Source organism: Pseudochaenichthys georgianus, chromosome 12, assembly GCF_902827115.2.
Source record: "Pseudochaenichthys georgianus chromosome 12, fPseGeo1.2, whole genome shotgun sequence".
NCBI lineage: Eukaryota > Metazoa > Chordata > Actinopteri > Perciformes > Channichthyidae > Pseudochaenichthys > Pseudochaenichthys georgianus.
This window is the reverse complement of record NC_047514.1, coordinates 21,520,653-21,587,352: the sequence shown is the minus strand read 5'-3', so window position 1 is coordinate 21,587,352 and position 66,700 is coordinate 21,520,653. Positions and strand designations below refer to the sequence as shown.

The 66,700-nt window shown below is 41.1% G+C and overlaps 2 protein-coding genes across 3 annotated transcripts; one reads left to right on the top strand and one right to left on the bottom strand.

Moving 5' to 3' along the window:
- Positions 1-7,362: 7,362 nt before the first annotated feature.
- Positions 7,363-10,714, top strand: LOC117456621 (proteinase-activated receptor 3). The gene is made up of 2 exons (XM_034096555.1): positions 7,363-7,644; positions 8,630-10,714. The coding sequence occupies exons 1-2, from the start codon at positions 7,578-7,580 to the stop codon at positions 9,691-9,693; spliced, it is 1,131 nt and encodes a 376-aa protein (XP_033952446.1). The 5' UTR covers positions 7,363-7,577; the 3' UTR covers positions 9,694-10,714.
- A 4,740-nt stretch (positions 10,715-15,454) lies between these two features.
- On the bottom strand, positions 15,455-61,265 carry LOC117455741 (synaptic vesicle glycoprotein 2C-like). 2 transcript variants are annotated; one of them, XM_034095279.1, is made up of 13 exons: positions 61,182-61,265; positions 48,058-48,859; positions 37,104-37,284; positions 33,341-33,492; positions 26,996-27,129; positions 26,061-26,150; positions 25,849-25,959; positions 25,684-25,772; positions 24,486-24,650; positions 23,244-23,377; positions 20,960-21,163; positions 20,682-20,841; positions 15,455-18,928 (listed from the first exon to the last, which is right to left on the bottom strand). In XM_034095279.1, the coding sequence occupies exons 2-13, from the start codon at positions 48,638-48,640 to the stop codon at positions 18,745-18,747; spliced, it is 2,187 nt and encodes a 728-aa protein (XP_033951170.1). In that variant the 5' UTR covers positions 48,641-48,859; positions 61,182-61,265; the 3' UTR covers positions 15,455-18,744. The 2 variants fall into 2 exon arrangements, with proteins under 2 accessions (XP_033951170.1, XP_071061132.1); XM_071205031.1 differs by lacking the exon at positions 48,058-48,859 and having other exon boundaries at positions 61,182-61,259.
- Positions 61,266-66,700: the final 5,435 nt, after the last annotated feature.

Sequence of the window (66,700 nt, the reverse complement as noted above, 5' to 3'; positions counted from 1 at the left end):
TGAGTTTACCATCTGTTTCATATCCAAAACAGCTGTCAGGTTTATGATGCTTTAGTGTGTGTGTGTGTGTGTGTGTGTGTGTGTGTGTGTGTGTGTGTGTGTGTGTGTGTGTGTGTGTGTGTGTGTGTGTGTGTGTGTGTGTGTGTGTGTGTGTGTGTGTCTGTGTGTGTGTGTGTGTGTGTGTGTGTGTGTGTGTGTGTGTGTGTGTGTGTGTGTGTGTGTGTGTGTGTGTGTGTGTGTGTGTGTGTGTGTGTGTGTGTGTGTGTGTGTGTGTGTGTGTGTGTGTGTGTGTGTGTGTGTGTGTGTGTGTGTGTGTGTGTGTGTGTGTGCAGGACAGAATGAAATACTGCCGAAAGAGGAACTTTGTGGAATTCAGACAGAGAAAACGGGTCTGGTATTAAATAGCAAACGTTGGTCCAAATATAACGAGTAGTTTTGAAACAGCTTGTCTCTCTATTTAGCATGCATGGGTCTAACGTTCAGTACTGATGATGAACCACATGTTAAATTGGGGGTGAAGTATGGGCCCGACATGGCCCTGTGGGAAACAAGGCTTGTAGCAGAAGTGGAAGGCAACATTTTTAAGGTAAACGAGTGAATGCATTGAGAAAAGTATCAGTGTTAATAGTCAGGGTTTGAGTTGTGTTGTGTCTAGTTTTGGGTTTATTTTGCTGTTCTGTTCTCCCCGTCATGTTTTCCTCCTTGTTTCTTGTCTGGTCCTTCTCCCTGTGTTTTCCTCCCTGTCGTTAGTTACCCTGGTGTGTCTAATTGTCTGATTGTGTTCACCTGTTGCCCCTGTGTTTCTCCTTCCCTGCCCGGCTGTTTCTCGCCCCGTGATTAGCCCTCCCTGTATTTAGTCTTGTCTCTCCCTGTGTTCAGTGTCGGTTCATTGTTTGTTTTTTCCTGTCTCCCTCCATGTTGGTCACGACCGTGTTTTGAGTATTGTATTTTCCTTGTGTTACCTCTGTGCTATCCATGCCATGCTATTTTGCTGATCGGCTTTGAAATAAAGCTCGTTTTGTTTCTAGACCGTAGCCTTTTTTTTGTAGTCTGCTTTTGGGTCCTACCTTTCCCAAACCGTAACATTAATGGGATCAACTGAGCATTGTAAAAGTCAAAGCAAGTATTCAAGTGCAACATAAAAAAAGGATTTAGTCATTCATGTTCTTACTTTTGTCTTTCAGGGGATAATATGAGTTTTACAACCATACATTTGCCATACCTCAGGGAGACAGGAAGAATAGGGTCACATTCCCACGTTGAGTTCAAGTCCGGAATGTTATGCTTCAAGTCCTAAAATAGGTCATTATTCATCCAGACAAACAGTGAGTGTAAACGTAAAATAAATAATACATACCTCAGGAAAAGCAGCAGGGGGGTTATCCCTTAAAGCAGGGGTGTCAAACTCAATTTCATCGCGGGCCACATTAGAATTATGGTTGCACTCAAAGGGCCGGTGGTAACTTTAAGACTATATAAATAAATATACATAGATAAATATAGATAATAAATATAAAATAATGTATAATTTTACAATATTTCCTCTGCATTGGATTATTATCGGATAGGGTAATAACTTAATAATTAACTATGTCTGAAAGCAGAAGTATAGGGCAAATCATTGCAAGTCTCTTCATTGCGTATGTCACAAAATGAGATGCATTGTGGGACATGTAGTTTATGGGCAACGTTCTCCTGTAAAGCGGCACGTAACATTATAATAAACTTATTATATTCTTTGCAAGCTCTTGTGGGCCACATAAAATGAAGTGGCGGGCCGGATTTGGCCCCCGGGCCTTGAGTTTGACACCCCTGCCTTAAAGGATGCATGAATCTGTTATCTGTAAAGAAGTTAGTAACCTTAGCTGCTGTGACAGACCTGAAACTTGAATTCATGACACTGTAAATTCGAAATGAATGTAGTGGAATAAAAACAAAAGTATAACTCACTAAAATGAAGTGGAGCAGGCGTGTAAAAAAAACATTACATCTAAAAACTCATACAGTGACTAATGACTAATATTTGGTTCCACTGTAGACAGAATGACAAAACGTTCCATTGTTTTGTGAAGTCATTTGAAAAGGAAGGCCATCTGCTTTAAGGGTCATCTGCTTTAAGGGTGTTGTAGATGTTTCACTTCCTTCCACGTCAAGGATCATGAATACATTTTAAACTATGACACCACTGGTTGAAGTCAAAGCAAAAAGTGCTGACTGCAATGGAAACTTTTCCCATGAAAGGAAAAACACTTTTGATTTATTATCTAGAATTTGGGGAGGTGATTCTCTACTTTTCTAACGTCAACTCACTGGAAGTAATGTCCATGTCACTCAAGCCAAAGTTGGCGCACACTTCAAGAGTCGCAATACAACAATGACACAACACGGTTATGACAAAGTGCTTTGCAACTTCTCCTTCCCCTCGCACAGCATGCCTCTCTCATGACAGTGACCACACAGTTACACAATCAATCAGCTTCTGAGGTGGCAAAGCTTGAGAGTGTTTCAATGATACCTGTTAGTCACACGTTTGCTTTTTTCATTCATCACAAAGATCTAGCGGTGTGAAAGACAAACAGGTCAACGTACCAAGGTTAGTTTCTTATGTACACATTCAGAAGAGACATGGCCACATTCCCGTTCTCTGTTCTGATTCCCTTGATACATGTCAGTCCAATATCCACTATTTTAGCTCAGCTTTTTCGTCTCTACCGACTGCTGAGGGAAATATTTGGCTCTTAAAATATGCCTCTACTGTAACTTGCAGTCTATCAGCCTTTTAGTTTAGTTTGTAATGATTAGTGTAAAAAGCCCAGTTAACCTGGTAGTCCTGAGGGGATCAGGTTTTGCTCAAATCTGACCTACTGTCCTTTGCTTCATGTCACTCCCCTTTTTTCTATTCATTTCCAGTATATCTTTCCAATCTATAATAAAAGGGAAAATGCCAAAGAATATAATTTTTTTGAAATGATATCTGAACTTTTTCTCTGTAGTGTACAGCTTCCTTTTGCAGCTGGAAACAAAGTTGATGAGAGCAGTAACGCTAAAACCTGAAGCTGAAATGCAAGGTTGGCTGATAACTCCGGGTGTATCACCCCGACAGACCTTACAAATAGAAATGTGATCCATTTTAAATAATATAAATATATAATATATCTCTTTTGAACCTTTAAATAAGTGTGTAAGTGTTTTATTTATATTTGCTGATATATAAAAAAGCTGGACGTTTTTACAGTAAATGTGGCCTCAATCACAACAGAGTTTAATGATGTTTATATAAGTAGAGCAGAATGATCTGGAAACCATCCAAATGGTCCACTTATCGAGCCATTACCGGTAATGACAGCTGTGTCTTTAGGGACAGGGATACTTCAATAACACTTTTTACATGGCAATATAAGAAAAACAAACTATGTGTTTGCCTGAGCGGGTGTGAAAACATACGAGGGTATTGAATGGCTTTTCGTCATAATATGATCAAACGCATTGGAATGTAAAAATGCCTTAAAGGGAAATGCCGCCCTGTTGTGGTGGAAAAGAGGCAGTGACATTAAGATCAAACAAAAAGCATGTTTAGGATCTTATGAAATTAATCATTTAAGAGTCATATCTAAAGGGGCACATCCTCACAGTTTGTGTGTGAGTCTCAATAGCATTCCATTATGTGGGGGATCAAATCAGGCAGTTACGATATACAGTATGTCAAAAATAAGCTTCTATATTATTTATCAGTGGGTTCAGTGTTTGTAGTGTCTTTACATGCTTGATTATTAGTTCCTTCTCTCTGAAATTCATATCCTAATTTGTGGAAATAATAAACTTGACTCTTTGCTTATTTGGAAAGTAAGAACAGAAAGCAGTATTTTGACACGTGTGCATTTCAATAACGAAGGAAGGAAATGCATCTTGCTTCTGGTCTCAAAAGTTGAAAATAGACCCTGTACCTCATCGGTTATTATGGTTGTCCAGCTCTATATTGAAGGATGACTCTCATCCTCTGCACACTGAAAATAAGCATGTTGCTTCGGGCCGGAGGTTAGTAGACCCAAGGTGTGGAACAAAGCGATATAAAAACATCCATCGCACAATGAACAAGTAGCATCGTCAAACTGCTGCTTTGGAAGCAGAGCCTATGTACTTAGTGGGAACACAGCAAACACAGCATTCCCACTATCTGCTCTTCTACGCACGGAATTCTTTATTCTTATTATTCCGCCCGTTATTTTGCCGTTCTTCTCCTCCCGCATTGAACATCGCAGAAACTCCGTTCAAACATCAAAACGTTCAGCTCGGTCGGGAATCGATGGCTATTACTTTTCTCATTCATAACTTTCTCCAGAGATACATCCCATAATTCATCACATTGTTAACCATTGAAGTCAATGGAGAAATTCTTCAGACTTCAACAAATCTTCATGGGACTTCAACTGCTAACTGCTCCTTCATACTTTCACTCAGAAACCTCATTCCAACTTTAAAATGTTACACATCTTTCTGACAAATCTGATTCTTACTTTTAGAGATATTAAACATTGTTCAGACCTTGGTACAGAGGCTTTCTTCCGATTTTAACATTAACTAGAGTGCGTGATGTCACAGAGGGTAGGAAATCTTGAAATTTGTCTTCATTTTTTTTTTTTAAACTGCCATTATTCCCAAACCCTACATTCCTCACTCTGAGGCATAATTTATCATGAAAAACGTAGGAAAACATCTCGTAGCTTGAAAAATGACAAATAATTAAGCAAAAAATAATTATACAAAATGCCTGAAGTGACAAAAACTTTCAACATGTCTCTATTAAAGCCCATTGTAATTTCAGGCTGATATTTCCTCACAGCAGCAGCCGCACACCTTTAGTTAATCTGCCAAAAAGGCCACATTATTAACCCGAAACTACACAAAAAGCACACTTCAGATACTCAAGGTCCTTGACATGCTTCACACGTTGAAATTTCACAGATATCTGTTACGGTTCTTCCACAATCCGTTCACATGTAAGAGGTTTATCTCTCATTCAGAACAATGGAAACCTGTGATCTCTGCACACCTCGTTAGCTCAAATAAACACCTGTGTCATGGAACACGATGATGTCATCGCTCCAACTGACACGCTCAGAGCAGCAGACTTCAGATAGAGGTTAACGGTCCTGCCCTCAACAGCTCTACGTCAATTATGGGGTGTCATCATATGCCGTTTCCATGGAGAGAATGGAGAAAAGAGAAGAGAGAGGGCGATCAAGAGGGGAGAGAGAGGGCGATCAAGAGAAGAGAGCGAGGGCAATCAAGAGAAGAGAGAGAGGGTGATAGAAGAGTGAGAGGGTGATCAAGAGAAGAGAGAGAGGGCGATCAAGAGAAGAGAGAGGGCAATCAAGAGAAGAGAGAGAGGGCGATCAAGAGAAGAGAGAGATGGCGATAGAAGAGTGAGAGGGCGATCAAGAGGAGAGAGAGAGGGCGATCAAGAGAAGAGAGAGGGCAATCAAGAGAAAAGAGAGAGGGCGATCAAGAGAAGAGAGAGAGGGTGATAGAAGAGTCAGAGGGTGATCAAGAGAAGAGAGAGAGGGCTATCAAGAGAAGAGAGAGAGGGTGATCAAGAGAAGAGAGAGGGCGAGCAAGAGAAGAGAGAGGGCAATCAAGAGAAGAGATAGGGCGATCAAGAGGAGAGAGGGAGGGCGATCAAGAGAAGATAGAGAGGGTGATAGAACAGTGAGAGGGTGATCAAGAGAACATTGCAGCCATCAACGCATCTAAGCGTATTATGGGATGTCATCAAATGCCGTTGCCATGGTGACAGATCATTCACCATCAAGTTAGTTAAGAAGTTTGCAGTTCAAATATTCTGCTGCTTTTCCAAGCCTTTTTACTTTCTTTTCTTCTCTCATCACACATTCAAGCCCCCAGTGTTCATGTATCATTTCAATCTAAATTCTTCACTTTCTTCTTACACATTACATTTCAGCATAGCAGTTTAGCGTCAGATGTTCAGCATAGAGCATTCCCACTAGCAATGTCTTCAGGAATTGCATTCTCTAGTTTACTTTATTGTTCCATGACTTTAACAGTGTTTGTTTAATGTGATAGAGCATGGGGTAATCTTGTTAAAGATCTGCCTTTTGCCTGTTTTCTGTGTTGTTTTTAAAATGTGTGTCTCAATGGATCCCTGTTCTTTTAACTGCAAACCCAAACCTACCTATGGGTAACAATTAAATAACCTGAACCCAAATGTATGTTATGTCCGTGCTTTGAATGAAAATGGCTTTGTTTGAATATTTGTTGCGTTCATATTTTTAAATCAATGTTTGATTCATTACTTTCAAAATGAATCAACTTATTGTCAAAATTACTTTTATTATTGGTATCATATGATGTGTGTGACCCAGGATGATTTGACTGTTTTTGTATCTTACAGTAAACATCACCCCTATGACCTTTTGCTTGCGTTCGTCAAATGTTTATGTTTGTGTTGTGTTGAGCTTAACTGCAGCACGGAGCAGATGTATTTATTGTCTCTCAGTCTGAGTCATCTCTGTGAGGTTTTTAGTTCCATAATAGCAGTAACGTCAGAGGTGTACATCGCATAACCGTCTGTGGCTGATCTGTCGGTCGGGGTCGAACAGATGCTGGTCATGAAAACATCTCTTCCCGTAATTCTGATAAACAGATGAGACGAAAACAAGACAAAGGTCACATCTGTGATCAGCTGGATGTTACTGCTCAGATCAAAGTCAATAATAAAATGGTTACTAGAGTGCAAATAAAAATGCTTAAATAAGACTTGAAACAGTGTATGTACTCAAGGTGACGACGCTATTAAAGAGGCCCAATTATACTTTTTGAAGTATTATCTTTTATACGGGGCATTATATATGTTGTTGTGCATGTAAATGGTCTGCAAAGTCTAAAATGTAAAAAAACTAGGGGTAATATGCCAAATAAAGACATATCGTTGTTAAAATGACCACAAAACAGGGAAGACTAAACAAAACTGTTCATGTTCAGACAAGCTTATCATCTTCAGACAGACATTTCCTTTTGCTAACCCAGTGACCTTTCCGCCGCATATTCCGTCACGACACATCACTCTGGGCCTCAGAAAAAGATACCAAAGTTTCCTTAAATGTTCCATACGGTAACTCAGTGCAGGGAGGAAAATAAATGTAGCAACCAGCAACTTCAGGGGCAAGTACATTTGAGTAATGCAATATATCAAAAGATATACAAACATACAAAGGTGTTCCCTAATGTAACCTTTGGATCTCTTATAACAGAGGTAAGTGCCACAGAGTGACTAAGATCCTGTGTAGGGGTGTTATGTCAGCAGTTCACCCTGCGCATGTTAAAACAGAAACTAAAGGCAACCCACATTCCTTTTCAAGCGGAGAAGATGTCAAGTGTGGTTTTTTTGTTGGTTGGTAGGCTTGGGGAGGTGTTTGTGACTTCAGTACACCCACACAGCAGCAGCAGCAGCAGCAGAGCGAGGTGACGACAGCGATGAGATGAGAAAGCAGAGAGTACAGTGAGAGAGAGAAGTGGGATTTATTTCTGTTAAGCTCATTGTTGTTGAACGATAAGAAAGAATGGGGAAACTTTTTCTCTTTTTCCTGGTTTTTGTTCTCTGTTTGAGTGGCACTCTTCAGAAAAAAGGTAAGAGTTGCATCCTTCTGTGTATTTCTTTAATCATACTTTACAATGAACTTATTCTGAAACATTCATCTGCCTTAAATACTCTTTTTTTTACTTGTGGATAGTTTTAATTACAGTCAGTACATTTACTCAAGTAATGTTTTTAAATTCCAGGTTAAATACTTTCCTTGTTTTTTTGTTTTTTTTTTGGAAACGTTTTCTACTCCAATGCATTTCAGGGGGGAAATAATGATTTAAATGTTTTCTCTACATTATTCTGAAAGCTTTAGTTACATTACATTGCATTACATGTTACTTGTTAGACGCTTTTATCCAAAGCGACTTACATACTCAGTTCTGTGGGCAATCCCTACAGGAGCAATTTGGGGTGAAGTGTCTTTCCCAGGGACACAACGACATGCTGACTGCAGTGGGGTTTGAACCTAGTTAAACCTAGTTTAACCTAGTTAGTGGTACTAAATAAACAGGAGGATGAGTTGTTGAGCCAATTCTCATACTTTTAAAATTGAATAAAAAATAAAACCCTCCTAGATCAGATTGAAATTAATTGTCAGTCATTACTTTAGGGCTACTTTTAATGTTGCAAGTAAACTTACATTTCGCTGAGAATACTTTCATACTTTTTCTAACTGCAAGTGAAGGTTTTGATACTTCTTCCACCAGAATCAGATGAAGAAATAACAAGCTACGTGTACCGTGGAACAGGCACTCATTTTATGGTTATAAGTTATTACAACACATGGAAAGATTTATTATCAGCACAGCTGAAATGACGGTGACGCAACCTCTTTGGGCGGTGGACTGAAGGCGTTGTTTCTGCTAATGTTTTGCTATTTTATGACATGTTATACACAAGATGCAAATCAAAAAACGTATATGAAGAATACAACTAGTTGCAATCTAATGAGTATATTTCAGCTATTGTGAGGCAATAAACAACTGGATTGTAACTTATTTTCTTGTGTTGTTGTTGTTGTTGTTGCAGGGAAACAGGAAAAGAATAACAGCAACAGCTCTGCCATTCCAGGGCCAAGAACATTTTTTGGGGACCCAGGCATTAAGACCAAGTCCTTGTTTGTCCTAAATGAGACACAGGCTCCCCTTCCATCTGAATCCCCTCCAGCACTGCAGTCCCTTAGCAACAGCACAGTGGGGTTCCTGGACGGGGTCCTGAGCACCCGGGTCATCCCCATCATTTACATGTTGGTCGTCGCTGTCGGGATCCCGGCCAACGTCGCCATCTTGTGCACGCTGGTCACAAAAATACGGAAGGTGTCCTCCGCCATCCTGTACTGCAGCCTGGCCGTCTCCGACCTCTTCCTCCTCCTCTCCCTCCTCTTCAAGGCTCACTACCATTTCCATGGAAACAACTGGGTGCTCGGGGAGGCTGCGTGTCGGATGGTCACGGCCTGTTTCTATGGCAACCTCTACTGCTCGGCCCAGACGCTGGCCTGCATCAGCATCAAGCGCTACCTGGCCGTGGTGCACCCGTTCATGTACAAAAGCCTCCCCAAAAGGGCGGTCACTGCGTGGGTCACCTTGGCAGTGTGGGGGGCGTTCGGGGCCGCCGTGGTCCCCCAGCTCCTGGTGCAGCAGAGCTATTGGCTCCCTGAGGTGCGGCGTATCACCTGCCATGACGTCCTGCCTGTGTTCTCCGAATCCCACGTCTTCCTGCTCTACTACAACCTGTTTCTGACCGTCTTCGGCCTCCTGGTGCCGCTGGTGGTTACGGTTGTGTGCTACGGTCGCATCGTGTGTGAGCTCAACCGATCTCACCACGACTGGGCCATGTACATCCAGGCCAGCTCTCTGGTGTTTGTGATCTTCCTGCTGTGTTTCACTCCCGCTGGAGCCCTGCACCTCCTCCATTATGCGCAACTGTTTGTGTACGGGACGGAGAGTTTGTACGTCCATTTTAAAGTGGCGGTGTGTTTGTGCTGCCTCCATGCATGTCTGGACCCTTTCCTCTTCCTCCTGATGTCAAAGTCCGTAGGGACAAGGCTTTACTTCAGGGCCTTTAAAGGCAAAACTCTGAGCTTGTCCGTCTAAAAGCGTATTATGTGTTACCAAAAACTGCTTGTTGCAGATAAAGAGGGAGTTTTTTCTTTGGGGCAGGAATCCAAAGAGAAATAAAAGGACTGTATTTATGGAACAACCTTTTTGTTGCTTTAAATTTGTTGTCTGGAATAATGGATGTGTTTGTAAATATGAAAAGAAAGTATACTTTTTAAAAATAATTAACATGATATAGTTAACAGTTTGATTCATGGCTTTACAACAGTCTTCCTTGTGGAATGTTTCAGTATGTGTTGAACACTTGCTGTGAGGGGCATTAATACCTATCTGACAAGCTATAGCATGAACTGTATTTAGCCTCCAAGGCTTTTCTGTGTTCCTGTCATATATGGAGCTGTGATGACTAACATCAGCTATGCTGTGTTTAATGTTTACTTGGATGTCTTGTAGCGCCTAGAAATGTCTTAAGCCAATTTAGCTTGAATCCCTCCTCATACAGACAAACTAAATGTAATTGTTCTACAACTTAGAACATCTCTGTATAGTATATTCAGATATGTTCCCAAATATGTATTCAAATACGCTTTGTTTCTCTTATCTTTTAATAATGAACCTCCTTCCACTGAAGGGAGTATGCATTTCCTGCCCAGCCTGTAACAGGATGTAAGATACACACACACTACCAGCACATACTAGACAATTAACATACAGTTACAAAAATACAATAAAAAAAGAGGAAATCTTGTGACTTCCTCTTAATCAAAAATAAATATAAGTCTGTGGCTTGAATTTAAATATGAACAACGCTTTGGGTAGTGCAATCAGTGTTATGTTAACCAACATGTAGGACATTTTGCAAGGCACTGCACTTAACCACTGAAAATGCACTTTATCTTTTTTATATACATAATATATATTTCCAACATGATCGTCCATTAATACACCCCAAATGTATATCTTTATTCAAAACAATTCAGGTTATTTAAGGCATAGATTAAGTGTGCTGTATCTGTAATGTTGTTTTGTAAATGTTATACACTTTATTTCAATTGTACTAAGGTGGAAGTTGTGGGCTCTTTTTTTTTTAAAGGGATTGTTATCAATTTAAATGTAGTAATGTTTACTTAAAAAATGCAGATAACACATTAAAAGGCTTTTATAAGGTGTAATGTTAGATTCAATAGTAAGTCGAACAGCCTGCAGACTAAACTACAAACATTTTAAAGTGAACAAACGCATTGAAAATACCCCTCTAGCTAGCTATCTTGCTAAGCTAGCTAGCTAGTTAGATTCTTTCACACACACATACGGGTATACGGCCGAGGGCGACACCGTACTTCCGGTATCCACCATTTTACGCGAGGTGCAAGCAGGCCGAGGGTTTAGCCGTGTTACTTACTTGTTAGATACAATACTTTGAAGATGGTGAAGTGGTGTAGTGCTGGGACTTGTAGAAATCATCATTCGATGACAGATAGTGATGGAAAATCCAAGTTTTCTTTCTTCAAGTTCCCCAGTCACGAAAAACAGCCAGGACGGAGGGCCCAGTGGGCGAGAGCTTGCGCTCGCGTCGATGCCATCACTCACAAGCCGTGGAAACCCAAGGACACCGTGCAATATGTGTACATCTGCTCGGCACACTTCATTTCTGGTAAGTTGAAGTTGTATTTCAGAACAACTACTATGTTTATGATTAATCTGATGTCCGCCCCTAGCCCGGACTGGACCAAACTACTGTTTACCTTCCTCTACAGCAGAATCATAGCATGGTAGCATAGCATCATGGTAGGTCTAGTCAGCCCCAACATTTTGGAAAAAAAAAAAAAAAAAGTGTATATATATATATATATACGTATATATACATATATATACATACATATATATACATATATATACACATATATATGTATATATTATGTATATATATATACATACATATACATATATATATATATACAGTGCAATAATTCTTTCATGCTAAATGAAGCTCTGTTGGATATAACTAGATCCTGTTACAGCGTAATATAAAAGTACATAACGATTTATGTGTAAATTAGCATAATTACTAGCTAGCCGCTAGCTGCTAACTGCCGCCTCGTTAATATCAAATACATCATAATAACAGATCATTACCATGCTGTCATGAACGTGCGGTGCTGTTACGTGTACGCAAATTGAGATGTTTGATGTGAACGAGCATTTTGGTTAAAGTTGCGCATGCCCTATGAGCACACATACGGGTACTTCTCAGGCATGCCGGGTAATCTGTGACGTTTCGCTCTCTCAAAAGTTGGGCTATTTTATCATTATGCGCTGTTACGACCCGCCTCCCTACTCAATAGTAGTGGCTCGTGAGGCAGTCCGCAACATAAAACAAAAGTACACAACACGTAGGCACTAAACTGTGATCATACATTTATTGCCACAATACTAAATCATTCCACTGGAGGACAGGTAAAACAAACAAAAAGACGGAGGGGACTTGGGCCAACCACACCACGGGCCGTAGGATCCAGAGCCTTCCTCCGCTACCCAAAATCCAACAGAACCTAACGGGAGAAATAAAGCCGCGAAAACCTAATACTAAAAACACGTCCTCCAGGAAACACAACAACAAGGCAAAAGAGCTCTGACACAGCAGAGACATCCGGAGTAGTGATCGGCCTCCTCCTTCTCCTTCAGTCTCCTCTTTTATGCGTGGGCTGATTGGCAACTGGGAACACCTGCCCGAGCTCGGCTGAGTATCAACTGGGAACACCTGAGGAAGGCGGAGCCAGGTGTACCTGCACAGCAGAGAGAGCAAAGAGGACAACAAAAGGGGGGGAGTACGTAACATGCGCCAATGAGCAACTCTCATAGGAATGAATGAGGCCCCGCCTCCCACGCTGTATCCAGTTCTTATACATCCATGGGTACAACGAGCGGATACAGATTTGCTGCCGATCTGACGTCAAATCGGCAGCGGACCCACAGAAAGTTGCTATCAGAAACAATGCCTGACGTGTTTTGGACGTAATCTCGTCTTTGTTTACATTAGCAAGCCTCGCTAACACTCAGAGCTAACCTGTACTGTAGAGCACATGTGTTTAAAAAGCAGGAAATAAAAAAAGGAACTCACCTTGTGATAAACCTGCAAGAGAAAAAGCATTTGAGCTCTATACTGTTTCAGAAATAATCCTTGATGTGGTTTAGAACAGGATGGCATTTTATCACAGCAGAATTGAACTTTATCTCCGGTAGAATTCTGATCAGGCATTAGCTCCGCCTCCTCTTTTTTTTTTTTAAGCTAAGGACCCAAAATCCGCGTTTCTCTAACAGGGCTGCAAAAGAGGGGTATGAGCAGTATGAGGCATGGCTACAAAGGGTGATCCGTTTGGTATTTTAAGCAAAAAACTTCACAGACATGTTTTGTATAGGTTTGGCCCTACAATATATTTTTCCAATATAGCATAATAGGTCCACTTTAGATCACAAGCCCTCCAATGTAGCTTACCTCAGGCTCTGTCGTTTTACCAACTGGACCGTCTACGAATGACATGTTGGGTTCAGAATTCCAGAAAAGACAGACAACTTCTAAGTTTAACTATTTATTGTAAAGAGAGCAAAAGATATATATTACTTGGCCAAGGACTCATCACGTCTTTGGAAATCACAGGCAGCAAAGCTGTAATCTGTAACCACCAAATCCGTAAAGAGCCTCGAACCTCGTGAGACAATACATTTTATTATACAGAATGTGGTTCTTGGTTCTTGCCGGGCAGCCAAGTGGGGTCAGCTAAGAACCGGTTTTCGGTGTTTAGAGCCGGCTCCGCTGCGGCTGAAAGAGGAAGAACCAGAGCTAAATCAAGGACTCAGAACCAGAGAAGAACCAGTTAAGCACCAGAAAAGCACAAGAACGGTTCTTGAACCGGTTTGGTTTATTGGCAGTTTGCAAACCACTTCATTTCAAACCTTTATTTAACCAGATTGGTCCCATTGAGATCATAGATCTCTTTTTCAAGGGAGACCTGCAAAAAAAAACTTACTGGAGTGTGAAACAAGAGCTATTGAGTCAGTGTTGTGGTGCTGTTGCTTTGGTCTGGATCTGTGAGCTAACCACGCCCCGTTCATTTGCATATAAGGAATGTGAAAGAAAGAAATGTGTCATTATGAAATACAAGTCCCCTGAAATAAATAAATGTGTCATTATGAAATACAAGTCCCCTGAAATAAATAAATGTGTCATTATGAAATAACAGTCTCTTGAAATAAATAAATAAATGTGTCATTAATGACACTTTTAAAAAAAAATTGTATTAAATAATAATAATAATTTATAAATGAGGCAATACATATGTATACATGTACATTTAAATACACATGTATTTATTTAATTATTTATGTATTTAATTTTGGCTTAAATGGCATTCCATACCAATCAGCATCCGGCCGGCCTGTGGAAGTCCCTCCCTACTCTGGCACCATCATACGTAATAATTTGTTTTAACGTTTCTTCAGATATAGCGGAAAACCATAATGTTGCTTCCTAGCTTTGCATGGGAGCGCGGCTCCCATACAAAGTCAAGGCCGGTGCAATGTGCTGTTCTGACTACCTCTTTGTGTTATCTCTGCACTCAACCTTGATACTTTCAATATTGCAAGCTAAACACTTTCTCACTTAACTTTTCCCTTCGTTCCTGTCCTCCCCATCAAAACTTGGGGGAGGTGATTGGGTCTATTTATTCCAAAGTCACAGCCACATAAATGAGCACAATAAGCTTATAGTGTAATAATAAGAATCAGTCTTTCTAATGTTATATAGAAATAGACTCCACACACAAACACTGAAGCTGCAGAGAGTTAATCCTCATCAACTCTGCAGATAAACTAAGTTTAGAGACTGCAAAATGTGTACACTCAGAAATAGAAACACTAAAACGTACCTGGAGTATGCAGTAGCTCAGGTGGTCGAGAAGCTGTTCCACTGTAATGGTTGACGGTTCCATGTTTCATTTTAACCATCAAAGCAAAACAAGTTAAAACAGTGATGTTATTAAACTAAAATAAGAGATAAATAATTGAAACCCTTGAATATAATATTTTAGGTTTATCTATGCATCAAATGATCTGACAAAAGTTTGCCCACCCTGAATTGAAAGTTTAATAGAATTATTAAGGTAAATTAGCCTTGAAAGCTAAACTGGAAGTACCACATTTTCTGGAGGTTGCGAGTTAAAAACTCTCCTGGGCTGTGCTTTCATTTTCACAAACCTCAGAGGACAGTTTCATAAAGATGTCTCTGTAAGATTTCAGTCTTGTATGAGTCAGTCTGTTTCATTAAGACTTGAAATGATGACTCATATTTCAGCTCGAAGGTATCAGGATTGCAGAGGAGAAAAACTTAATTCAATTTTAAGACTGACTGAGGTAAACACTTCTTTAAAAAGAAGACTAAATATTAAAGGGATTTAACTTGTTTGATTTGAACTTATGTGTTTTGGTGTTAATCAGGACTTTCTTGTTTTGTCTTTCTGAAGAAAATGAATGCAGCACATGTTGGGACATTTCAGTTTAGAGGCACAAGCTATTTTCATGGTTTTTTTTATTGAAATTGAGGGCTTAATCGAAAAGTTCAACAAATTAAAAAATCAATCTGCAACTTTGTCCAAGAAATCTTTGAATTAGAGTATTTTAAAGAGTCAAGACATAGAAAGGATAATGTTGTATAAATGTTGCCATCTGCTGGTGTAAGTGAATGAGGCCATATTTATTCTTGCACAATAAATGCCCGACAGCTATTCAAATGAAACTCTTTATTCAATACGTAGACACCAGAGCAATCCACCTTTACACTGCATTCACTTGAGCCTTTTATTAACAAAATAAATCATATCAAGGACAGGTTATTGTTTTTACACACACCTTCACATATTGTTTGACAGCAGAGGTTTTAAAATCTGAAAGTCATAACTCTGGAAATGTCATTCCTGCTTCAGTGACTTCATGATTAATCTGCCTGGAAACCTTCACAACAAAAAGCAGATTTGACCACCCCTGCTGGGTAACATCTTGTAGTACATACAGTCATCACAATGACATAGAAATCAACTCAGTATAATGAACACCTGTCCACAACCAACACACGAGAATGATACATTCACCTTTGACCCGGCAATCACATGTCTGTTTCCCCCCCGCAGAGGAACAGCGAAGACACCAAGATGGAAAAAGCACACAACAGAAGGACTTCAGTAACAAACATGCAGGATTTATTTTTGCAAACAGTGATGTTTTTTCTGCACAGTTGGAGGGGGATGTTGGATGGAGATAAAGCATCAAACATCAGGAAACCAGATCTCAAAACAATTGCATTTCAGTAAGAAAAAAAACTGAAAATGCTGCATGTACAGTAGGAGCCTATGTACCGCACACATTTCAGAGTAAGAAATAGGATATAAGCAATAAACAGTACTTTAGTTTTGTGTTATTTGACATTTTGCAAACCCAGAAGATAACATTTTATATTTTACAAATGACCTTTTTTCCTTTTTTAAACATTGTAGCAGCAAAAGTTCCATTCATTAGAGGTTTTAAAGGGTCTGTTCACCCAAATTACAAAAAAACATATTTTTTTATTTACTTAGCAGAGATAGTATCTAGGCATGCAGGTAGTTGTAGTTGTATTTGCCCGGATATCTGTCTCTGAGGTTTCTTCCAGCACTTCATTTAAATGAAAGTGAGTTACATATTGTTTGGTGAACATCTCAACAGTGTCTCTTTCCAGAAACAACATCTGAGCTAATCTTAAGGACCTCACTCCTTTCATGGGATCTACTTTTTATAGATCAAATAATCAAATATGTATGTGGGTTTTCTAGAGTAGGGACACTGTTTTAGAAAAGTACATCTAGGTGTTGTTCTAGGAAGGGAAATGTTGGTCAACATCTCGACAAATATTAGATGAATTATCATGAAATGTTGAACAAACATTCATGGTCTCCAGAAGGTGGATCCTAATGACTTTTCTAATCCCCTGAGGTTTATTCTAGCTCAATTATGAGACATTTCTGCTTTTGAGTGAGATATCTCAACAAACATTGGATGAATTATTATGAAATGTTGTACAAACACTCATTGACCCGAGAGGATAAATCCAAAAGACGTTCTCTGTCCTGATGAGATCCACATTAAGTGTTTGCATGGCATGTTTTTGGGGAATTTGGGTGAACTGATCATTTAAGCATGGCTTTTAATTTCACTTCATCATTTTGTTAAAATCTTCCAAAAAACACTCCCTGGTGTAGAAAATAAAACAAAAAGAAGCTCACTGATCTTATCAGGATTTGTCTGGCACACACACTCATACACACTGCAGTATCAAGAGATGCAAAGCCGATAAAAAGCAGGACAGAGCAGCAAAGGTTTAGAAGAAGAGGAGAAAGAGGCACGACATTTGAGAAAGGCCTTTGAGTTTTAGGAGGGAGCAGCAGCAAGGCAGGAGGAGCTAAACAGAGCAAGAGGACAAGACTGGGAAAGATACACCATGAGGGAAACCAAGACAGTGAGACAATAAACCAAAACAGAGAGGAGTGCAGATTTCAACAGCGTATAAATTCCTTTTTTACAGATTGGATTGCAACGGAGAGCAAAGCCCTTCGCGGTGAGCTCGGCGCCACGAGACGAAACACGACACAGACACGAAAGAGGGAGAGAGGAAGTATTCAGACAAACAGGTGTCCAATCCCAAAAGTCTCTTACTGTAAAAAGCAGAAAATGTAAACTTTTTTTCACTTTAGAAATGTAACTGCTGAAGTTGCCGGTTTTGACTAAACTACTTTATTTATTTATATATTTGTCTTATGGCCTTGTTATTCTTAAAATGTGCAGCAAAAGGCTTGAACGTCGCCAATCATATGGAATCACAGGTGTAAGAACAGAGGAAAAAAATAACCTTCAATTTCTGGCCTTTCAACTCGAAAAAGCACACTGGCAATAACAATCATAAATTATTAAATATATAAATATACATAAAAACAAGTTTGATCACATAAATGTTTGTTCAAAATATTGTTTTACTTAAAGGAATAGTTTGACATTTACCTGAACTTTACACACTTATTAGCATTCTTGCTCAGAGTTGGATGCAATTGAGCGAAAGCACTCCTAATGTTTGTAATGTAATAATGCTACCGCTAGCTGCTAGTTAGCTTAGCACAAACACTGGAAACATAGGAGAACAACTAGCCTTGCTCTGTTCAAACTAAGGTAACAATACTTATCAGCACTTCTGAAGCTCACTAATAGAATTAGGCATTGTGTGGGTAAATCCGTTCGAAAAACAAGTCGAAAGCAACAGCACTGCAAAGTTACTGACCAAGAAATATGGCCCCTAACCACATAAAATGACCAATGGTCAAGCTACTTTTTTTTGGTACAGGATGATATGAAAAAAGGTAAATAAGTGAGCTTAAGCGTGATTGGCAGATTTTTTATCAACGGACAGGTTAGCTATTTCCTGTGTTTCCTGTCTTTAAGTGAAGCTAAGCAGCTGCTAATGTGAGCTTTGAATAAGCATTGGTCCCAAAAGCTCAAACTATCCCTTTAATATGAGTACATTTAATAGAGATGTTGAAGGGGAAGGTTGTGGGAAGTCCAAGCCTTTTGCAGTTCTTACACATATGTGTGTGCTGCATGTGTGAAAACAGCTAATGAGCTGCTGATATTCAGAGTTTCATCACCACCGACAATTCTTACTTGTTTCTGAGCAGTAGCATTTTAATTCCTGCATGAATGCCCAGCGCTTTGGCAACCAGCCACGTACACTTGGTACATTTCTAACCTTTGATTGTTTTCTCCAAACTCTTTATATCTACAGCTCATTGGAAAGTCAAACTGCAACTCATTATCTTTTATTGTTTACCAGGTTTTTACTCAGAAATAACAACATAACACACCCGTGTCCTGTTTGAGAACACAGTCAACATTCTTCAGCAAATAATAAATACAAAAATGATGGCAGCTTCAAATAAATCAGTCCATTAAAGAATGGTTATTCAGTACACTGAGTAAATACCTGGCAAACAACACTCTGTCCTGTGTGGAGGTTTACATGAGGACATTGGCCCGTGTGTCTGGCAGTCGGAGCCCCACCAACCCGCCGGCAACCAGCACAGACGAGGCCAGCAGGATGGGGATCGCCTTGGTGATGCCAACCAGAGAGCCAAAGATCAGGTTGCCCAGCACCGCCGCCAGCTTACACATGGCATTGCAGAAGCCGAAGCCTGTGCCCCTGAAAACAACCGGACACAAAGGAGAGAGTCAGAATTTAAAATAGGCTGCAGTGGTTGGAGTAGAATGTGTAAGCTCTGTATTAGAAAATAATAGTGTAATTTGTATTCAGTAAAATAAGTGTAATGTTAAGGGGTGTACAGTGTCAGCCCAGCGTCTTCCTCAAATAGTGTAACTTCATGTGTAAGAAAGTTGAGGGCCCAGCTGCCAAGGCCTGTATGCAGGAGTAGGGAGGTGTGTGTCTGTGTGTGTAGGAGGTTTCACGAAAGGACAGAAGGGGTAGGTTAAAAGGGGTAGGAGTAGCTAGAGAATGTTCTCGCGAATATTAGAAAAAAACAAAATAGTAGCTGGAGGGCCTTCAGCCCTTATTAGAAAAACACTGAAGTCAGTAGAAAATGTAGCCAACATAGAAGGAGCAAGTCTCAAAATAAAACACGTTGTCAAAAACATTGGGATGACAGTTTGAAGATGGAACAGCAGGGGTTAGGACTGTCTCAGTATAACAAGGAGAAAGCACGTTCACATCTTTGGTCCAGTCGTCCGGAGACCGGCCCCAGTTCTCATTATTTTAAGAATAAAACTATATGCATCAAACTCTGATGGTCTGCAGTGCATTTTGTGAACCTGATGAGATTCCAAGTGCTACGGAACGGCTGAAGATTAAAAATCCGTGGTCAGATTCTAGCCCAAGCGTGGACCAAATGTCCTAATCTCTGTTTGTACCTAAAACAAGGTTAAAGTCACAAATGACATTCTAATAGCCTCTGACAAGGGACTTGTCTCTATTCTTGTTTTGCTCGATCTCAGTGCTGCATTTGATACTATCGACCATGATATCCTATTGCAAAGACTAGAGCACTTAGTTGGCATACAGGGAACTGCTTTAGGCTGGTTTAGGTCCTATCTATCTGAACGCTCTCAGTTTGTACGTGTTAACGATGAATCTTCCACGCAAACCAAAGTTAGCCATGGAGTGCCACAGGGTTCAGTGCTCGGACCTATTTTGTTCACATTATATATGCTTCCGTTAGGCAATATTATAAGGAATCATTCTGTAAATGTTCATTGTTATGCGGATGATACTCAACTATATTTATCAATCAAGCCTGATGAAATTAATCATCTAAATACAATTCAAGACTGAGGTTTCTCCCATGTTCCCTTTAAACTGTGGGTTTTCTCCGGAAGTTTTTCCTTGTACGATGTGAGGCTCTAAGGACAGAGGGTGTCATACTGTCATACTGATATTCTGTACACACTGTGAAGACCTCTGAGACAAATGTAACATTTGTGATATTGGGCTATATAAATAAACATTGATTGATTGATTGATTGATTGAAAACACTTTTCTGAAAGCCTTATCGTGTTCAACAATCAAATCATATCAATGTTTGGATGAATTCAAATACTTGAAAAGTAAATATTTTCACACCCCTTATTGCTGATGTATAATGTTAAATGTTACAAATGTTGAAATATATGCATGCAACACAGGAATATATTCCATTATTAGAAATGTGATTATTATACACATACTGCTTACACTTTGTGTTTTTACTGAAAGAAATAATGATATTTCCACCATAAATTGGTGCAGAAAAATTCACTAGAGTGCAAGAAATATAACATCAACTGTTCAACCGCTCAAAATGTCCTGGGAGAAGACCTCAATATGCGCCACCCTCCCCTAATGTTGCAATAACATCTACACCTTCACATTTCTAAGTATGTGTTTCTGTAGTGTGCAGCCCACCTCCTGTCTGTCGGGTACAGCTCAGCGGTGACGACATCCAGCGAGTTCCAGGCGGAGATACTGAGGCCATTGTAGAGACACAGCATGAAGATCATCATGGACTCGCTGGTGCCAAACCACAGGAAGAAGCAGCTGATGCCTGAGAGCACCATGGAGCCTCCTGCAGGAAGGACACACCACGGGACAAAATAACCTCATTTACCTCGGCAGAGATCACCACAAACACAGACCAAAATCAAAAGAAATGAATCAGAAGGGCTGCTTGGGTTTCTTTGTACCTAACATGCTGAGACGTCCTATTTTGTCCATGAGCAGGGCAGAGACGATGTTGCCGGGCAGCACAGCCAGCGTTCCCAGGAAGTTGACAAAGTATACCCAGTAGGCGCTATAGTCGGCGTCAAACGTCATCTGACAGCCCGTCTTGTTGTGGTGGAAGGAGCTGTTGATCACTCTTGAATTTGTCAGTTTGGCATCGTCAACATCTGTAAATGTGGGACACAAGCATTTTAATTTGGAGATCAGGTAATACATTTGTTTTGATCCACCTGCCACCTTCTACATCTCGATTTAAACTCGTCTCTTTCTCAGATTTTAAATCCTTAATGCACAAACTAAATGCTCTGTTTTCTGCCGCTGATAGAGTTGACTTAAATCTGCATGGGTTCATCTCATTGGTTGGCTTTTCTGGTATTGTTTATTTTAGTTTTATTCATTTCTATTGATTCAGGAAAGGTCAAATGGTTTTGGTATTTCTAAGAATTCATCACTGAAGTACAATTTCAACCGTAGCGGCTTTCAGGCAGGGCTCTGTCTCTTTTATTTATCTTGTGTTTTGCATGTTGCATGAAAAGTTGTGTTTTATTGAAATGACTACAAACGATTTGACACAGAAAACCTGCTGTGTCCACTATCCTCTTTCACTTTCTGTGAGACAGCAAAAGACTTCTTTCCCTACATGCTGAGGTTTTCCTTTATTCTCAACTAGTCGGATTCTTTAATTAGAGGTCAAATAAAACCTTGCCTGCATACACTTGCATTTAGAATTGATTCATAAACATAGCCCTTCCAAACTGTATGCATGGCATACGAGTAGACAGTATTAAGTATTCTGTATAGTTGACATGTCTGTGGGCTCTCTCCGTAAATAGCAAAGTGTATTAATAAACGTCAGCGGCTGCAGCACAGAGAAAACATTCCCCTCTCTCACGTCTCATGACGCACTTCTCCCTCCCTCCCTCATTCTGTCTCTCCTCGTTCCTCTCTTTCCTGCACTCTCTAGAGCAGGGGTGTCAAACTCAAGGCCCGGGGGCCAAATCCGGCCCGCGACTTCATTTCATGTGGCCCGCAAGAATGTAATATGTTTATTATACGGTTACAGGCCGATTTACAGATGCACCATGTCCATAAACTACATGTCCCACAATGCATCTTACATTAGATTTTATTTTTTTTAACTTTTTTTATTTAAATGTCACTTTTTTCAGAATTTGGCTTTTCTTTTAATATAATTTTGTGACATTCTCACTGAAGAGACTTGCACTTATTTGCCCTAGGCTTCTTCTTTCAGTCGTAGTTATTTCTGAAGTGTTTACCCTATCCGATAATAATCCAATGCAGAGGCAATAAAGTAATATAATACATTATTGTATACATATTAAATATTTATATATGTATGTTTATATAGTCTTAAAGTTACAACCGGCCCTTTGAGTGCAACCATAATGCTGATGTGGCCCGTGATGAAATTGAGTTTGACCCCCCTGCTCTAGAGACACATTGCTTGGGGCAGAGGGACTGCATTTCCCATGGGGCATTACCAGCAACCTGATGTGCCCTTACTCTTTCCATGTTCAGCGTTTTCTCCTGAGCACTGGAGGGAACTTTCTTTCCACCCAGCGCTCCCATAAGGTCTGATTGAGCCTCAGTTCCTCTGAGCATTCCAAGTGTCTGCACTGCTTTTCCCTTTGTTCCTGTCTGGGTTTGTGCCTGCCTCAACAATTATTAAACTGCACTTTTATAATAAAAGGTGCAATGTTAAGCATTTAGATGTTTCTGCAGAAGGCTGGTTCTGATGCATCAAAACAAAGCATTATATAATGAAGTGAATAGGAACATCTCACATTTGGAAGTTAAATTCAGCTGCTCAGAGAATCATGTTTATTTACTTCACTGCTTAAGTTTTTTTCAAAGCATCTAAAACACCGGTGACAATAACAAGCATCACTCCAGGAGTGTTTGTGTGGTTAGAAAATGCCATTTCAGTGCTCTGCAGCCGTGCCCTGCTCAGCTTCCTTCTTCATAAGTACAGTCGCCTGGACTCAGACAGGCAATCTGTGCAGGGGCAGGAGGTTAAGCAGTCATTTAGTGGCATAAAGCAAAGCCTTAAGCGCTCAAACCAAGTCTCTCTTGCCTGGAGGCGTGGACGTTAGACCCAAAATGAACTGTCAGAGAGAGACAGAGAGACTGAGTGAGACTTATTTGTGAGCCACCAACGGTATAATAGGATTTTCTGGGGTGGAAGTGCTCGAGAGGAATGCTCTGAATGTGAGTGTGTAGACTCACCTGTGTTGTAAAAGAAGGAGTCGACAAAGGTGCAGTTTTGGAAGAAGGACCCTACGGAGGAGACGTCTTCAAAGTAGCAGTTGAGGAAGGACGAGTCGATGAATGTGACTGACCTGATCTTCATACTGATGAACCTGGGAGGAGAGGAGTTAACACAGAACACATTAACATATGTTTAAAGAGACGCAACTATTAAATCAGGATTAACAGGGATTGGAGATTGACACTAAATAATTTCTTGTGATTAATGCTTTTTGGGGTGATCCCTTCCCTGTAGTGTGTTACAGCACATAGGTTTGTTTGTAAATGGTCTGAAAAGGCTAGACTCCCTGTGTGGGGGTGGAGTGTGTGGGAGTTTATCTCCCATACACTCCACCCCCCCCCCATCCTGAATGACATCCATTGCACTCCCACAGGATCTTTTTTTACTTCTGTGACATTATGACATCACTAAGGCAAGGCAAGGCAAGGCAAGTTTATTGATATAGCACTTTTCAACACAAGGCAATTCAAAGTGCTTTACAAAAAACGAAAGACATTAAGAAAATGGCATTTAAAATGAGTCATTAAAAAGAAAAGCTAATAAAATAAACATTAAAAGAAAAAGTACATGGATAAAAGTTACAGTGCAGTTTAAGATATGAATAGTTCAATCAAAAGCAGCAACAAAAAGAAAAGTCTTCAGCCTGGATTTAAAAGTAGTAAGAGTTGCAGCGGACCTGCAGGTTTCTGGGAGTTTGTGTGTGTCTGTGTGTGTGTGTGTGTGTGTGTGTGTGTGTGTGTGTGTGTGTGTGTGTGTGTGTGTGTGTGTGGTGTGTGTGTGTGTGTGTGTGTGTGTGTGTGTGTGTGTGTGTGTGTGTGTGTGTGTGTGTGTGTGTGTGTGTGTGTGTGTGTGTGTGTGTGTGTGTGTGTGTGTGTGTGTGTGTGTGTGTGTGTGTGTGTGTGTGTGTGTGTGTGTGTGTGTGTGTGTGTTAGCGAGAGGAGAGAGAAAGAGATAAGGCTTTCAATGTCCTGGTGCTGTGTGAGATAAAGGATGCAGGATTCATATTACCGGCAGTGGTGTGTTGTTTGTGGGAATGACTAATAGTGCTGCTATCCTACAATGGGACGAGAGGCTTTTAACCACAACACTGTGCTGAGGGAGGCTCACAGGCTCCATTCACAACTTGTAAGCTGGTTTTTATAACTTCTTTATTATGAATCCCTTTGTCTGAGAGAGCGATATGAAAATCCAATCAGAACCTGTCGTTCAGAAACATGCCGTTCCTGTGGATCTGGTTCTCCAGGGTGAAGTTGAAGGTGAAGTCTTCGATGCGCTCGTTGTTGTGGATCTTCACTCTGGAGGCGTAGTCGTCGGCTTGGAGGTGCTTGATGACGTCCGGGAACCAGACGGAGAGCCCGTAGTACCTGGACGGAGCAACACACTAGTAGTAGTCAAGTGTGGTCTCTGACAGAGCCACTCACTTTGAATCAGTAAGAATTGTTTGGAGAGTTATATTTGTTGTTGCTATTTGATAAATTAGTGATGAATTATCTCAATTGCAAACCAAATATTTATAAGATGTGCATATTTGTTTTATCATGCATCAATTTGGCATGACCAGGGCTTCTTGATAAACGTCTGCATTTAGGTCAGTACAACACATAGTGTATAGTGTAAACAAATCATCTGCGAAAGCCCCAAAGTCTGACTGTGCTCTTCTTATTTCCCCATCTCTTTTCATGCAGTGCACATGTTGGGGTTACTAACATACCAGCGTTGGTTTTAGGCAAACATATTTATATTTGAAAAGATTGAAAGGATTAGTGACAGCATTTGGAACCTAAATTCACTTTGGTAATAACGCGTCAGAACACGTGTGTAAATATGTCGACATAAATAAACAGGTTTTTTGTTGAGTATTATTGACTGTGTTATATTTATATAGAGGAGTACATAGAAAGGTAGTTTACAGATAGTTTTTTTGTATTTCTAAGCTGGGAGGTCAAATTTAAAAAAGGAAAGAAAATAATCTTGGAGCCGACTCAGAAAAAAGCTCTGATATCGACCAACAGACAAAACACCTTGTCTCTTTTTTAAATGTAAAACACTGCCCTTAAGGCTTTCACTTTTTGACAGGTAGTTCATTACAGAAGCCAACTAATAAAAAGGCCAGACTGAATTAGCGTGCACTGCACCAACTTGTGATGATATTCAAGACCCCCACTTGTTCAGGGTACAATAGCCACTTTCCCTCAAACAGCCTCTCTCTATCCAATCTAACATTCATCATGAGGGTGTGAGTGAGATACTATCTGCCTCAGTGATACTTAAACTCACGGTTATTTAGCTTGAAAGCAGTGGTCACTTAGCTAAGTATCACTAAGGGCGATGTATAGCATCATTTAACATGATGACAGAAGAACAAACCCAATGTAGACATATAAAGTGTTCTCTTACCCAAATGATAGAGTAAACCAGACTATAGCCAGCTTTATAGTGTTGTCTTTCACTGGGTAGTCGAAGCATTTCATGAAAGTCAACCAGATCTGTAATAAAAGACAAAGCCATTTCGTCAATGAGAATCTTAACAACCATTACGATTCAGTTTAAAATAGAACGTACTCCTCTGAGCTCAGCCTTGATCTTGTAGAGGACTTTGAGGACGGGGTTGGCCGACTCATTCTGCATCTCCACCAGCTCGTCCAGCTGCTTGGGGACTTTTATCCTGTTGACCTGCAGGGGGAGACACTGACCTGTCAGATGCTGAGGCACTGCAGCAGCAGGAGGGGTGACAGTGTGTCCCTTTACATACACAGTCTCTGGTGTGTACTCACAGTGAACACTCTCTCAGGCTCTCCACGGGCGCGCATGTTGGTGTCGTGGATGTGTTTGAGCACCATCCAGGCCTCGTCATGTTTCCCATTCTACGAGACAGACGCGTGTTATGAATACACATCAGGACCTCCCATTCTTCTTCAATAGGCTGACTCCAGTCAACCATACTGGCTTTTGTGAGTCTCTCATATTATCACTCAGGTTGGCTTTTCATTTTGGAACATTTTACTAATACATTTTTATATTTTTCATATCTGCTAATGAGTTGTAAGTGACACAGATGCAAGGATTCTCCAAGTCCGACAACAGAGCCCATACATAAAGAATTATAGGCGACAACTTAAGCCCTGTTCTTTTGCTTATTTCTTGCAAATTTGGGCATTTGAAATGATGCCAAATGAGCTATTAGAGGTCTACGTTGTAATGTACCCATGGATGCATACACCAATATTATGGGGTAACTTTAATATGAAGGAAACGTGGTCGTTTCTAGACCTATTTATGGACAGTAGTCATCTAAAAGTATGTGTATCATGTTGGTGTGTTCAATTCTGACCAAGGTATTGCCTCTATGAGTTGTGTGTGTCACAGCATCTGATGTAACTCCAACTGCTGACCCTTTTTGTGAGATTGCCAAATCAGCAGCCACACTATGATAACTAACTTCCGATTGTTTTTTAAATGTCTGCATGAGACTGTCCATTTGAAACTCTCCTTCTAACCTCAGAGGATTTGTGTCTTAAATCTCTCCCTTTCACAGCTCCCCTTCAACTTTCCACTCACCCCTGAAAAAGATGGACTCGCAATTTGAAAACCTCTGCATGTATGCAAAGATGCAGTGAAATTAAACCATTTCGCTTTCCATAAGAACCATTGTCATTAAGGTGATAATGGTGCTGCCAGCATCAGAGTATAGTAAGTCTGTTTCTCTTACCTCCAGTAAGAAGCGGGGGCTTTCAGGCATAAAAGTGAGAGCGACCACTGCAGAGACACACGGCAGCGCACACACCACCACAAACACTCTCCAGCTGTGGAACTGATAGGCTGAACCCATGCTGAAACTCCAGCCTGAACAAAGAAGCAGAAACACACACATACAGTAATAATAATAATACATTTATTTTGGGGGGCGCCTTTTTGGGGGGCGCCTTTCAAAACAAGGACACCTTACAGGGTTACAGATTTACAATTTACATTTACAATTTTACCGTACAAATTAAAACAGTGGATTTAGTGAAGTATCAGCCGGGGTAAGACGAGACAAACAACAGGAAATTGATTACAAAAGGACATAAAAGGACACAGGGTTCAATTGTAATGCCATGAAAAGACAGACTAACAAAATCATCTAATTTAAAGGGCCCATGTCATGCTTTCCCGGTTATCACCCGTCCCCTTGTGTGATATAGCTTTTTCTGCATGTAAACGGTCTGCAGTCACAAACCCTCAAAGTACACCCTGTAGCGAGTAGAACTCTAACACAGAGAAGACCTGTCTATGCTGCCCCAGAACGCCTCGTTGGACATTTCTCTTTTTCCATTTTTTTCTTCCTGATCACAGTGACTACCAAATGGACCAATCCGTGGAGCTCCTCACACACACACACTCACTCAGCCTTATCCTTTCTCAGCCGTGCTACTCCGCAGAATTTCGTCAGCACACACACTCACTCAGCCTTATCTTTTCTCAGGCTGTGAGTGTGTGGCGAAAAGCCTGGCTGTGAGTGTGTGTGTGTGTGTGTGTGTGTGTGTGTGTGTGTGTGTGTGTGTGTGTGTGTGTGTGTGTGTGTGTGTGTGTGTGTGTGTGTGTGTGTGTGTGTGTGTGTGTGTGTGTGTGTGTGTGTGTGTGTGTGTGTGTGTGTGTGTGTGCTCAGGCTGAGTTTCGCGGTGTCTCGCTGTCTCGCAGACCCCACGCAGCAACCAGGAAACGACACCAGTAATCCAGCTCACACTGTCCGCTCCTCGAGCCTCAAAGGGCGCAGCAGCGAGCCGCACAACGTCTCGCCAACACGGCAGCCAGACCCCACGCAGCATTCTCATCTGTTTGTCATTACTGGTGTCATTTTCTGGTTGCTAACGCCATGTAACACATAATCACTGATGTTCCGCTGTAACGGTGGTGGACTCATCAGGACAGAGTGGGCGAGCTGACCAATCAGAGCACAGTGGGCTCATAGGGGGATGTCATGGGGGGGGGATGTCATGCCATGGGACCTTTAAAGCTTTTTGTCTTCAAGCTTACACGGTTTGCAGTCATGGATTAACATAGTACTGTTTCTCTGCCACACGCTATAAATGAATCGACCTGCATGTCCACTATCTGCGTCCCCAGTGTAACGTCTGTATATACAAAGTCCTTCGTCTCTCCTGCTGTCCTTTTCTCACCTGAATCCTTTTATTAATTGCATTTGAAAATGACTGTCTTTTAGAAACTTAAATAAAGTCTATTTCGTTGTTAAAGTAAAGCTTCTGTAGGTTGTTGTTAGATGTGATCTTCGTGTTCAGATAGAAGTAGGAGTTTGAGTGTTTCACCACCGTAAAGAGAGAAGCAATATGTTGGGTTTGACCTTTTTAGCCCCACGGAGAGAGGCAGAGTGCTCCGCTCAGGGTTAGTTATTCAAAGGGCTGCTTTACTAAAAGTACAACGTTTCTAAAGTAAGTTTTAAAAGGATGTGTGCAGCAAAGGACTTTAGATATCAGTGAGAACAGGAAACTAACAGGTCAGACTCAGTGCTGATATCTTGACATGCCGTTATAAAATTGTAGGTGTTACTAATGAAATTGGGAAAATTGTTCTGTGGGTTATATCAGCAACAGCATCTGGTATTTTCCATTGAGTCCCATTTTACTTTTCTAAGGTAAAACTTTTACTATCATGTATTTACTTAAACTGTTGTGCAATTGCAAAGTATATACATTATATACAAATCTATTAAGCTCTTCTAAAAGAACTTTGCACACATTTTATACAGTAGATATTTATGATGGATATGATTGCTAGCAAAAAGTGTGTGTGTGTGTGTGTGTGTGTGTGTGTGTGTGTGTGTGTGTGTGTGTGTGTGTGTGTGTGTGTGTGTGTGTGTGTGTGTGTGTGTGTGTGTGTGTGTGTGTGTGTGTGTGTGTGTGTGTGTGTGTGTGTGTGTGTGTGTGTGTGTGTGTGTGTGTGTGTGTGTGTGTGTGTGTGTGTGTGTGTGTGTGTGTGTGTGTGTGTGTGTGTGTGTGGTGCTGCTCCAGCCTGTACCAGTACAAACCTCATTAGAGGGATTATAGCTTTAATGGACAGGAGGGGATGGCTGACTGATTCAGATACTCAGCAAGATTTATGTTCCTATTCTACAGAAAGTGAACACACACACACACACACACACACACACACACACACACACACACACACACACACACACACACACACACACACACACACACACACCACTTCAGGGGACATTATATTGACTTTCATGCATTCCCTGGAGACTTATCCTAACCCTAACCATAACCAGCACATGCCTAACCCTAACCCTAAACCTAACCAAGTCTTCACCCTAAAATTAATGATTCCCCTTATGGGGACCTCCAATTTGTCCCCATAAGGGAGGCGGGTTCCCACACGTGACTGTGTAAACAGATTTAGGTCCCCACAAGTATAGTAATGCTAGGCCACACACACACACACACACACACACACACACACACACACACACACACACACACACACACACACACACACACACACACACACACACACACACACACACACACACACACACACACACACACACACACACACACACACACACACACTGTCCTTGGCCATTGTTTGATGCTGTGACACACATTTTAATACATAGGTGTCAATTAACACACACAAAGGCTAACGGAACAGTCTGCGTTACATCTCACAATGCGACACACACACACCCACATAATACACCCACATAATACACACACACACACACACACACACACACACAAAACCCTGGCTTCTTTTCCCCACTATTTACTACTGTATCACACTCATTCCTAACAGTCTCAAAAAGACACAAAATTACACACACAGACACACAAACACACACACACAGTTTTCTGTCCTTTGTCCACCAATCAATGCGGGAGCACTGCGGCGGAACCTATTGCCCACACACCGCTGCATCTTGGAGGAAAAGTGTGTTAAAACCCTGGCGTCTAATCAATTGGCCTCAATGAAGAGCCTCAGCTGGAGCTCACACACTCGCATAAATAAAGTGTGTGACAAGTCAAAGCAATCCTTTACATGGAAGCTTTTCATTTTAGGGTAATTTGAGCCACAAAGGATATGCTATATATATATATATATATATATATACTAATAGTCTCATGAAAGTTCTTGTAAGCCGGTGCCAGTAAATAAAAGAAATGGAAGGGAGAGTTATTACCGGAATATATTTATAGATTTTTAGATGTGGATTTATCAAAATAAATGATATATATATATATATATCTACATTGCTACAATGACGCGGCAAAAACACATATTTTTGTTTTGATGTATGCTATTTAAACGTAAATGTCGTTTACAGAAAGAGGTTTTTTGTATTTGATTTAACGGAGAAGGGGAAATGAAGATGCACGATTGCAGAACATATTAAAGCACATAATGCCCAATTAAAATCACTTATATGCAAACCCAATTACATTACACAAAAGCAAAGACAGAACCTAATAGGCACGGATAATGTGAAAAAGAATGATACAACCCCTACTCCAGTTTATGGCAGCATGTTTTATTCTCCAATTAGCACTGCTTTAATTCCACTTTTGGGTCGTGACTTCTCTGACCAAATTGAATGAGTGTGCACTAGTTTTATAGTGAAGTTTATATTGGTTCTGTGACTTTAATCTAGATAAGAACAACACTTGTGTGATGTACATAATCAACCCTTTATATTAGAGAGTCACACTCAGGGAAATGTTTCTGGTAGAGACAGGGTCCTGATGGCCGGGGTCCCAAAGCCAACTCTTCACTTTCCTTTCAAACCTTTTCATTCCTTACCTTTCTCTTTGTTTCCCCTCACCACTTCCCTTCAGCCCTCTGTTGTATCCCCTCCCATTTCGATTATCCCCCTGACACAAGCTACATAAATCAAGCGCACCCTCCACCTCTCCATCCAGCTTGTCCTCCCAATCTCTTTCTTTGTCCATGTTCACCAACCCAGATGGATTTCATTTAGCTCATTTTGTTCTTATCTTCTCACATACACTTTCTATTCTGTTATCGCCCAGCTCTCAGTTTGTAGGGTGTCTTTGTTATCAATCAATAACATTTTACTAGTACAGTATAGCTCAATATAAAAAAAGACACATTTGTCTGATGGGTCCTTATGCCCTCGCAGCAGACAAGGAACAACTCCCAGAGGAACCCCACAGTTAATATAAGGGGAGAGCAACAGAGGATGGGTCCCTTTCCAAGGATGGACAGATGTTCTATAGATGGCATATGTTCAGTTAAAAAAAAAAAAGCGCAACATAGACAAGCCAAGCAATCAAAATTATAATGTGATCATATAAAATAGAAAAAGGATTCATCCAGGTGGCTGGCCTTTTTATTTTTTCCTCCTCCTTTAGTTTTACCACCAATACTGTCACATCAAATAGCATCAATGAACACCGATTATACATTGTGGACCTTCTTTGTGTAAAGTTCACAGTATGGTCCAGTTAGGGTTGAAACACTAAATTGCAGTTCTGACTATTTTGAAGAGTTTAAAACGCCTTAATGTGCATTGGGGCGGTGGTGGCAAAGTCAGTTCAAGTCCCGGCAAGACCAAGTGCTACCGAGGTGTTCCTGAGCAAGGCACCGTTCCCTACACTGCTCCCCGGGCGCTTTTCAAAATGGCAGCCCACTGCTCCAGGTGGCTGGCCTTTCCATCCACTAGGATGGGTCAAATGCAGAGAAACAATTTCCCCACGGGGATTAATAAAGTATATCAAATCAAAATATGTGTAGGCAGACACGTGCTTCAATGCTTTTTCTTCTGCTGCGATTGTCAGAGCTCCACCTACACTGCCACCTGCTTTGTGTGTGTGCACCCTGGAGGGCCTTTCTAAATACAGCCCTGTGATTCTGGAAGTATTTCCACCTGCATGTTATGTATCGTGTGGTGGGGAATACGCACCACATCAGCAGGGAGCATCATGAAGAGAAGAAACGTTATGGCCCTCTCTGTTTGCAGTAATGTTTAACGCAGTGATGCGAGTGACTCCTGACAGTGGGAGACCTCTGCAGTATGTAACCTCCTCGCTGCAGCTAAAAGGAAAATGTACATTCAATAATTGTACCCTGTTTCTAAGGCTCTGACGGAGAACAGTCTCAAACTTTCTGCTGCGTCATCCGGCAAGATGCTGCAGCGGCCAATCATAAACATGCAAGAGTACATTCCTGGAAAACGACCTTGCAACGTGAATGCTTTATTTGGTCTGTTTTATGAGTATTGCCCATTGCTACATTACAGTACGTTATATGTCTCTTTTATCCAAAGCTACTTACATACATTCAGTACTGTGGACAATCCCCACAGGAGCAATTTGGGGTGAAGTGTCTTGCCCAGGGACACAACGACATGCTGACTGCAGTGGGGATTGAACCAGCACTGGTTCCCCTGGTCCGAAGATCAACGCACTATCCCACTGAGCCACAGCCTCCCCCATACAGTGTGTTGGCATTGGAACATTTTAAAAGGCATTTAAGGGCATATATTACGCTCATTTTCATGTTCATATTTGTGCCTCTACGGTGACATGTTTACATGCTTCCATTTTAAATAGCTCTTTATTAGTCTCATACCGTTGCAGCACCTCTTTTCACCCTCTGTCTGAAACCAGAGCCCACTCTGCCCTGATTGGTTAGCTGGCTGGCTCTGTTGTGATTGAACCGCTTAGAGATTTCCCGCCCCTTAGCAAATCACATACAATGTGTTGGAGCGCTAGCTAATAGAAGAGTGTTACATAGTGATGTCACTATGTTTCAAAAGTAACCAAAGGAGTTTAGACTTTTACATGCACTAAAACCTACAGTATATACAACACTACAGGACAGGGAAACCCCCCAAAAGCATAATTGGGCCTCTTTAATAGACGTTCTTATGATTGACAACATTCTGTCTCTAAACTTTAGGAACATTTGATGAGATGATCGCTGTAATGCTAATAAGGAGATAGGTCACTCATGACTCCAATTGCTGTTTGACACTCTGGTGAGTGTGAACTCTTTATGACAGGTGCATCAGGTCGGCGTGGTCACTCACCATAGTGTGGGATGATGGCCCAGGCCATGGCTGAGGCGTAGATTCCTCCGATCATCCAGAACATGCACAGCCAGCTCAGATGCTCTCCTCTCTTCTCCCGAGCCAACACCTCCGCAAAGTAGGAGAACACAATGGGCACCGCTCCACCAATCCTGCAAATACAGTGTGTTGTAATCAACCATGTTGGTTGCACGCGCCGACCGTCATTGTGATGATATGAATGCGTGTGATGACAAACATTTATTACTGATTTATGTTACTGGAAACAATTAGAGTTTGCAGCTACATTTCTCCATTTGCCATTTTGAAAAATGTGAACATGATCTGTGAATGTGAAACAAATCCACACAACTCATTATCTCAAGTGATGAAGAACTGAACATAACGACTTGTGACCATTATCTCAAGTGATGAAGAACTGAACATAACGACTTGTGACTATGCAATTAGATTTTCAAGAATATAGATTTTCATCAAGGAAAAGTGTGATTTTGCCAGCGTGTCTTGTCACTTTATTTTGTCATAACTTTACAAATAAGCTAGGCTGGAGCTGCTCATAAACTAATAAACAGGACAAATGACATCAGAAAGCTCCCGAATAAAGCACCTTGTTTTGGCTTATTCTCATATCATTATGTAGCAGCAATACTTTAGCTCAAAGGCACAATGAGTTGGACTTCAAAGGTCACCTATAATGTTTCAGGAACAAAGACCCCCTCTCTTTTTGTCCTGATCCATCTATATAGAAACCTGTCTGAAAAAGAGCTGGTCAGATTTTGGCCACTTTGTGATGTCACAATGTTTTTATGGGTTGTGCAACCATTAGCCAATCACCAACCAAGGTAACACCCCCACCTTATCACCTGAATCTCCTCCGAGAGCCCCATTGTGTGTTTTTTCTTTTTTTTAAACCAATCATCTTGCAGCTCATTAGCATTTAAAGCTACAGACACAGAATCAGCACCTCTGAAACAGGGCTGAAACAGAGGGGTTACGGCATGCTACAATGAACGGTTTGGTGTTTCAGCCAAACTCTACAGAGACATGTTTGTATCTGAGGCCTATACTATATTGTTGAAAAAGAATATAATAGGGGACCTTTAAGAAACTGTTGAGCTCAAACTATGGACAACCTCTGTTTAAGTTGTATCCTAATAAATGCTCCTTGTGCCTTTCAAAATGTGTGTGTATGAAAATATTGTTTTTCTGTTTTGGATGAAGAAAATGAGAAAGCCCCATATTAGCACACAGGATATTACAGTGTGTAATTAAATCCCTGATGCATCATCCCTTTTACTTGTCCTCAAACTTCCGTGTTACATTGTTTCACAGGATGTTGGATAAATGTTGTTATTCAGTCAATCGACCCGTATTAATACAGTTAGATGGTCTCAAGCGACTCATGTGTTAATGTGACTGAACTGTGGAGCAGCGTCAGCAGGAGCCCATCTGTGTCTGCAGTTTGATTCACAGCTTCAGAGTTTTTAGAATAAATTAGAAGAGAAGAAAGTGATGCAGTTAGACAACAATAAGTTATAAATGTCAAGAGAGAAAGTTTTACTGCCACATAAGGTGAAAGGTATGCTCTATTTATGATTTCATTGTTGTTTATAGTTGGACTCTCATGCCCAGTTAGCAATAGAAAACAATACAATATATGTTTAGTGTGTTTTACTATACATCTTTAGACTAACGCTCAGCTATTGTTCAACTGTATCCCAATGTTTTTCTATTTCTTTGATTTTACGATGAAAATATATAGATTTGGAAATGTATGTTTTTGAATAATTCAAATGTTTACATATTATCAGTATAAATGTTTTTTCTTTGTATTTTACATACAATTTGTTTTACAGGTGACTTATGGCGCATTTCCATTGCAGGGCCTCGCTCGGCTTAGTACGGTATAGTTAGGCCTTGTTAGGACTGGCTCACTTTATGCTGCGCTTCCATTACAGTTTAGTAGCTGGGGCAGTAACTATAGTAACGCAGTGTAGGCGGAGTCGTGACGTCATCTTCAATGCGAACCACAGAAAAACAACATCAGCCGTTAGCTGTTAGCCCTCAGAGCTCACAGCTCCTCATATCTGTTCAGAAACTAGACACAAGTTAAACAAGTACAAACCACAGACTGCCTGTGTCATGGCGAATACAGTCGCTGGTTTATTTATGTCTGTATAGGCCGTTGTTGTGAGTGTGGACGGTCGGAGCATATACTGCGTTAGCTTAGCCGATCTCCATTCAGAAAACACGCATTTAAAAAAGTTTTTCGCCTGCCGTCTGTCTGCAGACTTGTCAAAGCATTAATTCATGGTTTTTATTAACCGGTATCAGTATGTTGTTACTTCGGCATCATTTTGAAACGTGCATTACAATTAAATCACGGTCAAATATGTTCATCTAGTTGTAGTTGTAGCAGATAGAAAAAATAGCCTCCTGGTTAACTCAGGTGCATTTACAGAAATGCTTTCCTGTGTACTTATATCTTAAGTCATCTCGGTATGGACGCCACGCCACGCTAAAGACATTCTGTGTTTGGCAAATTCAAAAAGTCTGAATGAACTTGTCCTCCTTATCAACTAAGCTTATGTTATTGAGGTAAGGAAAATCCTACTGAAACAAGCAGAATATAAAGAAACAACAACAACAATCGATACTGGATTGTGTTTCTCCCAATTGAGGTTGTAAATAAAATAATAAGAAAAAATACTGTTCACCTAGAAATCTGTTCAGGCAGATAAACCAGGAAAAAATGTAACATCCTAAAAGTAAATATATAAATCTCTTTTACTTGCAGACAGATGAGAATTAAGTGATGAAATAAAAGCTGCAAATCATGTACCACTGTCAGCACAGGGTGATTAAACGTGTGTGCTGGCGACAAGCTGGACTTATCGGTTGTAATGGATGAAATGGAGGTTTGTTGACACAACATTTTCCTGTACTGTTTATTTTAGCACCATTAGAAAAAACAAAGACAGATTCTGATAAATAAACGGACTCTAAAGCAGTCTGAAAATAATCATTTCTAATTGTTCTGTTTTTGTTTTAATCAACAATATACAGTCAACCCTTTGGAGGCACTATGTCATATGGCACTTGACCTCTTTGTTATATAATATTATTTCATATGTTATTTGATATTTCACTTACATTTATTTTATATAGTTTATAGATTATAGTTTATCTTTCTTTCTTACTTTTCATGTTTATATAACTTCTTCTTTATTCATTTTAAAATGAAAAAAACAATTTCCCCTGGGATAATTAAAGTACATGTGATTATGGTTATGATTATAGACTTCCATCAGTCAGAATAATTGGTCAGAATTGAAAACATATTGGTAAAAACTCTCCTATAATTAGAACTGTTTCATATGATTTACTGTTTATTGGCTTGCTCAGTAGCTAGAAGTGAGATATGGACCTTTTCGAGTTACTATGATCTGTGATGTCAGATCTCAAGATGGGAGGGTTTGTCATTTATCCGTTCACTACGATCAGCCAAGCAGCCCACACCAACGCTTTAATAGACAGATGTTCATTTACTGTGCTGTGCTCTTTTTTGCTTTGCTTCGTTCTGTCGCTCCCTTCACTCTCAAGGGATAAAGGGCTGATAAAAAGGCAGTTAAAATATCCTCTTGACATGTGCTTAGACTTTAGAGGAAAGAAGACAGCAGAGGAAGTGTTGTTAAAGCTCTCAGAGGAGATTTAGTCATAGAGGAGTACAGGGTGTAAATTAGGAAAATATTCTAGTACTTACCCGAAGCCAGACACCATGCGGCAGACGAGGAACATGCTGTATCCTTGGACAAAAGAGGAGAGGAAGGCGAAGAAGCCGTTGACGGACATGGAGATCAGCAGGCACTGTTTACGGCCCAGCTTGTCTGACAGGCCGCCCCAAAAGAAAGCTCCAAACATCATCCCCAGATACACAACGCTGCCTGGAGACACGGAGAGAGAGGGGTGCAGAGAAAGACGTGAATTATCACAACCACCAGGAGTCAAATGTTTGTCAGTGAAACAGCAGAGCGAATAACACACCGCACTTTGGAAAAAAGGGAGACAGTTTTCATTTAAACTAATATCTCCTTGCCTGTCTGCTATTTGACTCTTAGCAAGTCATGTACAGTTTTCATGTACAGTCATTTTTCAGCGGTGAAAAGAACTGCCTGTCTGAACACAAAGTTCAACGGTAAGAGAAATATTAAAACAGAGAAGTTGAAAGCATAAAACTAACAGTTGAAGGATGCTAAACTGGCACAAAGAGGAGAGGAAACCGGCAGGTTCAGAGCATAATAAAGCAGATTTTAGCAGCTAGATGGCCCCTTTGTTTAGTGTTTTATATTGTTTTAGTGCTGAGGATCGTTCTCAAAGTGCCATTTTCTCCGCAAAATCAACATTTCTATAACTGTGACGAAGGTAACTTCGTCACTGTGGACTGACGGCTTCGGGCCTTGTAACATTGCTCATGTGGTTTGGTTTGGGGGTGTTCCCCAAACCCGTTTTGTCTGTTGCTCCTGATTGTGTTCACCTGGTGCCCTGTGTTGTCTCCCCCCCCTCACCTGTGTCTAATTCAGGCCCGGTTCCAGAACAAAATTACTAAGGGTGCATCTGAGATTAGAGAGGGTGCAGTGGTAAAGGGCTATTTTTATAAATGGAAGTGGACATAACCCCCTCTAGGAGGGTCCTCACCTCCTCTAGGGGGGTCCGGGGGCATGCTCCCCGGGGAAGATTTATTTTTTATTTTTTTAAATATTGAAGTTAAAAGCATCAATCTGGTGCACTTTGAGAGCAAAATGAAGAGATCTATGGATACATCTCAACACCCATATGAAACAGAACTGTAAGCAGGTTTACTATTTCTTTATGGATATTTTACAAATCACTCCCCTTTCAAGACCGAAATGTCAACAGGCATTACGATGCACAGATGGCATCTTTTTTAGAGGAATATTCCAGCTAATCTCTGTTGTGGAACCATTAGCTGCAAAATGAGCGCCTTACCCCACTGTACAGGCGAGTTGGGTACTTTTTTAAATGGCAGGCTCTGTTTTCCCGAGGTCCTCTGGCACTTGCGGGCCGCCGAGGGGTGGCAGTGTTTTGGGGCAATGAAGAGAGCTACCGCGGGTAACGTAATGTCCCCATGATCTGAACTGTTATTACCTGACAATGTTATTTAACCATGACAATGTTATTTAACCACAATTACAATTGATTTTATTTCAACTATATTCTTATTATTATTATTATTATTACTACTATTATTATTATTATTATTGTTATTATATATGTAATATTTTTCACTTTTAATGAAAACGTTTTTTTTTTACTTTTATTTATTTATTTTTCACTTTTAATTTTTTAATGAGGGTGCATAACAACTCAACTGAGGGTGCACCCTTATGCACCCCCGTAGAACCGGGCCTGGTCTAATTGTTCATTAGTGTGTGTGTATTTAGGCTCTGTTTCCCTGTCTGTGTGGGTGGTAGTGTGTGTGCGATCCTGGTGGCTGGTGATAATATATATATAATATAATATATAATAAATGCCCACACCGGGTTGTATTTTGGACGTTCTGCCTCTGCCTCCTTGCTTGGTCGGGCCGCTCAACGCTCAGCTTCACAACAACCAATAGTGAAGCATAGCTGCAGCACATATACTCTGAGCAGGGGTGGCGCCAGGGGGGAGCTAGGGGGTGCTGAAGCACCCCCCATGATTACCAAAGCACCCCCTAAGCACCCCCAAGAAATATGTGTTTTTTTTTTCTTTCGAAAATTATTATTATTATTTTTATTAAATTAGAAAAAATATTGATTACATCAATGCAAATGTGAAACAAACACATTTTTGACCAAAAACATAAAGCCAACACAGGTGATATGATTAGGCCAATGGCCAGCACCCATTCGATTTTTTACCTACCCATAGGCTAAATTACTTTGTGACACTTGAGTGACTTCCTGTTAGCTAGAGCGCCACATTATTTGCTACCAGCAAAGTGAAAGATTGATTGTTTTTTAATCCTTAAACGTCCACATGTGGACACTCAATCAACACCACCTGAAAGCGAGAAGGATTCTGCACAATAGCATAGCCTCGTGAATACAAGTAGCTTACTTCTGGGTCTCTGTGTTTCATTCAAGCTCTGCTCTGTGTGTGTGTGTGTGTGTGTGTGTGTGTGTGTGTGTGTGTGTGTGTGTGTGTGTGTGTGTGTGTGTGTGTGTGTGTGTGTGTGTGTGTGTGTGTGTGTGTGTGTGTGTGTGTGTGTGTGTGTGTGTGTGTGTGTGTGTGTGGCACGAGCCATTTTGTGTGCGTGCGCGAGCGAGCGAGAGAGAGAGAGAGAGAGAGAGCTCGCGCACCGGTGGGTATCTACCGGAGATCGTTGTGGTTAGCATCTGGTGCTAGCTAGCCAAGCTAACGGATATAAAAGAGCTTTTTCAACATCAAGGTGGAGGGAGAACTATCTCCTGTCAGACTGAGAGTCTCAGATAACCTCAGCTCAGGTGAAGTAAAGGAATCTCAGTGTTTAGATAGTTAACTTTGGTCTAGTTATCTCAGTGGGTCTCAAACGGTTTGTTTTAAAAGGGGAGTGATTTGTAAAATATCTATAAAGAAATAGAAAATCTGTTTGCAGTTCTGTTTCATATGGGTGTTGTTGAGCGATGTATCCATAGATCTCTTAATGTTGCTCTCAAAGTGCACCAGATTGATGCTTTTAACTTCAATATTTAAAAAAAATCTTCCTTGGGAAGCATGCCCCCGGACCCCACTAGAGGAGGTGAGGTCCACCACCCACTTGTAAAAATAGCACTTTACCCCTGCTTACACCTATATGCCGTGAGCTGATTATCGAGCCTTCATTGTAACAGTCGCGGGTACACTGTGTGCGTGTGGGGAGTGTTGCAGTAGAAAATGTAACTGTAGCGCTGGTGCATTAAAGGGAAACCCTTAATGTTTGAGCACCCTCTATGAAACGTCAAGCTACCCCACAGCACCCCCTAGAGAAAATCTCTGGCGCCGCCACTGACTCTGAGCCAGTTTCAAAAGCACTTGTCCATTACACAAGAAATAAATGTTGTTGTACTGTTAGATTGGTCTGACAAGCATTGCATTAGTTTTGGACACACACAGATACAAGGATTGCACTTAAAACAAACACAACTGCTGCACACCAGCTGTAGCATTTAGTGTTGTTTTCCAAGTGCATCCGGGGAGTACCAGAGCTCAGATGGAAGTTGTTTCGGTTATTTCCTCCTCTATCGACAGAACACTGAGAGGTTTTATAAATAGCAGGGATGGGATCGATTAGTTGAGCTTGGCTTGGAACACAACAACATTGTAAATCTACTTTATACTGCTCTGGGTTTTGACTGTACTGAAGGCATAGTTGTTCTACTTCCTAACTCTTAATTATGATGTGCAGTGTGTCTGGCGTTAGCCGGGTCAGTATCTGGTAGCAAGCATTGTGGCAACACAATGATAAACGTATAAAAGGATGAAGTTACAGCCGCTGCTCAATGGGCATTAATGTGTTCCTGAGGCTTTAGTTTGCATTGGAGGTGTGTTTGCATTTAATTTGATCTTTTGACTGGTATCACTGTCTGTAAACCAAACAATAAAGTTTTGACCCCATTTAAAGTAAACAGGTATTTTTTTTTGCATCATGTTTTTACTCTATAGCCCAACTCTTTTTCAACTCTTTTCCTCATAACACAAGCTCATAACAGTGCACACTTTTTTGATCAAGCCAAAAAAAAAATCCCTGTCTACACATCAACACAGAAACCAGAGTTCACCCTGGCAGGAATACAAAAAAGCTAGTTTTTCAGTTACCTGAAACGCAAATTTGGTTTGAAAGGAAGGCCAAATGAATAGAGAAAGCTATGTTTTTTAAAACACTACGTTTGGAGTAGCCCTGATACAATTGCTTTGTAAGTGTTAACTAATACTTCCTATAGTAACTGTGGGGTTACTGTGGGGTAGTTGACCTCTCTAGTTGGGCATTCGTCTCACTGCTGCTTTTTTACGCAGGAAGTTGTGGTCGTTTCTCTTTCTGTCCCCGGCAGCATAGAGAAGGCTGGTGAAGAATAGGTGGGGGTTGTCAGGCCTATAAATAATACACTTTGCTCACTATGTGCTAATCAAAATGCTAATGTGTTTTGAGGAGGAGATGCCATTGTTTATGGAGGCAGCAGCAGAAAGAGCGCAGACAGGAGAGGACGCCTTTTCTGTTTTTTCTTGCTTTTTATTCCCCCCTCTGTGTTTGGGGTGATGGGACAGATACGGTGAAAGTAGAGGGGCTTATCGAGCAGCGCAGACATGATGTTGAGAGCTGGTGATTCATTACAGGTGACAGCCACTCGGTGCACCTTGCTGCAGGGAGGCTCTACTGGCAGCACGATATAAAGAGCAAGCTTCTAAATATCAAAGTGAATATCAAAACAGCTGCACAAACTGGAGACATCTTTTGATGGTGTAGCTACACACAAACACTGAATCTGAACGCATGTACTCAAAAAGATGCTATCTGGTAACTCCCACTCATTTGTTTTATGGCTCTCCATACTCTGGGGTTGTATCCGTAAAAGGGGAGAGGAGTGGGGGTGATGGGGCATCTGAGACGCATTGTAAATCTTTGTGAGATTGGATTTGTGATTTATACAGGGTTCAGACTCAGGTCAGACCTTAAAATCTCTGCTAGCCTCAAGATATGCAGGGCTGTTATGTAAAGCAGTGGAGAACAGGGACACGAGGTGTGTTTAGCAACTATCTGATGTTCACCAGCACAATTAAAACAAGAGAATCAGATCAGGTTTACACTATCGACCTCAAACTGGTAAGTCCTCAAAAAATAAGAAAAACGTCTAACCCGTCTTTACGATGAAGGGACCGCACTTGGTAACACATATTGACAAGCACTCAAGAGTCCAACAAATTACTATTGTGTTTAAGACAAAATACAAATGTGTGTAAGACAAAGGAAAGATGCTCTGGGTCTCAGTTATTCATGCGGTGCGAGCACAGTTGGGAAGTGATTCAAAAAAGAGTAAAGATAGGACCCAAAAAGTCATCCGGATACATTCTCTGTGAAACATAGATCTATGTTTTGCTAGTCCAGCTGGTATTTCTATTGACATTACAAGGGATATGTGAACATCTTTTGTAATATAGTTTTGTGTTATTCCTGCCTTATCTGAAACAAGAGAAACAGGAATGGCAGGGGAGAAAGAGACGGGATGGTTGAAAGCAAGCCGAAAAGGGCCAGATTCAAACCAGGCAGCTGCAGCACACGCCTTTAAATGTTCTTCCCTGATGAGCCACTGGGGCGCCTTTGACCTGCTGGGGCCATTATGAAAAGGGCTGCAAAGTATATGCATCTTTTGGGGACCACAAAGTCTGCCTTTAGGTCCTTGAGATATTTCCATCTGAAGTGGAGGACCAACACACCAAGATTGCACTCCTAAAACATATGTTCCTACGAAGCCCTGCACGTATAGACTTGCAGAATATGTATAGCCTTTATTTAACCAGGTGAATATCAACGATCTCTTTTTCAAGGGAGACCGGCAGCACATTGGTTACACATAAAAACAACAGAAAACAAAAAGGATATCATACAACATAATTACAGGGGTATACATTAGCAACCTATTCACAATGTCAGATATCTAATAACATTTTATCTATCCGACCTTTCAAATGATGCAAGGGAACCAAAATGCTGAGTTTCAATTTTCTTTGCATAATGTTCCGAGCTAGAGGAGCAGCACACATAAAAGCTTTAGTCCCTAAAGCAGTCCTAGCACTTGGCACATGTAATAAAAACACATCCTGGAATATAAAATGATCTCTACCACAAGAGTGTGAATATAAACAGAGTTTTCCCTTTAAACACATGTGTGAAACTGCCCAGCAGGAACACTGTGGTTTGCACTAACATAATAGCTCTCACTAAAGTTTTACTGAGCGCACCTGAACAGCAGTGCTATAGTTTCCTTAAGCAAGAGGTCCCAGCAGACAGAGACTCCGATCCTTCTAACGCAGGGGTGTCAAACTCAAGGCCCGGGGGCCAAATCCGGCCCGTGACTGTGGCCCCACAAGAGCTTGCAAATAATATTATATGTTTATTATACGGTTACAGTACATGCCGATTTACAGAAGCACGTTGCCCATAAACTACATGTCCCACAATGCATCTCTTTTTCTCAGAATTTGACTTTATTTCTTGTAAATATGCCTTTTTTCTTAGAATGTGCCCTTTTCTCAGAATTTGACTATTTTTTTTAAATGTCACTTGTTTTTTTCAAAATGTCACTTTCTTTTAATGTTTTTTCTTTTTTTTTCTTTCTTTTTTTTTATCCAGAATTTGGCTTTTCTTTTAAAATCATTTTGTGACGTTCTCACTGAAGAGACTTGCAATGATTTGCTCCAGACTTCTGCTTTCAGACGTAGTTAAATATGAAGTTATTACCCTATCTCAGGGGTTCCCAAAAGTGGGGGGTCGCGACAGGCGATAGGGCCTATCTGATAATAATAATGTAATATCATACATTATTTTATATATATATTTATATATATTTTTTTATATAGGCTTAAAGTTACAACCGGCCCTTTGAGTGCAGCCATAATGCTGATGTGGCCCGCGATTAAATTGAGTTTGACACCCCTGTTCTAACGGAACATTCACTGCAGTTTATCTCTGCAACCAGAGCGATTATTCCAGATCCACGCATGCTGCTCTTTTTCCTATGGTAATTAGCTCTTATGTATCAGTGCACTTCTCTCTTGACACCATTCTGCTCTGTTTTCTCTCCACACCACCATGCAGTGTCCATGGATGAGAGGAGACAGACAGCATTCAGTAGCATCAAGCGCTAGTTTCCTCAGAGGGAACATCCAGCACATTGTGTGAGAGAGATTCCCAGAGGATTGTTGTGATTGACAGGTGGGTTACAGCAGGGAATGAGAGCAGAGGGGGGGGGAAGCAAGAGGGGTGAGGGGGGCACAAGGGAGCGCAACATATTCCTTGGGTATTAATTACTTCGGAACCTGCTGATTTATTTTCGTAATGCTGCAGTTCACTCAAAGATATTCAGACTTCTGTCCTATTCAAGTTCATTTACTATATTTGTTTACAGTACAAATAATAACATCCAAACATGATCTAGATTCTACACACACTCACATACAATGCAATCCACTATCATAGAGGAAATATTATTAATTATAATTATTAATACATTTTGTGGTCAGAAAGAAGACTAGAAACAATTACTTATTATTTGTTGCCTAAACCTAAAAACTAATTGTTTTGAAGGTGCTATGATGCTCATATTCACATGAATCTCCCGCCCCGGACACACAAGCACACGGTTTGATTGGCTAGCGCTTGTACTGGCATATGATTTGCATATACATATACAAAGCGACGGAGGCAAAGCGACGGAACCACAATGCAGTTCGGCAAAGCTTGACGTCACCCCATTCAAAGTGAATGGGAAGCGTCTCTGTTTAAGCATGTGACGGAACCGTGTGGACGGTACGTTACATAGTGATGTCACTATCTTACAGGAGTAAACAAAGTTTAAATGGCCCCAAAGTGACGTTTCACTTTAGCTGTGAGTGCACCAGATGGAAAACAGTTAACAAATAACCCAAGGATTTTTCTTATCAGGTGAGTTCATCAGTCAATCATTTTCATAAAGATTTCATATATTGCTTAAAGGTTTTCACTCACACCTTATTTTTCTACACTTCAAATGATGAATTCTTGTTGCACACTCTAATATATACTTCAAAAAAAGTGTAGTGTCTTTGCCTGGACAGTGAATGGAAGAATAGAGCCTGTGGTGGTGTTGAGAGGAAACAGAGTGCAGGGACTGAAGAGATGGCGGTGCATGTTGTCCCTGGATCTTTTAATTAGCTACCCTCAGGCGGCAGCAGAGCCTTTTTATTACAGCATTAGCTTCTGATTTGTGATTGCACATGTGAATCAAGTGCAACACACAATGCAAAAAGATTGCCATCTATTACAGAAATCTCCTTCCTCTTATGCAGATAATACTCCTTGAGCTCTTCCCTCTGTGCTACACCTGCAGCTTGGCTTCATGCAAGCAGGATGGAATTTTAAGCAAACATCCTCAAAATGCTAGTGCAGGAAAACACCAGCAGATAAATGAAAGCCATATGTTAAAGGGAAAAAGAGGGGAAAGCGTTGATGTAAAGCTGCGCTCCCCCTCTCTTTCTCGGGGGAGGTACGTGAGCCAGTCAACCATAGCTAAACTGCAGTGGAGCACAATGCTGCAGAGATTAAACTCCAGCCCATATCTTCAGATCGCCTGCTACGAGACACGCAGAGAGTGTAAGAGAGGGATTACAGCAGGGTGGCAGAGAGGACAGACGGGAGCACGCGGAGAAAAGAAACCCTGGAGCGTCTCATATCTGAACAGCATCTCACCTGTTTATATAATGCCAAAGAGATATCTGTCTTTTGAAAAAGGCACAGGATTTATTTATCGGAGACACGACGCCTGTGATGCATGCTAATGAAGGAATGCCTTTAAGGGGGAATTCAGAAAAATAATGTTTTATCAAAATGTTCATGAAAAGGGACTTTATTGCAGCTTTTTGAAAGAAATAAAAGCACTTTCATTTTGATTCTCATGGGTATAGTAAACACTATGTTTAAGGAATGAACTGGGAATCTGAAGTTCGGGTTTGTTTAACTTATAGTTAAGGTTAATTTCTCTTCTATTATTTGCATGTTTCTTAAATATGCTTTTCAAAAATGTATTAATGTTGTTCACCGTTGATTCATTAACAAATATCCACAAATGTGTCCAAATAAATTCCAATAAAAGGTGGATATTATGCTTCCCCCCCCCCCCCCAGAAGTCCTGACCTCAAAATGACTCAGCTGCACATGGGTGGAAAACCCCTTCATGCTTAATCAGTATCTATCTGTGTGTGAGTTGTTGATGTTAAACAGAACATGATCCAGCCAACAAAATAACAAATTCTACCAGCCTGCAAAACTCAATACCCTTCTGCTGCTAGTATTACATGTGCTTTATACTGTATTCTTTCATTTTCTCTAAGGAATTATTTATTGTGCACTCATTATAATAAACGCCCAATACGTAATTTGAGCTAAAGATTGTGCTGTAACCAGATGTGTCTGTGTTTGAAGCTCATGTCCTCAATTTCATTATTCCTCTCATGAGTCTTTTCCCCGATAGATATCCACTGAGGAGCCTCTAATTGACCACTTATAGAGTCAATGACCTTCATACAGAAAAACACCAATGTGTACTGTGCAATGGTTAATCCTCATATCAAACTGAGTATATACACACATCATTTATCAAAGCAGTGTGTGAGTGAGTTGTTAAAATGAGTCATTCCTTCTATCTGTCTCCCTCCTGTCTCCCACTGAGAGATGAGTCAGAATATGGGTGACATCTTGGTGAAAAATAAGCCTTTACTCCCAAGAGACAAAAACAGTAGCCATTCTCTTGTAGGTTATAAAACTACAACCAAAAATAAAATATGTGTTATCTTTATTTTACCTTTAAATGAGAGTGATAGGCGGCAACAATACTTAATTATGTAAATGAGAGGAATGGTCTTTGCTGTGCAGCTATTTTTGGTATGATGGAGACAAATTATGAAGCCAAATTGCGCACAAACATACAAACACGTTAGTGGCATTCATAACTTTTCCAGAGTGTGGGAGAGATCCATTTAGAGTAGCTAAACACACCTCCCACTCATGAATCAAAATACCTGGTGCCATGACAACCCACTGGTAAGCTCCTAAAGCAATTTGATTAAGTTGAAAGTGTCAGCCACCACTCTCCATGCATTTCATAAACACACACACCATAAGCAGGGTGCTAGCAGGGAAACGGATTCATCTAGTTTGTACCCCAAGTATTCCTACCAATCTGTCACTTCATGTTATTAGTATCCAACTCCATGCCTGCAGAGTACCAGATGAAATTCAGATGGTTCAGTATACATAAAAGTCTGGACTTCTCACTGTCACTCACCAATAAGATATTCAGGATATTGTATAGTCTTGGCAATATATCTGGATCTCAGCCAGTTCACATTCAAATTCACAGCAAAACTGATCAAGTGAAGTGCTTTCAATCAATATATAGATACTGGCTGCAACCTGTTTCCTCTTTATCATCACTCAAGACTGGCAACACTGCCACCATGTTCGGCTTGGTTGTCACTGTTACCCAATTAAAGAGGCCCTGTTATGCTTTGTAGGGGTGTCCCTTTCCTGTAGTGTGGTATATAGGTTTTTGTGCATGTAAAAGATCTGCAAAGGCTAAAATCCCAAAGTTCCCTCGATAGGGAGTTTCTCTCCTTCACACTCCCCCCTGCTTCAAACGCCTCCATTGGACTCCTTAGTTTACTTCCGTAAAATAATGATATCACTAAGTAACCCTCGCCCCTCTATTGGCTAGCGATCCAACACACTGTACGTGATAGGCTAAGGGGTGGGACATCTCTAAGCGGTTGACCAATCTCAACAGAGCAGGCCAGCTAACCAATCAGAGCAAACTGGGCTCTGGTTTCAGACAGAGGGTGAAAAGAGGTGCTGTGAAAGCATGGAGACATGTCCCAGTAGAGACACTACATACACATATGAACCTGAAAAGGATCATGAAATGTCCTCTTTAATCCACACACATGCTTACCCAGCCATCCAGCACCAGAGTTTTTGACACACATGTCTGTCTCAGCACTGGGGAGGACGAAGCCAACCACGAACACCTCCACGCCATCAGACATGAGCGCCAGCCCGAGGACGAAGAACAGCTGCCACTGGAACCTCCCGTGGCCACACTCCTGCATGATGAGCTCGTACTGCTGGGCCAGCTCCTCCTCGTCCGTCTGCCTCTCGCTCTCCAGCTCCTTGTGACTCTTCAGGCTGTCAGAGACCGGCTGACCCAGAGCCACCTGACCGTCCCGCAGCTTCCCCTCATTGTGGGCCGGGACGCCTTGGTACTCCCCCTCGTAGATCTCATCCTCATCGTCGTGGCCCTCTGTGTCATCACTGGAGGCCCCTTCCTCATCGTTGGCGTGCTGATCGTTAGCATTGTAGTTGTTCTCGTCTTCTTCCTCGTCCTGGAAACGGTTGTAGCTGCGATGAGTCGAGTATTCATCTGAGGCTCGATCAACTGCTTTGCCTACATTTTTGGCAGCTTGCCTCTTTGCTTCCTTAGCGATGTCCTTGGCACCTTTCGCCAAGGAAAGCTTGTTGTTGTGCGTTTCATCCATCTTGGCACGAGGAAGTGTGGCACTAAAAGTTTTTTTAATTAAACCTATTGAGATTTATTCCACAAGGTGCAACAAAAGTTATGTTTTCCTTTCTTTCTTGTGTCCCTGACAGAACAAGGCAAGTCAGCTGCCAGGACACCAATGATTCAGTAATGACCCGAGATCTCAAATTGGAAAGATCCTCCTGCCTGTCAGAGCTCAGCAAAAGAGATCACCAGCCTGTAGGGACAGAAAAAGAAAAGAAAAGTTAGCCTGATAAGCCGCATAACTGCAGATACATAACTGCAGTATTTCTTGGCACACAAACAGAAACACTTCAAACGAGCATTCAAACACAATGACAGCCAAATTGATACAAGGTGAAATGTACTAAAGCAATGGAAAGGCTTCACTAAGAGGGACTTAGCAAAAGATACATTTACACACTTAAGACACTCTCAATCAAAACATAAAAAACAACTCTTCATCTTATGAGAACCATAAATGCTTGCATCATCCGACAAAATAAATGTCGCCCTATGTTTGCTCTACAAACACAGTATTACAGACCCAATATAATGCAATGCAATTCACAAGAACCATAACAAGATTTCAATGAGCACATTTTTTACAATTGCCGACGAAAATAGCTTCTCAAAGGTTAGACCTTTTGCAGAGATCTTATATATAGATATGAACAGCTAGGTGTACCTAATAAACAGCGGGTTTTGTGGACGTGTAGAGACACATCTTCTAAACCTTTGGTAGAAATTAGATACAGTGCAATTTGTGGACAAAACAACAACTTTACTGAAAGTGTTGATGAACTACAGTATGTATTTTTTTGTATTCTACAGAGGAAAACATCTACTTCTAAGAGGGCCCTCAATGATCCTATTGAATTGAAAATCAATCCAAACTAATGCGATAGATTGCAACAAAAAAGCAAAAACATGTTGTTCCAGTATAGGTCTGTCAGCAAAGATTGCAAACCAATGATGAACCCCATTTAATTACAACTCGTGTCCTTGAAGTATTTCTGGAGTCTCACAGGACGGTGTCTCTCACAGTCTAACAAACCCACTGAGAACTGTAGTCCTTTAGTGATGTCTCCCAGTTTACTGAGGACATGCCAGCGGTAGGTCTTACTATTAAAGAAGAAACCGCCTGGAGTCTAACAGCTTGTGGTCATCACTGTACTCATGAACAGGACCACAGTCAGGTCACTGTGACCTCTCTGGGCCGGCTACCTCTCCCGATGTGTACACAAACACAGCAGCCGTCTGAAAGGTCACGGCGACCCCCTCAAATCAACAGCACTGCTTTGTGGCTTCACTTTCACCCAGACAGAACATGAACTGTAAAACATCATCAGACCCTCAGTTTCAGACCCTCAGTTTCAGACCCTCAGTTTCAGACCCTCAGTATCAGACCCTCAGTTTCAGACCCTCAGTATCAGACCCTCAGTATCAGACCCTCAGTTTCAGACCGAACACATCCAGCTTCTGAATTCAGGAACTAAACTATGATCTGAACACACTCAACAAAACTCCCACACACTGTCTGTTGTGCAAACGTCACAACAAAATGTACAGTGTTATCATATCAATGGTTTTACCAACTTTTATTCTGAGATGTCAAAATACTTTTAGGAATATTGTGGGAAATTCAGTTTTTGGCTTTTAGTGCAGCAACAGGCTTGGGGAACAATGGATTACATCTATCAGGATTGTTTGGGTTTTTTAAGGTTTAATCATATTACTGATATATTCCAAATCTGGATTACTAGCAGGATTTCACTTTCTTTGGTTCATTTGTACTTTTCTTTAATTCAGTAGGTATTCCTATAATACACTTACATAGAAAACATCTTATTGAAATGTCTTTATCATATATTTATTAACATTGCATTTGATATTGACGTTATTCAGAACAGTTGCATTACTTTTATGTTTTGGTACTCAGATTAGGTTACTGATTACATTTTTGTACAGGTCAATAGTTATTGTAACGGAAATAAATTGCTGCCACTCTAGTGTCTGCGCGATAAAGCTGCAATACTGAAAAGCAGTGTAGCGTCGTTCATATGAGATAACAAACACACAGATATTACCCAAATGTGCAGATTCCATCGGCTTGTATTCTGACACAAATACTCATATTTTTTAATTCAGTGCACATTTGTGTCAAGTCAAACAGAACTGGACTAGGTTGGATTTCATAAATATCCCTCATACCCTGCATCATTTATTCATTTGGATTACACATTCAGAAATATTAGATTTTTTAAATGTGGCTTTTGTGAACATGTTTTCTGTCAGTTCATATCAGAATCGTGTTCCAGGGCTGGAATGTCATCCTGTATGACTGAAGCCCCTTAAGGCTCTCTAATGCGGCCCTGGCATGGCCCCTCAGAAGACCTGTCAACACACGGGGCCCGAGCTGTCTGTCTGCCACACAGCGAGCGTCAGGCCCACAGACGGCCGCAGGAGAAACACCAGCAGGCTGCGGCCCACACATCACACTCAGAGACCCTCAGCAGTACGGTTACTGACAGAAGCAATACACACTACAGACAGAAGAAAAGGAAGACCCCAGAAGATGCAAAAGACGTGTACAGGAGCGTTTCATGGCTATCTGACTGGAAAACACTCAAATGCCCCAGGCATCTTCTCTTGCTAATGTCTGGCATTAATATGCTTAAACCTAACATTACATCCTCCATGATGATGCAAATGAAATATACATTAAAAAGATGATATGTTTTAAAATATAGAAGAGTTTTTCCAGAACTTACAACTGCAACAGAGTGACAAGTGTTCTCTTTAGTGGGTCGCTTCCCATCCGTTTCAACAATTCTATTCCCTCAAGAAAATATCAATTATTAAAGGACTTGGATCCAAATCAGACAAATTGATCCGGACATCCCCGGTAATAATAAAGTCAAGAAATAATGCATTACATGTTTGCTGCCTAATCCTTCTTGTTAACTTATCTATTTATCTCAGACATAGTGGGATTTAGTGGCATCTGCTATTTAGAAACATTAAAGTAAATACCAGACAGCCTTAAACAGGAATGATACCATGTGTGAAATGATTCATATACTGTGCAACCACATAGGTACCAACTTGTGATATGATTGTGTCTCTACATAAAGAGAAATACAATTAAAACTTCTTACAAGAGGGTACTGTATTTGTATCTGCAGTCCCTGGAGTGGAAAGCATACACTGAGGTATAGAGACTGGGTTAAGTGTCCAAATATAGCTTGGCAGGGTGATTTATGGTGTTTCTGCTCACCTTTGCTCTGCAGGAATAGATAAAACATCATTCGGGATCTGTCATTTGCACATAGGCGCCGGGGCTCCACAGCGACGAACAGCAGCCCGGGACATTTTGGTGCAATGCAGCAATAAAATGAAGTAGGAAATGTGTTTTAACTAACTTTGTTCACAGTTAGATGATGAGACACTGACTCCCCCCTGGCCACAAATACCACCATCCTATGGCTTCAGGACATTAAATAAGAAGACCTGCCGCTGTTAGGATTTACACTGCGTCACTTCCCACATCAGTGGAGATGAAACATGAAATCAACGTAGGTAACAATGTTTTTAAGTTGTTCAAGTCAGCATACTAGTAAAATGAATATATATATAACTTGGTTTTATCACCTTTAAGCTTTTTTGTTTCTTTTTTATTCCAGTGTGTTTAAATGCTCAATATATGGCACCATCCTTACTAAAATAACAGCATTACACTTGCTAGCTGAGCATTAGAAAAAAAAAGATTGACATGTCTTAGTGGTATTTAGTGAGAGTTGGGGTATGATAAGCTTAGCATGAAGACTGGAAGCAGGGGAAATCAGTTATTCTGGCTCTATCCAAAGGCTTTAGGTGAAGTTATTTCAATTCATTTCTTGTAGTAGACATATACTTAAACTTTGGAGTGAGCCATGCAGCCTATTCTATTTCAAGATGCATTACAGTTTTCATGCAAGACTAAGCTAATGTATGTGCTGGTTCTAGCATTTGTTTCCTCTACCCTCTACAATGACCTCCAAGGAACTTTGGGACACTATGAAGGGAGGCAATCACAAATATGACTTCAGCTAAAAAACCTCTCTGTACCTCTGATGACCTGCAAAAAGCAAATTAACTGAATGAATTTTACATGAGATTTGAAACCCAGGACTTCTCCTCTGAATGTACAGACATCTTAGAGACAATCTCTGCTACTGACCAGGACGAAAGGGTGCTGATTGACCCTTTAAAGGTCCGATCACTTTTCAAACACACCTGTACTAAGAAGGCCACATGGCCAGGTGGCATCTCTGCATTCCTTCTCAAGACATTTGCAGAAGAACTGACATCAGCATGGTGTCCCATATTTCAAAAATCTGTTGATCTTCACACCATCCCCACCCTCTGGACAAATCAATAATAAAGCCTGTCCCCAACAAACCTTGTCCAAAGGTAAACAATGATTTTAGGCCTGTTGCATTGACATCCATTGTGATGAAATGTTTTGAGAGGATCATGGTGCCGCTGCTAAAGAAAGAGGTTGATGTACATCTAGACCCTTTTCAGTTTGCCTACAAGCAAGGGCGTGGCACAGACGATGCTCTAAATAGCATCACACACCATTCTCTGATGATACAGCCATCCTTGGCTTAATGCACAAAGGCAGCAGTTCATCGGCTTACCACTCTGAAATAGAGAGGTTTGTGCAGTGGTGTGATTCTAGCCATCTAGTGCTGAATGTGAAGAAGACTGAGGAGATGGTGTGGGACCCAAAGGTGGTGGGTGACCGGTGGTTATCCACAATGAACCCATAACTCAGGTCAGCTCCTATAAGTACCTTGGTGTCCAACTAGATAATACACTCAGCTGGAAGGCGCATGTTCAAGGTCTGTGCTCTAGACTTCAACAGCGATTGTACTTTCTGCGTCGACTCCGGGCTTTCGGAGTCGACCAGAAGTTCATGTTACTGTTCTATCATGCCGTGTTGGAGAGCATCATTAGGTATGGTATTACTGCCTGGTATGGTAACTTGACAGTGCAGTCAAAGTCACAGATCGCTCGCCTGGTACAAAAAAAAACACCCATCTCTCCAAAACATATACGAGCAGTCCATTATCAGACAGGCAAACAAATTGTGTCTGATCCCACCCACATACTCCACCGAGAATTCCAGCTCCTACCTTCTGGTAGAAGATTCCGTGTCCCCAAGAGCAGGCTGAACCGCTATAAGCACTCATCCCTACCTATGTCCATTAAGCTTCTTAACATTCACATGAAATGTTGGCCATAAGGGTTGTGCAATAGGTCGCCATTGTGTATGTGCATCTGTGTATTGTGTTTGTTCAAACGGTGTATGACTGATGATGTGTATGTCTCTTAAATGTCCACTATGTTTGTATATGTCCATGTATGCGGAACTGCAGGACGGAGTCCAGAACAAATGTCCTTACGGGGTCAATAAAGTATATTGTATCGTATCGTATTGTACCCCTGAGAAAGAAATCAGTTATAGCAGCTTTTACCCAAACAAAACAATTTTCACGAAACTGTGTCTCAGGGTTTCTTAACATTTAACAACCTATTAATGTGTCATACCCACTTAACGGGAAGAAACTCAGCTAACTGGCTATATGAACCATTTTTACCTAAACAAAACACAAGTCTAACGCCAAACCTCTGAATCAGCACTAAGCAAAAGGGTGCTAACGCACTTAGCACATAACTCACGGTAGCGATATGTTATACTTCATGCATCTGCACAAACTAGATATCATATGAAAGCTGAGCTTCCACAGATTCCAATGGTATAAGTATCATCACTGTGCGACCAGAACTCACGGCAGCGAAGGCCAACAAAGACAACACACAACTTCACTTTACTGGGCCAAAACGGCAAATACGTCTTACCTTTGCTGTGTTCTGATCAGAAGTTGTGTTCAAGGGCATTACAACGCATATAAACGCTGCTGAGGGTTAATCCAATGTCTCTGTGTCACTCTGAAATGATTACTGATAATCCACCATAACATTTATGTCAATAAATGTAGTTTTCTATAGAGCGTAACCCAGCTTCCGGTTTTGGGCATGCTGGCTGCGCATCACTCTCATTCACCAATGGTAATGTATAGATGGATTTAGGAACCCCCCCCCTCGATTCTATTGGCTCTAACGGTTCAAAAGAGGTGTCAATCACCAAAATCGACCGATGGGTTCCAGAGATATGGCAAATCCACCCAAATGACCCCAGAGGTGGGGTTTTTTTTCTAAACCTCTCTAAAAAGGTCAAATATCAGTGGTTTTGCATTAATCTTGATACAGGTTACTTATTATATGCAGTGATGTACCTGAACGCGTTCAATGAACGATCGTTCATGAACGCGTTCATATTTTGGGCGAACGTGAACTGAACGTACTGTATTTCCGCTAGATGAACGTAATTGAGAACGCGTTCATTCTCAGCGCTGTATAACGGCGTTCAAAAGTGCGTTCATTCTCAGCACTGTATTATAACGGCGTTCAAAAGTGTGCCAGATTTCATATGCCTTTCAGCCGAAAACCCAGTTAAAACACACCGTAAACAGGCTTCAAAATAATGCGGAAAACCACCCAATCTGGCAACAGCAAGCTGCCTGTGACGCGTACGCGCCTGTCACCCCTGGCTGTCGCACTAAAATATAAATATACTAAATATATCAGACTCCTCACAACAAACAATGTGGAACCGCGGAACCGGCGAGCATTGAATGAATGAATTAGTATGGACGAAGCCGAGAGCAGCTGCAGCAGCACTCACTCAGAGTGAGACTCTACGGCAGGGGTGGGGAACCTTAGGCCTCCGGCCGTATACGGCCCGCGAGACAATGTGGTACGGCCCTCGAGGTAATTTATAAACACACGCAAAAAATAAAAAAATGAAAGAAATCTAGACCGCAAAAAAATTAAACAAGCGAGTGCCTGTTTTTCCTGGCCAAAGTCAGGGTCCTTGAACACAACACGAGCCTAACGTGTCATCAGGTGGTATATGTCTCGACTGACAGGGGTGCAGTTCTGACGGAGAGCACCAGAACGCCACTCCAGCACTTCAGAAATTGCAGTACCGATAAGTCCATACACATGCCGCAGTTTCTGCGTGTCTGTGTCTTTAGTTGAAAGCCCAGTGGCGATCTGCTCATCTGTCATACTGATCAGACAGTCAATAACTGTGTTGTTATCATTAGCATCTGGTTAGCTAGCTATGCTAACGAATATAAGAAGCTTTTTCTACAACCAGTGAGGTAAAGGCACATCTTTATATGATCATTATAGTTATAAAAAAAATAAGAGAATAAAGTAAACAGGTATAAAATACTATGACAGTTATTAATAAAAAAGAATACAGTTTGAAAGGAGAGTGAATTGTCAAATATCCATAAATTAAAAGAAAATCTGCTTAGTTGTGTTTGGGTGTTGAGAGATGTGTCCATAGATCTCCTAATGTTGCTCTCAAAGTGAGGTTAGGTCCCCCCCACTTAAACCATGTTCACATGGATAGGAAACTAAATACATTTGCACACATCTTGTGTCCATATCTTTCTGTGTTGGTGGTCACGCCACACCCTGCACGTGCATGCATACGCGAGTCATGGTGAGATATCTGGATTAGGAGGTTGCTTTTTCTTTGCACAGAATGAAATGAATGGGCTGTGATTTTAGTTTTTTTAAGCAGAGGTCAATAACTTGTACGGCCCTCTGAGGATATTGTAAAAATTGAAATGGCCCATTAACATCGTACAGGAGACAAATAATAGCTCGCAGCAACGTATTGAAAAAAGAACTATGAACTATAAATTAGTTCATTTTTGAAACCATGAACTTTAGTTCAACATTTTGAATTATGAACTATGAACTGAACTAGTTCATTTTAAAATGTGTGAACTGTGAACTGAACTAGTTCATGTAGAAAGTGAACTTTCCCAACACTGATTATATGTTATAGTTTGGATTCCTAAAGCTTTTGGCCTTCTATCCCATCATCCAAGGGTGGTTTTCACTATAAGTAATGGGGGTTTTTTCAATCTGAATTTACTTTAAAATAAAAACATCTATATTTATTCTGACTCTTCTACATCCAACTCACAGGTTTATCATTTGTTTGAGAAAAAAGATTATTAATTTAACCCTTTTAGAAGGGAAGGTATAGTCATTTGTTCTGGGTATGTCATTTTCGAGCCTGAGACCTGAAAAACAGGCTCAGGGCTTAACAGGCTCCAAACCATAAAGGTAGCATTGTTTTCACAAAGATTCAATTTGGATCTGACTGAAAATGTACATTTGTTGTCATTTGTGCATCAAGCTTTCTGAAACACAAGTCTTGTTACCTATTTCAACTTTTAGATGTTGACTTTTACAAAAAGTCTCACTTCATATTACATGGATTGACATGTTTTTCTACCCGAGCACAGCTCTCTTTGCAAACTTCCCTGAACTCATTTCCAGCGCAGCAGCTCCTCCAGCTGAGTGCTTGACGTCTGAGACTAAAAGGTCAAACTGTGATAAACCTCATGATATGCTCTGAGAGTTCCTGCACCAAATGGCCGAGAAGAAAATAGCCAATCAGCTCACTGCACTGCAACACTGAGAGAACTTTTCTACAAAAAGTGGAAATTACTAACAGTGCATAACAGCAGGTCTGTGTATAGTCCCTGGTTTCAGTTCACATCCTCCATGCTGATCGCTGGTGTTCTCACCATTTCTCTCCATCTCTCTTCACTTATTTTCTTTCTTCCTGCTCACTCTCTCCATCCTCTCATCTGAGTGCGCCAAGAATTTCAAAGTCAATGCCTTGTTGGCAATATTGAATATGAAAGCTATCCCTCTTCTGTTGACATTTCATTATTCATGATAAGCTCCTCCATATGCAAATGGTCATTAATGCTGACATTTAGAAGTCTTTTCATGCACTTTGAGTTACAGAAAGAATTATTTAAAGTCCAAATGTCCAGTCTTTCTTTGAAGCAACCTATATAGCCTATGGCGTTTTCACAACACAGAAAAATATACACACTTATACGAGAAGCTACCACATTTAAAAGTGCTACATTAGCCTTGCCTGAGAAGCTAATATCGTTTATCGCTTTTATTTCCTTTTCATTGGTGGCTCACATCGCTTTCTGCTGTGATGCTGTGATGCTGTCACCAAACCCTTATGATGTGATTTCAGCCATCAGCAAAAATGCATGCGAGCTCTGAATCAGCAGTCCACAGAGAGGGGAGAAATGATTTGCTCGCAGTCGTGCTGTCATGGCCCGCTGACGCCATCCAGCTACGTTCATTAATCACTCACGCCAACACACACACAGAAACACACACACACACACACACACACACACACACACACACACACACACGCATACGCTCTGCAGGTGCACACTCTGGAAAGAGCTGGGTGAAATGGAGAGTATGTTCTGCAGCAAATTACTGCATCAAAACACTTTCTCTGAACAAGTAGTTTTAAGTGGGGAAATGCAATAATCGTACAGGTTACACAGATAAGATGTCTGCATAATCATCAATATGTAAATGCAAGTGGTGTGCAGAGCGCTACAGGCGTTCTGCAGTGCCCACAGATGGCTGCAGTGGGCAGTTGTGAATCATTTGAATACAACTATACACGCCAAGAGAATCAGATGCTACACAAGAGAGGTTTAGGCTTTGACAGAAATAGTGTTAGACCTTCTGATATTAATACAGCTTAATATGCAATATGATTCCTGTCTTATACTTATAAGCCTTACACTTGATTTAACTGTTGAAAATTATGTATTTAAAATAGCTTTTTACCCAAAAGAAGAAAGCTGGAAGAAAATGGCAAAATCCCAGAGAGTGACGTCACTTTATATCCAATTGCAAGCTTTGGATAATTTGATTAAAAGCTTGAAAATATACCCAAATACTGTATCTTAAAATTCACGTTTCAGGAATTGGGAGACACATGATCTCAAACAACAGGCTCATGAAGGACACCTTTAAAGATGTAGCCTCAGGAGACTATTGAAATAGCATGACCGCAGGAGAGTAGTGGAGCAGGGATTAAAGTAATGAACACACACGACAGAGCATCATGGCTTAGAGCTCAGAGATCCACTTAACTCATGTACTCCATTCACAAATGCACTGTTGCATAGGGAACATTTAAACAACTCAAACTACATTGGATTCTCCTCCTGATGACACACACACACACACACACACACACACACACACACACACACACACACACACACACAGCTGCCTGATTGCTTGTATGTAATGATGGCTGTGAGGGTTTACGGACTGCTGGAATATAGCCAGCTGCTGTGGGAGTCCTTGTGTGGATGCCCAAACTGTGTTTGATGGAAAGTGTGTGTGTGTGTGTGTGTGTGTGTGTGTGTGTGTGTGTGTGTGTGTGTGTGTGTGTGTGTGTGTGTGTGTGTGTGTGTGTGTGTGTGTGTGTGTGTGTGTGTGTGTGTGTGTGTGTGTGTGTGTGTGGTGTGTGTGTGTGTGTGTGTGTGTGTGTGTGTGTGTGTGTGTGTGTGTGTGTGTGTGTGCGTGCGTGCGTGTGTGTGTGTGTGTTTGTGTGTGTGTCTGTCTGTTTTTTCAGTATTTTGAGTATAATTAACTTTCATTAACTGAAAACACACCAAGGATGCTGGCTGATGAAGAAGACGAAGTAAGCTAAGTAGCCAATATAAGGCTTAGCAGTACAGATAAATGTGGGCTCACTATTTGGCAAGCAACCGGTCACAGTTGCCCTGTTTATCTCATGTCTTATAAAAGCTTATTAATGATTTATAAAGTGTTCACAACCTAATTAATAAATTAATTACAAACTATTCGTAAACCCTTTATAAGGGTAGTCTTATTGTAAAGTGGTACCGAAAATGTTTAGTGAGGTAACACATCAAACTGAGGGGTTATTTTCTCATAGACTTCTACACAATCGGATCCCCCTTTTTTTCTCAATTTTGTCTTAATTCTCACCTTTTTTGGCATGTAAAAACTGAAAGCTGAACTATAAACAGCTGAAGAGTCATAAAGTGCAACTTGTGGTATAAATCCATCAAAAATAAACTACGCCAAGGAGACTTTTTGAGATAATCTCAACTGTGTTTCCATTAAGAATCCACTCAACTCTTTTGTCTTATTGGGGAACTTTATTTAAGGACTTAATGATGTTCCTGTATTCAATTCCAGGCAACTGATTGGCTAACTGATCTCATCCTGACAATCCTCACAATGATGTGGTGCAGACCCATGTAACAAGCCAAACCTTCTTTTGTGTTTAGATGGAGCCGAGATAATAATAAATGGTCAGGTTCAGCCCAGCATTGTCAGCTGCTGGGCTAAAGCAAACACTGATGTAGACAGGCAAACATTAATACACTGGCTTGGATGTTTGAAAAATATCTATTGATGCAGCAAACACCTGTTTATTTTTCCACCCTTTTGATCCAATCTCACTTCCCATTCAGCTCACTGGGACAGCTTTATGGTAACACTCATCTGTCACTTTCCTCCTCTTTGTTCCACTCGCGGGGTTTACTACACTGCAGCGGCTCTCCCGACTGAGCTCAGCCCACAGCACGGAGAGGAAAGAGCATCAATCCCCGGGCAGTCTTTTGACGTAGTCGCGTCCCATAATTAGATTTTGGGCTGTCCTGCTGCCTGTGGAAATCAATTCTCCCCACAGCGTTGTACAGTGAGGAGACTGTCCGGGCACACGCACGCACGCGCGCGCACACACACTGCACCGACTCCCGAGTTATGGATGGGTTCTGCCCTCTCTCTCTGCGCATCTCAGTCACTGCAGGTTCGCTCTGCCTGCAGACGGGAAAGCACGGGGGTTGCCTGCTCCGTGCGCGTGAGCCAACTCATATTTCCACGAGCATTGAGCACGACACGATTGCAACATCATTCACCACGACCACGACACACACATGTGACATCTGGGAAGTCCCTAGATCGTCTGTTATAATATTTAGTATGTTTGCAGATTGAAATGTGTGCAATTTCGAGTTTTATCTTTCATATTTTATGCATGTCTCTTAATAATTGCAATTTGTTGGCTCATACTTGTGCTGTAACAATGTTAATGTCCCCTCTGTGGGACGAATACAGGATTTCTGATTCTATAATTGTGCGCAATTTAGTTTTGAAGCATTTCATTAAAAACTAAAACTTTGTTATAAGAACAAATCACGTGTGTCTAAGAATATGCTCCGATTTCATATAGCCTACATATTTTTGATTCAGCATTTTTAATAATGCTTATGCTGGAAACTCTTAGAAAGTTCCCCAACTTTTCCATCAATCATGTGCACGTTGTGGCTGTGTTCATAATTCTATTTCAATGACAGAATAAAAAGCACTTTCATAGGTGCATGCGAGATCCCATTCTTCCATCTTGCATATTAAATGATCCAAAAAGGCAGATTAAGATACGATCTTTCACTTCAGTGCAGAGGGAGGTGAAGTTAAACTCTAGTTTCTCAGATTTGAAAAGCAAAGAAAATACTCACAGCCTGCAGAGGACCAGATGCATGGTACCGAGCTCGACCAGTCGCCTCTCCCTAGTTTCCCTCTATGAGGCAGCAGAGATGGAGAGCATCGGGCCGAGATTTCTTGTTTCTTGTCTTCTCCGATGCAGCGGTTTCTCTGCTGCAGTCCGAGGGAGACGAGAGAGGCTGGGAGGTGGGAAGCGTGAGTGTGTACGGGGGGAGGGGAGGGGGGGAGGAGGCAGGGAGGGAGGGAATAGGCAGACTGAATCAATAGGCAAGCATCCTACACGGACAAACAATAGTGGGCTATATATATTACAGTACAACAACATGTGGTGAATGCTCATTGATGCATGGTGGCTGGCAGCATCACAGGCTGCTGAGTTTGAAGAGAGGATGAGAACAAAGAGGAAGGATGGAGCTGAAATGTGGCTCCTGGGAAGAAGTTTACTGAGGGATGACTGACTGTTGCTGAGTCTGCAACGTCAACTTAAAACCACTGGAGTGCTACACTGCCAGAATTCAAATCTAATGATGCAAAAAATCTGCTTTCAATTTAAAAGCAGAGATTTTCAAGTAAAATTAAGATTATCATTTCAAATTACCTCTTCAACATCATACTGTAGGCCTACATCTGACAAGTGCATGGTTTGTGTTTATTTCAGGCCTTTGTGTAATTGAAGATAACACCAAAACTGAATTTCCCCTGCAAGATTTATAAAGTGATCTTAATCCAACTCGGTATCATGGCAAGACGTGAACATGTGATGATTTACCATGCTGGGAGACGTGAAGATGTCACGATTTCGTCCCTTCAAACGTGACAGTTACACGGTATTGTTAACATGGCCCAAATACCCGGAAATGCCAAGCAAATGCTGTACCACGACGGTCGGTTGTTATTGTCATTATTAATATAATAATGATTTATTTTTTAATAGTCACACTCGATTTTGCCGATTTTCTTGTTGCCCCAGCTGGTCGACACCTCTTTTAGCAGAAACAAAGGCTACATTAATGTATTAAATCGATGTTAATCCATGTGTGCGGTTGTGGAATTAACGGACATGACGTTATGCAATTGCGTTGCCAGGCAACAACTTGGCTTCATGTTAATTTACAAACTCTTCAACTAGAACCGTAGTTATATTAAAAAAACATTTTAGAATGCCTCACGAAATACTTTAATGTAAATAAAAATGTAAATGTGAAGGACTGTATGTATAACAAAATACATCCGTCAAAAACAATACCGGAAACAGACGTAGGCAAGATCCTCAGCTCGGTGATCGGATGGTTTAGCCGCAATGCACGTTGGGATATGGTGTTTATGCGATGTGAAATCCAAAAACATTTAAAAAAAATAAAATAATACTTTATTCCGAGTGTGCTTGCTTTTCTCTTTGAAAGTCATCACATAACGGCATTGTAATACACGGTTCGGCTGCATTAAATATTACATATCTGCCGTAGTTCTCTATTTATAGAACCCTGCTGAGAAGACTTCTAGACAAACAGGAAGAACTGCCGCCAAAGCTGAAAACGTGATGTGGATCATAAATATATCAGCAATTAACAACATCTTAGATTTATTTTCACACAATACGTCTCCTTGCAGTATCAACACTAATTCGGCTGACTTTTATATTTGATCCAATTGGTAGATAGGCTGTATTTACACCATAATGGTACACCTCTCGGTGTGTTATCCCCTGCCTGCTAGCCCCAGACATGCTGGCTCCCTGCCTCCCAATTCCCATTATGACACCACACGCATCGGTGTGTTCCGTCTGGAGTCAACTCTTGCTTCTGCTGTGTCTGTGTCTTTAGTTGAAAGCCCAGTGGTGATCTGCTCATCTGTCATACTGATCAGACAGTCAATAACTGTGTTGTTATCATTAGCATCTGGTTAGCTAGCTATGCTAACGAATATAAGAAGCTTTTTCTACAACCAGTGAGGTAAAGGCACATCTTTATATGATCATTATAGTTATAAAAAAAATAAGAGAATAAAGTAAACAGGTATAAAATACTATATGACAGTTATTAATAAAGAAGAATACAGTTTGAAAGGGGAGTGATTTGTCAAATATCCATAAATTAAAAGAAAATCTGCTTACAGTTGTGTTTGGGTGTTGAGAGATGTGTCCATAGATCTCCTAATGTTGCTCTCAAAGTGCACCAGATTGATGCTTTTAACTTCAACATTTAAAAAAAAAAATCTTCCCAGGGGAGCATGCCCCCCGGACCCCCCTAGAGGAGGTTAGGTCCCCCCCCCCACTTAAATCATGTTCACATGGATAGGAAACAAAATACATTTGCACACATCTTGTGTCCTATCTTTCTGTTTTGGTGGTCACACCGTGCACGTGCATGCATACGCGAGTCATGGTGAGATATCTGGATTAAGAGGTTGCTTTTTCTTTGCACAGAATGAAATGAATGGGCTGTGATTTTAGTTTTTTTAAGCAGAGGTCAATAACTTGTACGGCCCTCTGAGGATATTGTAAACATTTAAATGGCCCTTGAGAGGAAAAAGGTTCCCCACCCCTGCTCTACGGCGTCGGCGTATGAGCATTTAAAAGAGTTTTACGTTAAAGTCAGTACTGACTCAGACGGAAAAAATCAAACGTTTGCCTGTAAACTGTGTCCGCCCGGTTTGAAAAAGCAAGTCCGTACATCGACGACGTCGACAACAAACCTTAAACGGCACATTGAGAATAAGCACACGACTAGCCTTTCACGGTATGTGCGAGTGGCGAATAAAAAAGAGAGCCGAAACAGATCCACTACCACCCAAATCCCATTAACATCGTACAGGAGACAAATAATAGCTCGCAGCAACGTATTGAAAAAATAACTATAAACTATAAATTAGTTCATTTTTGAAACCATGAACTTTAGTTCAACATTTTGAATTATGAACTATGAACTGAACTAGTTCATTTTAAAATGTGTGAACTGTGAACTGAACTAGTTCATGTAGAAAGTGAACTTTCCCAACACTGCAAGTCCCATCTCTAGTCACTTCTCTAGTCCCCTCTCTGGTCCCCTCTCTAGTCCCTCCCCTGGTCCCCTCTCTAGTCCCTCCTCTGGTCCCTTCCCGAGTCCCTTCTCTAGTCCCTCCTCTAGTCCCTTCTCAAGTCCCTACTCTAGTCCCATCTCAAGTTCCCTCTCGAGTCCCCTCTCCAGTTTCTTCTCAAGTCCCCTCTCAAGTCCCCTCTCGAGTCCCCTCTCGAGTCCCCTTTCTAGTCACCTCTCGAGTTCCTTTCTCAAGTCCCTCGTCTAGTCCCTCGTCGGGTCTCATCACAGGTTCCCTCTCTAGTCCCCTCTCGAGTCCCCTCTCTAGTACCCCCTTGGTTCCCCTCTCAAGTCTCCTCTCGAGTCTCCTTTCGAGTCTCCCCTCGAGTCCCCTCTCGAGTAACGTCTCAAGTCCCTACCCAATGTCCTGGTCCGTTGGAGGTTCCGCTGGGGGTCCTGCCAACTCCATGTCCTGTCCCGTTGAAGGCCCCGCCGACTACTCCTCTACCGGGGGTCCTGCCAACTCTATGTCCTGTGCCGTTGGAGGTCCCGCTGACTACTCTCCTGCCGGGGGTCCTGCCAATCCTATGTCCGTGCCGTTGGAGATTCCGCTGGAGGTCCTGCCAATCCTATGTCCTGTGCCGTTGGAGGTCCCGCCGACTACTCTCCTGCCGGAGGTCCTGCCAATCCTAGGTCCTGTCCCGTTGGGGGTCCCGCCGACTACTCTTCTGCCGGGGGTCCTGCCAACCCTATGTCCTGTGCCGTTGGAGGTGCAGCTGGGGGTCCTGCCAACCCTATGTCCTGTCACGTTGGGGGTCCCGTCGACTACTCTTCTGCCGGGGGTCCTGCCAACCCTATGTCCTGTGCCGTTGGAGGTTCTGCTGGGGGTCCTGCGAGCTCCATGTCCAGTCCCGTTGGAGGTCCCGCCGACTACTCTCCTGCCGAGGGTCCTGCCAATCCTATTATTAACATTTGCGATAGTGAACTACAAATCACAAATTATTTGCTTTACAGATCCGATAGATGCAGCAGGGGTGGAGGTGTGGCTATTTATGTCTCCTCTGACCTTGTGACTGAGCTAATTGCTACTTCTATAGAGCCTCTACATTTTGAATGCATTTTTCTTAAAATTATTTTTCATGAAAATAAATGCTTAACTATTAGTAGCATCTATAGGCCACCTTCTTCACCTGCAGAGTCTTTTAACCATATAATTGACACTAGCAACTCCATTTCCTGCGGAAATGAAATAATCTTGCTTGGTGATTTCAACAAAAATTGGTTGGATAAATCATCAGTAGTCTAAATGTTAAACAGCTAATTAATGAGCCAACTCGTATCACTCTTAGAACCCAATCTCTGCTTGACTGGATACTGGTGTCACACCCTGACAGAATCTTAAAAGCTGGTGTCATGTCGGATTGCTTCAGCGATCATTCAATTGTTTATTGCGTATGGAAAATCAAATTAATTAAACTACCTCCAAAACTAGTCAAAATCAGACAATATAAAAAATTGAATGTTGATTTATTTATTAATGATGATGTTGCCCTTAATTGGGACAGATTTCAACTAATACCTTTTGTACAAGATGCTTGGGATTTTCTGCATAAAGAGGTCACTGATGTCATGAACAAACATGCACCTGTGAGAACGGTTAAGGTCAACATCTCCCTTGGATCAATTCTGAACTCATCAGTCTCTTTAGGGAAAGGGATAAAGCATGGTCGATATATCGTCATTCAAGAACTATAGCCAATTGGGAAGTATACAGGCATCTCCGAAATCTGAGTAAAACCAAAACCCGAAATGCTAAATCCAACTACTATAAAGAATCTCTCACATCGGACTTTAAGAATCCCAAGCAATTTTGGACTAAAATTAAATCTATTTTAAATAAATCAGGTAAACATTCTATTAATGAAATAAGAACTGCTGATACAATAATTCATGACCCATTATCCATTGCCCAAATATTTAATCAGCATTTTGCTAATGTATTTTCCACACGACTCCTATTTGACGACAGGTATTTCTAATAGTAACTCATACTGTAACAGTTCTTTTTCTTTTAAGAAAATTCTACCACACGAAGTTCATAATGCTATCACAGAATTAAAAGTGGATGGCAGCGCAGGACTCGATGGTATAGAAAACAGGGTCATAAAACTGGCGTCCCATATTCTCATGTACCCACTTGCTGATTTGTTCAACCTGTCTTTGTCCACCTGTGAGTTGTCGACTATTTGGAAATGTGCACGCATCATTCCACTGCATAAAGGTGGTGATTTACTTGATACAAATAATTATAGACCAATCTCTATAATCTGCTCTATTTCCAAAGTTTTGGAGAAAATAATTTATAATCAACTGTCACATTATCTCATTACTTATAATATTTTATCTCCGGTTCAATCTGGTTTCAGGCCTAATCACTCCACAACAACTGCCCTACTTAAATTTACGAATGACTTGTACTCTGCTGCAGATGATAGTGAACTCACAGAAGCCATTTTTAT

Excerpts from the sequence above, each read along its gene's own strand:
- LOC117456621 (XM_034096555.1), top strand. The coding sequence starts at position 7,578 with ATGGGGAAACTTTTTCTCTTTTTCCTGGTTTTTGTTCTCTGTTTGAGT. Across the intron at positions 7,645-8,629 it reads TGGCACTCTTCAGAAAAAAG|GGAAACAGGAAAAGAATAAC; the intron begins GTAAGAGTTGCA and ends TTGTTGTTGCAG.
- LOC117455741 (XM_034095279.1), bottom strand. The coding sequence starts at position 48,640 with ATGGATGAAACGCACAACAACAAGCTTTCCTTGGCGAAAGGTGCCAAG. Across the intron at positions 25,960-26,060 it reads AGCCTGAGAGAGTGTTCACT|GTCAACAGGATAAAAGTCCC; the intron begins GTGAGTACACAC and ends CTCCCCCTGCAG. Across the intron at positions 21,164-23,243 it reads CTCCTTCTTTTACAACACAG|ATGTTGACGATGCCAAACTG; the intron begins GTGAGTCTACAC and ends CCACATTTACAG.